The 56,128-nt window shown below is 43.6% G+C and overlaps 4 protein-coding genes across 12 annotated transcripts; 2 read left to right on the forward strand and 2 right to left on the reverse strand.

Annotated features, from left to right (window-relative positions):
• Positions 1 to 3,487: 3,487 nt before the first annotated feature.
• MRPL22 (mitochondrial ribosomal protein L22) lies at positions 3,488 to 10,632 on the reverse strand (the record flags this gene model as incomplete). The annotated part of the gene is made up of 7 exons (XM_027643508.1): positions 3,488 to 4,218; positions 5,420 to 5,489; positions 6,326 to 6,403; positions 6,917 to 6,982; positions 8,137 to 8,272; positions 9,984 to 10,029; positions 10,542 to 10,632. Coding segments are annotated over 7 exons (699 nt in total), but the record flags the coding sequence as incomplete, so codon positions are not given.
• A 68-nt stretch (positions 10,633 to 10,700) lies between these two features.
• Positions 10,701 to 27,873, forward strand: GEMIN5 (gem nuclear organelle associated protein 5). Of its 2 annotated transcripts, none has more exons than XM_027643370.1 (28): positions 10,701 to 10,881; positions 11,061 to 11,215; positions 11,727 to 11,908; positions 12,407 to 12,558; positions 12,777 to 12,908; positions 13,103 to 13,235; positions 13,663 to 13,822; positions 14,447 to 14,659; positions 15,370 to 15,455; positions 15,945 to 16,039; positions 16,743 to 16,879; positions 17,979 to 18,052; positions 18,425 to 18,606; positions 18,712 to 18,851; positions 19,253 to 19,424; positions 19,656 to 19,883; positions 20,391 to 20,504; positions 20,900 to 21,028; positions 21,624 to 21,719; positions 22,016 to 22,153; positions 22,522 to 22,669; positions 22,792 to 22,911; positions 23,150 to 23,360; positions 23,946 to 24,203; positions 24,850 to 25,012; positions 25,630 to 26,203; positions 26,633 to 26,729; positions 27,267 to 27,873. In XM_027643370.1, the coding sequence occupies exons 1-28, from the start codon at positions 10,701 to 10,703 to the stop codon at positions 27,420 to 27,422; spliced, it is 4,626 nt and encodes a 1,541-aa protein (XP_027499171.1). In that variant the 3' UTR covers positions 27,423 to 27,873. The 2 variants fall into 2 exon arrangements, with proteins under 2 accessions (XP_027499171.1, XP_027499172.1); XM_027643371.1 differs by having other exon boundaries at positions 10,713 to 10,881; positions 12,780 to 12,908.
• A 1,199-nt stretch (positions 27,874 to 29,072) lies between these two features.
• On the reverse strand, positions 29,073 to 37,412 carry CNOT8 (CCR4-NOT transcription complex subunit 8). The gene is made up of 7 exons (XM_027643372.1): positions 37,312 to 37,412; positions 35,877 to 36,072; positions 34,049 to 34,242; positions 32,456 to 32,617; positions 31,511 to 31,655; positions 30,724 to 30,834; positions 29,073 to 30,406 (listed from the first exon to the last, which is right to left on the reverse strand). The coding sequence occupies exons 2-7, from the start codon at positions 35,991 to 35,993 to the stop codon at positions 30,257 to 30,259; spliced, it is 879 nt and encodes a 292-aa protein (XP_027499173.1). The 5' UTR covers positions 35,994 to 36,072; positions 37,312 to 37,412; the 3' UTR covers positions 29,073 to 30,256.
• A 301-nt stretch (positions 37,413 to 37,713) lies between these two features.
• FAXDC2 (fatty acid hydroxylase domain containing 2) lies at positions 37,714 to 53,845 on the forward strand. 8 transcript variants are annotated; one of them, XM_027643060.1, is made up of 11 exons: positions 37,714 to 37,846; positions 38,022 to 41,562; positions 43,745 to 43,809; positions 44,956 to 45,003; positions 47,744 to 47,835; positions 47,940 to 48,037; positions 48,719 to 48,840; positions 49,158 to 49,363; positions 50,274 to 50,379; positions 51,059 to 51,225; positions 52,248 to 52,404. In XM_027643060.1, the coding sequence occupies exons 4-11, from the start codon at positions 44,956 to 44,958 to the stop codon at positions 52,402 to 52,404; spliced, it is 996 nt and encodes a 331-aa protein (XP_027498861.1). In that variant the 5' UTR covers positions 37,714 to 37,846; positions 38,022 to 41,562; positions 43,745 to 43,809. The 8 variants fall into 8 exon arrangements, with proteins under 8 accessions (XP_027498861.1, XP_027498862.1, XP_027498866.1 ...); XM_027643061.1 differs by having other exon boundaries at positions 41,030 to 41,562; XM_027643065.1 differs by having other exon boundaries at positions 41,432 to 41,562.
• Positions 53,846 to 56,128: the final 2,283 nt, after the last annotated feature.

The raw sequence follows: 56,128 nt of genomic DNA on the forward strand, positions 1-56,128 counted from the left end.
TTATTTTTGGAGCAAAGAAAAAGGGAGTCTATCGAGGTTCATCTTTGACAAGATCATTTTACCACACAAAACTTGATGGCTGCACTACTGTGAGATACACAGAAGCAGCACCCACAAATGCAGTAGTTATTCAGATGCTCTGCCCCACGTTTTGTCTTCATTTTCAAGGACGCTCAGTTCAAGTGTATTACAGACTTTCAGATTAATTTCCTCAGCTAATACTCTGAGGTCAACGTCTAATTTGCCCAAGGTAAAGTTACACTCTCCTTGGTTTGTTCCCCTCAATGGCAGCCTGCCCTCCATACCAGCATACAACTTCCTTGAAACACGAAGAGAGTGTTGATGTTACAGAGCAAATACAAAATGAGCTCTGCGTTTGCTGACTATTCCCAGAAGATATCTTGCTCCTTACTTCAGTCTAAGTATTCAAAAGTCAGTTCCTGAAACTTTCCCCTCCTTTCAAGTAATTTTGCCTAGGTAAGGCTCCAGCAAACAGTAGCCTGTGTGATTATTTCTGCTATTACAGTCTTTTGTTTAATTTTTAATTATTTTAAATTACACAGCTGAAGTGCAACTGGATATATAGCAGTGGACAGATGTCATTCAGCAAAAAGGCTTGTTCTTTGAAGAGCCTGAACTAGGGGCCTTTCTAGCAGGAGTACTGTAGCTCATATGCTGAGGAATGTCACACTGCTTCTATGGTCCATGGAGGACATTAGGGGTAAGTTTATTACTATTTAAAGGAGAATATTGTTTGTAAATGACTTCCCAGCACCCCAACAGTGGATTTGCATAGGAACTGGCAGAGAGCAGCAACTGCTATTGTTCCTTCACTCCAGTGACTGGTTTCCCAAGCAGGAGCAGCAGTGCTGTGACACAGCTCCTGTTTGTGCATCAGGTAATCACACAATTTCCACTGAATGACCTTGGTCGTGTCAAGTCCATACCAGGTACAGCAACAGAGCTGGAGCACTGGGCAGAACACACTGTCAGTGCCCAGGTACCCCCCAAGCCCTAACACCTCAACCACAGCAATTCCCAGGACAGACCTGACCAGAGCCAGAGGTACCCACCCAGCTGTCCAGTCACTGTCTATCACACTCTCATTTATTTTCCACATTTTAAAAGAGGCTGATGAACTTTATATTCATGAACCTTTCCTTACTCTGTTTTTGATGAACTACCTCCTTAATAAGTGCCTAGGAGTTTTAAAAAGGAAAAAAAACCAAACAAACAAACCACACACATCCAAAACCACATCAGGCTGACTTGACAGAAGTACTTCTACTTCCTTAATGGATACTTTAAAATGTTTATGAACAAGCCCAACAGCAGGTTTGGAAGTTTTTCTCAATTAAATCTCACATTGCTCAGCACAGCTCACAGTTCTGCTCTCCTCAGATTTCCCTGAAGCCTCACTGCACCTTCACACTTACTTGCTCCTTCTCCAGTTTTTGTAACATCAGCACATACACAAGTGGTGAGTTTACAGTGCCCCCAGATGTTACTCATGAATTCAGCACCAAGTAGAGGCCTTGGTGTTTCTCCTTCCCTTCCCTTCTCATTTAAGAACACTCTTTTATCAGAGGTCACAGCAATAAATGATGTTTTGCTAAAACCTTGTTGCAGTTAGCATGGAATTTCGTGTCTGAATCCATATCAGACACCAAACTAAAGTGTAGATCTACTAATTACCAAGAAAGTACAGTAGAATCAAACCCCTCAAATTTCATGTATATATAGAACTTGCCAGTAAAAAGCTTCATCACTACATCTCAGGCAGGTTCCCTTACCAGGGTTTTGATGCATCACAGAAACCACTTCACTCTTACCATCCTACCAAGGAAAGGCAGGGACCAAGCCAGTTCAAGCCCCTCACCTCACCCAACTTCCCTGTTACAAACACACCTGTAGAGCTTCCTTAGGCAATACCATAAAGATCCACTCTGGGTTATGCATCTTTAAGATGGCAGAAAAGGCTACTCAGGAATAAGAATACTAAAAGCATGTCAAAAAGGAGTTTTCCCACTTACTATCTTGAGGAAGAAACCAAGAATGACAAGCAAAAACCATACCTTTTGACTGAAAATTTTTGAAAGCCCCAGGTCTGTTTGTTTAAAGGAGTTTCAGGGCCATCTGCTGCATCACAAAGAAGCTGGAAAAGACATCAGTCGTATTCTCACTTCTCTCCCTCTCTGCAGATTGATAACCAGAACAATGTTATCTCTAAGGATATAGCCTTCTCTGGAGGTTCAAAAAGGATCCAAAGCAAAATCTACAGCATGCAGGAGAAATAGGTACTGGAATAAAACACCTAGAAGCCAGGGTTTAGATATTTATATGTATGTATGCGTAATGTGTGTGAGTGCTTAATAAACTTGAATTATTTTGCAATTCTTTAGTCTTCTCCCAGATTGCTGATCCCAAGAAAGATTAAATGACTCAACTTTGCTACAACTTGTAAGAGATTCAGTATGACAGAAGAGTTTAAGGGCAGCTGGCAGAGCAAAGCACAGCTGTTTATCACAGTACAACAGAAACAGTTCTTCAAACACACATCAGGGACTGCAGAGATAGAGAGTTTTATCAGAACACACCTTTCAGACAAGTTACTAAATCGTGGTTTTAACAGCAAGTAATGTGTCTGAAAGTGCACTGCAGAAATCCAGACTGCAAACAGGCACCCATTAACAGGACTGAGCTCTGCATGGACCTCTTGTGTAACTTCATCACCCCCAATACTCTTTTAACATCATGAGAACCTTCCTTTGGTAGCCCAAAGAAACATCTGTATGCCACCTTCATTAGGACAATAAAGATAATTTGTTTCCTTACAGGAGCTGCTCTCAGCCATCATTCAAGTACTGATCAAAGTAAACACGTGTAAGAAAGGTGACCACGGGCTGGTGTGGTAAAAAGACCCAGATGAGGTAAGTAATCTATCTCCCATACTGATGTTCACAGAATGGAAAAGTCTAAATATCAGCTATTTGCATGAACAAGCAATTGCTCGTTCTCTTTTTATGGTGATGTTCATGAACTCTGGCCATCTGAAGCTAAAAATTTGACTGAGTGAAATGAGATTCCCCCTACTGACCTCAGTCTTTTTCTCTTCGAAGAAATAATGATAAAAATGGGATTGTTTTCATAGAACTGAAAGCCTGATTTGTATATGCAACAAGTCATTTCATATTATGTCCACAGAGTGTTACTTTCCCCGACATTACAAAGGCAATTTGTTTCCAGACAGTGCAGAACAATTAGTTCACTCTTCAGCAAAACAAGGTTTTCTCCATATTGTGCCTATTACCCACACTGAGTTTCCACAGAAAGCAGCCTGAACTCCATGCACATATCAGACTATTAGTGCCAAGGGCAGAATCCAGAAGAGTTTCAACACCCTGTAAGTTTTTGCTGCCGCTTCCTCTTTGACAAACTAAACACTGCCACCTACCGACTGCCAAAACCTGAACTTCAAAGGACTTGCTTTTATTCCCCACTCCCAGACACATTGCCCAAGAGGCACAATAATAGCTGTAAGGAAAGTATTACATTCCAGATAAACCATAAATCGATGTCTGTATTCTTAAATATTATTGTTGCTTTTTTTGTTCCAATGCTGTAGCTCTTTAAGAAATTTTAGTACTTTTAGTCCAAGTCTGATCTTGCAATTTGACTGTCAAGCACATCTTTTTACCATCAAAGCCCCCACCATACATAACAGAGACACCTGTGTGAACTTCAGTTCATTACAAGCTTTATAACAGCATCGTATGTTCTAGATTTGATAGTCCAGGGTCGAGTTTGAATGCTGTGGTCCAAATTACATCTGCTGCTCCAAGATTTTTCCATGCCTATGGCTTGACAAATAAGAAAAAACCCTATGATCATTCTCACATCATCCAGCTCCAGCAGCATCAAAGATATAACTAAAACATTATTTTAATTACTCCTTTATACAATTACACTGTCAAACAAGAGATACCTATCCAGTCACAACAGTCATTCAGAGCGTATGAACAAGGGTTCTGTTTCGCAGCTGCTGCACATATTCTTTTGCCTGGTCAAAGCCAGTCCTTGGTGGCTCTGGAGGGGGAGGAGGACCTTCCATCAGCTTCACAAAGTAGTGGCACCTGTTGATTTTCATGAAGGCAAACATGCCCTTGGCATGGTAACGAATGTGCTTCACGTAGCGGCCTCTGCCCGTCAGGGACTCGGCTGAAGGAGAAAGGAGAGAAAGACTGTTGAGCTGAGGATGAACTGCCACACAGCTGCAACAGAAACACCTGTCTTGCCAGTGTGTGTTTTGTGGCTGCTTCTGGAAAGTTAATTCTACTCAGGATTCTCGCCCCCATCTTTCTTCTGTTACATTCAGCAGATCAGTGATACAGAGGGACCCGTGAGCTGAATTAACACTCCTCAGGAGCACAAAAAAGGTGAATTTAGAAAGCATGCACACAAGATAAATATGTAGGAAAGGGCAAATTCAAAGGAAGCTAGACTGAACACTTACTAAATTATATAGCTCTTCTGAAGGTGATATTAATATCACTGCTTTTCAGTAGTTTGCCTCATGAATTCCTGTAGAAGTCTTAGACTTCATTTTCTCCCTTTATTGCATATATCACAGGTATTTTCATTATCTACACACCCAGTCCTGCACTAGCAGCTGAACCTTCTTATGGCAGAGGCCTGGAATGCTCCAAAGAATTCTAATCAAATTTGCTCTACAGTCCAGGTGACTTTAAGCTTATAAGGTCTGTTTAGTAAAATTTATGCCACATTAGACAAAATGGGAAGTAATATCTTTGGGCCTAAAAACACCTACAAGTAAACATTTCTCTAACATTTTTCTGGGCTAAAAAGTGCTGTAGTTATTCCAAGCTTATCCTGCAAACAACTACATCTTTTTATTAAGAAGTTTTCTGTCAATACTCATTTACTTGTACACAATTTCTGACAGAAGTTTAATTCTGATCCTACAAATCTAGCTGTACTAGCCACAGACAAAGCCTCCAGCATCTCTGTTCACTGGCAACATTAAAAAGTAGTAACGGTTTGCTTTCATATTCATGTCAAGCATCTTCCTCTTCAGGACCTTCTGTTCACATAAGGAGCAGAAATTCCACTCTCAGATGAATGCATCTTAAAAATGATGCATCTGGCAGATGCCAGAACACCACCAGTCAGGCACCAACTGCAACAAAGTGATGGCTAAAGGCTCAGAAAGCACTACTAACTTCAGCTGTGTTGCAAGCACGTGCCTTTCATGTTTTGGTAAAGAGAAGTTCAGCAGAAACTGCCCTCTATTCATTTCTGCTGATTTGAAGCCAGAAAAACTTATTAAGGATAAAACTTTTTCATAGGGCAGGATAGGGTAGGATGACATTTTCCTGCACTAAATTTAAAAAGAATGTACCTATATGTAAATTCGATTTGAATTCCACGTTGTGCTTTCTTACGGCCAAGTCCTGTGCTTCCAACAGAACCTGTAACAAAAGGAAAAGAAATGGAAATACTTGACTAGGAACTCAAGCAATGCTATTTCTTATCTCTAGATAACATGGAAGAAATTGAAAGTTTAAGTCAGTTATAGAAAAAGTATTTTATAGAGATAAAAATTGTTAAAAGACAAGCATCTTTTACATAAGGATGTTCCTTGCATACAGACTGAAAAAGCCTCAGGATAATTTTATTACATTTTTGGGGAGGAAAGGGAGTGGAAATGATGGTTCCCATCAGCATTTGTCAGCCTTCCATCTACGGACCTTTGTCTAATTAGACATCAGACTAGAAACAAATTCTAAGGTGGGCAAAATGAACTTGGGTCATGCAACATTTTCAGCTCATACAGGACACATCTTTGCCATTATTATGCCAGAAACCAATGCTTCAGCCAAGAAAATGAGCAATTTGAGAATCCTAACAACTACAGTGTATCAAAAGCCTTTGTGCCTTTGCAGGCCTTTCCTTGCTAATATCCTTCATCTCTTAAAGAACCAAAGCACACAGATTTAACAGCCATTAGAGACTAGGATTCTGCATCATTTACCAGGAACTTAACACCAAGTACTGTTACAGAGGGCACCTACATGTAATTTATCATCATGACAAATGAACGCAGCCAGCACAAGTGACCCAAACATATTTATAAGTCACAATATGACATGACTGTAACAAAAATATGTTGTTTGAATGTGTTCCCAACAGGCTTACTCGAAACATAAGACCCCACAGAAACAGAAACATCTCCAAACTTCAGGTGACAGGTATTGATTTTAAAGTTTTCTTTAAACTAGAAGTGTCAAAGAATACTACTACATACCTCTTTGATCACCTTTGCTCCCTTTTTGTCACTAAATTCCAACTGAGCAAGAGCCTGATCAATGGTCATTCCTTTTATCTGCAATCAAAGCATTAAAATTAACTCCAGCAATTACAACTATTTCCCTTCTCTTATTCAGAAGAAATTACCTGACTTACATTGCCATTATGAAAACCAAAAATACTTTAGTTTCCTTAATTACCACTTCTTCAATATCTTACACACAGAAAGTCTGAGCTAAATATTGAATAAATCTTGACAAAACATTCAATTATTTTTTTCCTTAAAGAAAAAAACAGTCCATTACTATCTTTCAAAATTCCTCTTGCCATCTACCACAAGGCAGAAATCAACATGGAAATTCTTCCATAGTGCATAATCTGTGCATGATCCTGGGTACACCTGAGAGAGCACACTGGGATAAAGCAGCTAAAGCAAACCACAAACAGCTGCTCCCTGTTTGTGGAGCTCATCCCAAGGACTCAGTATTGAAGAGGTTGATTAGACTGTGGCCAAATGAGGCTGTTAAGGCAAATACAGCAATCAAATTTTGCATTCTAACAAACACAGCACAAAGTACTCTTTGCTTACCAGTTTTGCCAGATACCACATCTTATCTTTGCTGTATTTTATATCTCTCCGACAGTGATATATTACCTGGGTGCAAAAAACAAAAGTTACCAGGATCAGTAATTTTGCTGTGAAAATAAGAATGGACCATCCATGCCTGCTTCACAATTTTCTTACTAAGAATAAAATAAGTCTGGCTCTCCCTACTATACCATGAGCACACTGGATCAGGCACAGCTTTGAGATTGGAAACTTTGATATTTGAAAGTATTAAAAAAAAGTTGCTGGCACGCAGAAAAGTTTAATGCAATTTTATGACAATTTGTTTATAAATAGAAGTCCCTGAAAAGGATAATCAGAAGATTTCTCATCATCTTTTCCTCTCATCCTCCCCACCTTTAGAAGCAAAGATTGACATGCCCATTCAGTCTTAAAAATACTATTCTGCTGTCGAGACAACTTACTGGGAGAGCAACTAAACAATATTACCAGAATGAACTTAATTACCACTTCAGAAGTGAAGAGGCTTTCAAGTTTGATTGGCATGAAGAGCTGCCTCCACAGACCCATTCAACATTATTACTGACAGGGACCAACAGTAGCTAGTAGCATTTAACATCAATACAAATTTGACAGTGGTGGTATTCTTTATAAACAGGTAAAAAACTGATTTAATAAGCGAGACAGTCGATAGCTGCGTTTTCACCCACATTGCATCAGTCAGCACAGGCCACACCAGGGATTTCTACATCCTATGGCTTAATGGTCACAGGGACAATCAATAAATGCTCATGGCCCACAAAAGTACATGCCCAAAAAATCTCTTTTCTTCTGAGATGCAAACATTTTACTTTGCTGAGCAGTGTGTCTAACAGAGGCCACAACACATCAATTCCCAATGGAGAAAAACTACAAAAATGGAATTCAAAAATATCAGTTCTTGACAGTAAGTAAATATTGAAGAGTTAACCTAAAAATCCTCCCAAGCTGAGCTGTAGTGAAAGCAGCACTAATTAGTCCTTTCAGTTATCGAATACACAACATTCTCTTCCTATGCAACTTCAGAGCCTTGCTTCCGTTTGCATTTACCTGCAACTTCCCAGTTACAAAAATAATACACTGAAATAATGAACAAATAAGCTATAAAACTAGTGCCTTGTACAGTCACCCAGAGCCAGTGACAATCTGCTCAGAAATTGCTAACCACACCCAGGTAAGGACATTCCCAGGTGCATCCTTACAGCTGGTCTGCGGGGTTCTCCAGGCAGCTGTGGAGGGTAAACAATCCTGTTCTTCTTCTCCCACTTCCCAGTCTTCTGCAGAGATGTGCTTGTGTGGATGCATGACAGAGGGAAAAGGCTACAGGATGGCAGCCACCTGCAAGACAAGACCACAGTGTCAGCTGCTGAACACAACAGTTCTTTTTCCCTGCCCAGTTTAGCTGGAAAATTGTGAACTTGCCTGTGTTGATAACGAGAATTGACACATTTTCCTACTACTTCCTACTATTATAGTTTATTATAGTTTATGTTGGAAGGGATTTTAATTCAACAAGAAACCCTAGCCTTCCCAAAGCAAACCATGAACCATCAGTGACATAGGTACAGCACAAGACTCCACATTTAGTGCTCCTGAATCATCCCACAAAGGCAGAGTCACCTCTGTTTATATCTTTTCCAAGACCTACCAATACTTATCTAACTCTTACCGACAACATTTTTAGCAATAAAAATTTCTAGTTTTTCAAGGGGCTGAGTATCTCAAAGCATTAGAAATTTATAAACATTCTGAAATCTGAAAGGAGAGGTGTTCTGAACTACTTCCAAAACGCAATCAAGTCAATATAAGACAAGCTGACAGCAAAAAAAAAATCAGTCTTCAGTCAGTCTGCTCACCTCAGAACCTGAAAAACCAAGCTACATTTTGCCCCCCTGCTGCCTAAATAAAGCAGCACTGGGCAGCCACTCCCAACTGCAAGTTCAAGACCAAATCCTGTGAATTTTACTAAGCCTTGAACAGCTTCATGTGGGTGGTCAAACTGTGCAAAGCATCTTAAAAATAACTGGCAAACAAAGCATGCTGATTAGTTTCAATTAGATACATTGTACACCTCTAAGTTTTGGGTTATTTGATTAATACCTAAAAATATCACTGAACAAGGCAACAAGTCATCATCATCAGTCAGAATATCATGGATTAGTACAGGACAATCTTTGACAAGCACATGAATATCATTTTGTAGTTTAACGAATTGAGCAGGAATGAACCAAGCATTCCCTTCCTGGCCTCAGAGAGCACACTAATATATCTGACAATTTAAGGAATGTCATATTCCCTCTCATAGCAAAACTATCCTAACTTTAGGAAGAGGACACAAACACATTGCAAGTAGGAGAAAACTGTGACAAACAACAAACAAAATACATTATATAAGCGTGAGGGGAACAGGATGGAAAAAAGGTGAAGGAATGCTAGAAGGAACCATCCATAAGCAGCAAGTGGGACACACAAACAAGAACTGAGTAAAATAATGAGCAGGTAACTCTGTCCAACTGCAAGGAAGCAAAGTAAGGGCAACATAAACCTATTTCTTCTTCCTCTGGTGACACAGGTCTCTGCAATTTAACTGCACAGGCTCTAGCAGAGACCAAAGCTCTGCACTTGGAGGATCCACACCAGCCTTCCCTCTGAAGTCAGGGATACAGCAGTACCACTGCTCCCACAGCACAGCCTGTATCCCTCCAGACTGAGAAGGAAATTCAGCAACTACAGAAAAGCAGTGGCTGGGGACAGCACAACGGGGAGCAATGGGTACATTGTTACTGTGACCTGCACCACAGGGTCAGAGGAAATCTGGAAGACACCTCTGTCATGGCACAACATCTCAGTACATAGAAAGACACGACAGGGGCAGAGAGTGACCTGTTCCCACAGCCCCGGGGCAGGGGGGAAAGGCAGAGAAAGGGTAGAACCCCAGGTACCGCCTGGGCAGGGCTGCCCGTGTCCCACTGCCCGGGGATGGCAGGGGGCAGCAGAACCACACTCACCACTGCCCGGGGATGGCAGGGGGCAGCAGAACCACACTCACCTCTCCGGCCGCGCCCAGCTGAGCAGACCCCGCGCCCAGGAACCGCCTGAAAGGGGGGAGCAGAGAGCGAGGAATAAACACAACCATGGAATCACAGAATGGAAGAGACCTTGAAGATCATCTTGTTCAAACAAGAAACACCTCCCACTATCCCAGGTTGTTCCAAGCCCCGTCCAACCTGGCCTTGGACACTTCCAGGGATGGGGCAACCACAGCTTCTCTGGGCAACCTGTGCCAGGGCCTCACCACCCTCACAGGTAAGACTTTTTTCCTAATACTCTATCTAAACCTACTCTCCGTCAGTGTAAAGCCATTCCCCCTCGTCCTGTCACTACATGTCCTTGTTAACAGTCTCTCCCCATCTTCCCCGCCCGCTCCTTCCGGCACTGTAAGGCCACAACCAGGTCGCCCCGAAGCTTCTCTTCTCCAGGCTGAACAACCCCAGCTCCCTCAGCCTTTCCTCACGGGAGATGCTCCACCCCTCTGACCACCTCGGTGCCCTCCTCTGAGGCGAGAGCCCCCTCCAGCAGCGCCGCGTCCCCCCGGCAGCCGCCTCACCCGCGCCCAGAGCCCAGCGCGCCGCCATCTTCCCGGCCGCGCTTTGCGGCAGCGCGCCGGGCGGGGACACCGAGGCGCGGGGTTTGCGACAGTTTGCGACGGCGCTCGGCGGCAGCGCTCGACGGCAGCGCCCGGGGCACGTGGGGGGAGCGGGGGGCGATGGCGGCGGAGACGGGAACGGGAGCAGGGACAGGGATGGGGGTGAGGGCACTGCCCGCCTCCCCCAACTGGTACAGCAGCCGCTGCAGCGACGCCAGCAGCGACGGCCGCCTCTTCGGCTTCGCGGCGCGGCACCGCGTCTGCCTGCTGGACGTCGGAGCCGCCGCCCCCACGTTTTACGGTACCGTCACAGCCCTCCCTGGCCCCCCGCGTTGTACAGGGAGGGACCGGGATCCGCCGGGGGAGGCGGCGGGAGCCCCGGGGGAGGTGCGGGGCGGATTGGGGGTGAGGGGTATAGGGAGACGCCGTGCGCTCCCGGGGATCCGGAGTTTGAATCACGCTCTGTCGCTGTCGGTGCAGGGGAGCTCATCGGGCACACGGACAGGATCTCCGGGTTCGCGTTCTGCCACTGCCCCGGGCAGAGCGGCCTCTGCGCCAGCAGCTCCGACGACGGGAGCGTCAAGATCTGGGATGCGGCGTCGCTGTCGCCGGTGCTGGAGTACAGCCGGCACCAGGTGGGAGCGGGAGCCACCGGGAGCGGGGGGCGAAGGGACTCGCGGGGGGATGCGGTGATTTAGGGCTCGCACACAAAGCAGGGTGAGGCTGCCTCACCCAATGGTGAATTTCAAAGCCTCTGGCCGGGTTTTAGTTCTGCCCTGGAGCCTCGTTGCATCACCTCAATGAGCTGTCGGTTGCCATCAAAGCCGCAGTAAAACAGCGTGCTCGCGGTCTGCCGCTTAACCCAGCTCACTTAAAATGATCTCAGCACGTTACTGTTCCCCATGGGGCAAACTAAAGGTACGTTTGAACATTTTCTGTGACTCGGGACACCAGATCAGCGTCTGCATCCATTTAAAGCCCAACAGACCTGAGACACATTGGAACAAACCGAACTGATGCTGGAAAGTGCTCACAGATTGTTTTCTGAACTGGTGCTGGGGAGTGCTTACTGATTATTTTCTGCCCTTTAGTCTGTGTTAGATAGTGGTGGAACAGCTCTAAGAGTGTTCAATCCTCTTTCCTCAGAACCCAATCTCTGCGTTGCACTGGTCACCTCTTGTGAAGGATCTCATTGTGTCTGGTGATGAAAAAGGTGTCATTGTTTGCTACTGGTACAACAGAAGTGACAGCCAGCAGTTCTTCCCAGAGCCTCGCACAGTTTTTTGCCTCACTTGTTCCCCTCATCATGAAAACCTGGTGGCCATCGGGTAAATATTCGCTATGGTTTGTTTTCCCCTATTCTCCTGAAGGAACCTTGTTGGGAATTCTTCATGGCTGTAGGGTTAATTTTGAGAGGGTTTGGTGGCTGTTCTTCTAGTGTACAAGTTAGAAATAACATTTAGAAGTGGTAAACCTGCAAGACACAGAAATCCGTAACAGTGTAATTGTCCAGGTTCAATTTGCATTTTTGAGGTTTCTTAAAACCGTTATTTTTAATTAAACTTGACTGAAAGCTGCATTAGTAATGGATTGTTGTCATTCTTGCAGCCAAGTATACTGGTTGCCCTTCTTGAAAAGGCAGCTGCAAGCACCCCACTGCCATACTGGAGCTCCCATTACCATTAGGCTGCCAGTCCCATTGCTGCTAGGATTTGGCTTCTCTGTCTATAATATGATAGTGATCCTGGAAAGAACTTGGAAATCACTTAGAAATTATCCCACAAGCAACCAAGAATCTCTTCATTAATTTAGATCTCTGCTTTCAGCTACAAGGATGGCATGGTGGTTGTCATTGATATCAGCAGGAAGAGAGAAGTCCTGCATCGGCTGAGGGGCCACGAGGATGAAATACATTGTCTGGCCTGGTGCCCTGTGCCTGGTGAAGAAAGGTTACCTGCTTGGCAAGATGAGGTCCAGGGTATGTAGAAGTGATTAATTGTGAAGCAATTTTTATTTCATGTAAATGTCTGTTTCTAGAGAATTGAATTCTTTATAGAAGGTTGGTAAGTAGCTAAGCAAAGGCAACTGATAAGTTCAGTACAGTGTGTTCTGATAGAAATCAGTCTATTTTTCAGCTAATTTTTTTTTAAAGCTTTGAATTTCAAAGTGTAATAACATGACTTCAATGGTGTTCAGCAGTTCCTTCAGAGGAAGGCAGAGTTCCAAACGGGGAGCTGGCACAGGACACAACCACAAAGAAAGGCTGTTACCTGGCTTCGGGAAGCAAAGATCAGACCATACGAATATGGAGCTCTACCAGAGGCAGGAGTAAGTAGGATTAATAATGTGAGATAAATAGTGACAGTGTGGTGGAAGAGCTGTTCTCTAACTGCAGCCTTTGTCTGCTAATCTGATGGTTTAAAGCATGGGCAGTGTACTTAAAGCTGCAGATTCACAGGGCTACTCTTTCTGTCAGGGAATTCTGATGTGCAAGGTCTGGATGATCCCTCTTGGTTCCACAGGTGTGCTGACTCTGAAGTTGCCCCCCACCAAAAGAAGAGGTGGAGCTGTTGATCCCGCTGTTAAGGAGCGCATTTGGCTCACTGTTCACTGGCCTCCTGGTCGTGCCACAGAAATTGTGTCCAGTGGTTTTGGGTGAGTAGAGCACTCAGCAGCCTGGGGACCATCAGCAGCTGCAGATTCATTTGTTGATACTTAAGGAAGTGCTGGGTAGAAAAGACACTCCCTCCTTTTTTCCCAGTATTAACAGGAGAGAAGATAGGCCAAGAGTAAAAGTGGGACTTCAGGCTTCTAGAAAACTGTTTGTCCCATAATTTCTCCCATAATCTAACTGCATGTTGACTGCTAATGGTACAAGTTGTGTTTTTGCCCATCTATGGGGAAAGATGACCTGTCAGTTTTCAGGGTGGTGTTTGTGTGCAGCTCTGTACAGGCAGGTGCAATGGATGTGTGTCGAGCTGTATTAGTCTTGTACTTGCAGAATGTGCACAAGTAGTGGAGTCTGTATATGGCCTATGTTGTTCTTTTGAAGTGAAAAATTAAATAAATTTAAATTTTGCAGAGGAGAACTGCTTCTTTGGAATTTGACCCAACCTGGAAAACGCAAGTGGACTCTTCTGGGATCTTCAGAAGGACAAAACCACTCCCGAATTGTGTTCAATCTCAGCTCTGTGAAGCAGCAAGACAAAGAGCTCCTTTTTTCCATTTCAATGGACAGAGATGTAAGAATCATTTTAAAATTAACATAAAAATGCCTGTAGTGTACAGTTTGACTGAGTGAGGCTAAGCCTTTTAGGGCCACAATATTTCTTTTTAAGTGGGTTTATCCCAGCATTTTGTAACATCATTGCTTAAGATTTGGTCTGAGCACAGGTTGTGTATTTTTTTATTAGCTTATAAACTCAAGCTCTTACCCTGGTGAATTGTTATGACATTCTGAACTTGAATGGTAAGCATTTAATAAAGAGTACTTACCACTTCTTTTTCCTGTTTCACTTCTAAAAGGTCTGGTTTTCCTCCTTAAAATCATTTAATTGTACAAACTAAAGCATCTGGGATTTTGGGGTTTTTTTAAAATCTTTGGCCTTTTACAGGCAGCAGAGTGCCTCCTATTTTGAAACTTGAAGAGGACCATAGTATTAAAATATATTCATTATGTCCATTTCATTACAGTCTCCCAACTATTCCAGCCCTGTCAGTGACATGTAATCCTCTGGGTGCAGATCACATACTGTTGGGCCTTGAATTTGACCTTTTAATTCTTCATCTCACAACACGCTTTGTTTTTCCTTATCATATCAGTCACTCTATATTTAACTATTCCTTGTTCCTTAAATATTCTTCAGGTGAAGTGCTGGGACCTGTCAACTCTGGATTGCAGCTGGACCATGCCCTCACTTGGAGGCTTTGTCTATAGTCTTGCCTTCTCCCCTGTGGACACAGGCTGTCTTGCCATCGGGGTTGGAGACAGCATGATCCGGGTGTGGAATACTTTGTCCATGAACAATGTTTACGATGTTAAAACCTTCTGGCAAAGCATAAAGTCCAAGGTCACGGCAGTAAGTGTGCTTTGGATTCCTTTTTTTTTCCTCTTATCTCTTCTCCTCTTTTCACTCCAGTTTTTTCAAGTACGTTTTTTTTTTTCTTTCACTCTGAAAAAGGTTTTTCCCAACAAAAGGTAGACAAAGCCAAGCTGTTAATTTTGTACTCGATTCTTTCAGTATACAAGACATTTTAGGGTCTGCCAACGGATTTTTAGACCTATTTACAACCCTAGGTACCCTCACTACATCTAGTGAAAATCAGCTGAAGTCCAGCTGGCTGTTACATTACTTTTTACTTTTATCCTCCTTCATTGTCCTTCCTTGTTTCATCCCTGGTTGCCCTTGCTCTGCTAAGAAGTTTGACACAAATAAAAACCAACACAACCAACACAGATGTCTTCAGTTTAGGTTAACCAGGAGCTGGCCAGAAGCTACAGGCTGGTAAAATAGCTGGCAGAAGTAAAATCATATTTTCCATTTTTGTTTTGCAGTGTAGGTGTCAAATAGCATTTTAATGATTTGTAGTCCATTTTATCTTATCCCACCATACCTGGTAAGGGAAGAGCCTTTGATGCTCAGAGCAGAGTGATCAGATCCAGTGGCTGTAGTTGGAAGGGTGGGTATAAGGCATAGTCCTTGCTCAGCAGTTTCAGTGTTTTCCTTTTATTTATTATTGAAGTGTCTTGGCTTATGTCCTTATATGTTTCTCTGTATTTTTCTTGCAGTTATCCTGGCATCCAACTAAGGAAGGCTCCTTGGCTTTTGGAACAGATGATGGAAAAGTTGGCATATTTGACACCTTCTCCAGCAGGTAAAAAAGTAGCTTTCAAATTCATTAGTGTCAGATCCTACTGATGTGTTACCACACGTGGGTGGTGTGGTCTTTCCTAAGGAATATCTTTGCTGCTGGACAAGAGTAGGACTAAATTAAAACTATTCAAACAGCTAGATTTTCAGTGCATTTTTTCATCTCCATTATGTTTGATGGCTTCTAAGGTCAGCTTGCCTTAAGGTAAACTTAAAATTGCATGACCAGAGATCACCTGTGGGAGGACATGACTTGGGGAAGACTTTAGCCAGAAAGGCAATTTCGGGGAAGGAGAAGCATTGTGCAGGGAAAGCTCATCAGGACAGTTTGTAGTAGTGTCCTAGAGCAGATGTTGAAGAAAGCTTGGTTGTGCCATGGCTTTAGTATATTAAAGCACCTGGTGTCTGGAAACATGTTGCTTTGATTTTATCTTTTTTTAACTTCTGTTTGCTGAAACCTGACTGGCCCTGCTTCCTTATCTTTCTCACCCAGTACTAAGAATAAGCCACCTCAGATCTCCAGTACTTACCACAAGAAGACTGTGTATGCATTAGCCTGGGGGCCTCCAACTCCTCCTCTGACTTCTGGTGAGTTTTCCAATGCCTTGTGACAAAGTAGAACATCCATGCAGAGCTCAGAGATGCCATGAAGCTGGGATGCCCTCCCTTCTTAGGAGAAGGAGCCCCATTTGCTTGGTAGCAATCCTTTGTAGCAGCTAAGAATGCGTTCTGCTTGAGGAATTGTTAATAATTTTTGCAATTGTTAATAATTTTTGTTACTAATATTTTGCTAATAATTTTTGCTAAAAATTTTTGCAAACTATTCTAGTTTTTGAATTCTGGTATCCTCAGGAAATAGGTAGGAGGATTGTACCACACCTCTGGGGTTGTTTGTCAGGGTGTTACAGCCCAGTAACTCCGCACAGGCTTCTTGCAGTGACTGCATAAGATCAAATACAGGTTGCTCAGCTCCAGAAGTGTGTTTCTGCCATTTGAACTGAACAGAACTGCTCCGTTAGCTCTTCTTACACAACTTGAATTTTTTTTTTTAGGACCAGACTTTAAAGGGCATTTTAATACTTGCAGTGATTGTGCTCTGAGAGATCTCTTGGTAGAAATGAAAGGTCCTTTCAGAGGATTGTGTTGTGAGAATTTCCTGCTACTGGGCTACAGGCAATTGAAACATGCATAGAGCCTTTTGAAATAATGCTTTGATTTACAGTGGGAGTGATTACTTCTGCGAAGTCTGATGAAGAACAAAGTTTATTTAGCTTTTTTCTTTGTTGGATAGGAGAAGAAAGTGAACAGCCCTCTGTAACTTTATATAGTTGTGCTGGAGAAGGTATTGTTTTTCAACACAATCCCTGGAATCTTAATGGAGAAGCAAATGACATCAACAAAGTCATCCGAGACACTAATTCAATCAAAGTGAGTATGAATTTGAGGGGGTTTTATGAATTCACAGTAACCATGCCATAGTTTCTGTGACCTTGTAGTTGTAAGCTTCTGACTTGGCCTTCCTGATATATCTGTAACAAAGAGTTTGAAGCCCTCAGTCTCCACAGGTGAACTTCAGAGACACTCACTGACTCAAACTGTTTAAACAGTTTATGTAGTTGCCTCCGAAAAGAGTTGTTTTGTTTTTCCCCCAGTGTCAACATGGCACATCTGTTTGGTTTTAAAGCTGTGTGTGGCTGTTTAAAATAACACATTCATACAGAGCTTTCCAGTTTCAGTGCACTAGAAACAATATCATGAATAAAGTCCTAGCTTAGATCACATGGTGGGCACACAGGAGTTATTTACTTCACCTCCTTTAGTTCTCTTGTAGTAAAAATGTACTCTTTTCTTTTTTAAATAAATTATTCACTAAAGGCCATCCCGATTTTGCAGGAAGCTGTTTCCATTTACACTGTAGCCAGTGCAGAGTGGTTGCTGATAACTGTGTATCTCCTTAAGTGTGATCAGTCTTTTCTTAGTTGAAAATATGAATAAGTGAAGTGGGTTAGATCTTCAGTTCCTTGAAGTCACCGTGTCAGCTGAAGTCAATCTAATGGTATTGATTTATATCAGCTGGATTTTGGCTTCTTCTTTGAGTGAAGACTCACTGGGTGTTGAGACTAATGTCATAGGCATTGAAATGATCATATTTAGGCATCTAAATTGTAAGTAGCTTTTGTCTGAATTAGAAAGAATAGAAATAATTACAAGTAAACTTCAGTTGCTTTTGAAATATGTTAAAATTAGCTTGCTCATCTGGGGCTCTCCAAGAAGCATAAGAAGAGCAAACATCAAGATCCTACTGGAATCCAGACAAACTTCCTTTGAGATGTTTCACTGAACTGATAAAAATAATCATTGGTTCCTGCATAAGTTCATTCAGTCTTTCTTAATTGCTCAAGATTATGGCACTGCTATGAAAGCAGTGGAGCCTTTTGTGAGATTAACTGCACCTCTGTCCAGTTGTGAGTCTTTCTCTGACAGAGATTTAAGAGTTTTTGGCAATAGTTGTGTCTTCTTTCTACAGCACAAACTGCCTGCACGTACAGAGATCAGCTGGAAACCAGATGGCAAACTCCTGGCTCTTGGCAATGAGGATGGGTACGTTTCATTTGTAGGTTAAGTGTGATGTCTGTGCTGATCTTCACTAGAGTCACTGGTGAAGCAGAAGTACTTCTTGTTGCCCTGCTTTGTCTCTTGTTCTTTCCCTGCTGATGTATTTGAGTTATGATAATATAGCATTCCTTGTTACTTGTTTTAGCTGCTCTTGTCAGGGAGGATCCTCATTATCACATTCAGTTATTTTTCAAGGATCCACTCATGGTTGAAATGCACTTTTACTGATGAAGGATTTGAGTTGAATCCAGAAAGCACAAACTCAGTTACTGTAATTATGTTCTATAATTCTGCTCATGCAAGACAACCATTTTCACCAAGTACTGGAATTCTTACCCTGTTGTTCTTATATTTCAGCTCAATTGAAATATTTCAGGCCCCAAACTTGAAGTTGCTCTGCACTATCCAACAGCATCACAAGCTGATTAATGCCATTCGTTGGCACCATGAGCATGGGAACCAGCCAGAGCTGAGTTACTTGATAGCTTCAGGCTCAATCAATGCCACCATTTATGTGCATAATCTGAAGAGCGTTGTAGGTAACAGTTTGCAGATTATATTTCAAGTTTTGGCATCTTTTTTTGGTTTAGTTCTGGTTTGTCCTGCTGGCCATACTTGATCCTTTCCTTTTTTTTTTCTTTCAGAGAGCACTTCAGAAAGTCCTTTGACAATAACAGAGCCTTTTCGAACTCTGGCTGGGCACACAGCTAAAATAACAAGTCTTTCTTGGAGCCCCCACCATGAGGGAAGATTGGTATCTGCTTGCTATGATGGCACTGCACAGGTATTGTCCACAGCCTCTCAGAAGTGTTGCTAAACAGCAAAGCTTTTTTTGTGAGATAAACTACTGAAGTACTGCAAATTTACCCTTGGTAACCATCTCCTGATTCTGGATACCTGATATGCACCTGTCTCTATGTTTTTGCAACTTGCAAAATGATTTGTAAGTCCAGTCATTATTGTTTTCATATTAACGCTTTGGAATCTTTAAAAAAGAAAGGTGTTATGCAACTGTATCAATGCAAACAAAGCAAGCCCTGAATTTTCTCCATTTGCATGTTGGTGTTTGAGATACCCCTTCAAAAACCCAAGAGAGAAGTTCCTACAAGTGCAAATCATGAGAAGATACAGAGTATTAGAGGAAGAATAGAGTTTCTGAGTAACTGGGTTTCTTTCTTGTTGAAGGTATGGGATGTTATGAAGGAAGAGCCACTTTGCAACTACCGAGGGCACCAGGGCCGCCTGCTGAGTGTCCAGTGGTCACCAGTGGATTCAGACTGTGTTTATACAGGAGCAGATGATTTTTCTGTTCACAAATGGCACATCTCAAAGCAGGAGCACACACGGCCCCCTCAGGGTAAGTATATTCGAACAAAACATCCTTTCCTGAATGTGATATTGGAGCTGGGAAATAGAGGGTTGCCACGTTGAAACAGTGTAAGTTCTTATGCTGAATTCCAAATCTACCTGCTTCCTCTTCAGGAATAAACCATGTCCAGGTTTAAATTGAGTTGTATCCTTATTTGGAAACTAAATGTTGATCTTCAGAGACAGGCAGCTAATACACTAACATTGCAATCTTTTATAGGCAAGAAGAGTATAGAATTAGAGAAAAAAAGAAGTATGCAGCCAAAAGTCAAAGCCAAGAAGAAAAAAAAGCCTATAGGACAGAGTTCAGGCAAGCAGGATGTAAATGATGCCACGAATGGAGATGAAAGCATGAAGGAAACGTTGCTGGAGGAAAATGGAGTGTTGGACCACGAAGGAGAAAAAGAAGCTCAGGAGACAGAGTTGCCTTATAAAGTCTCTGTAACTGGTAATAATTAAATCATCTTAGTTCAATGGTTCCCAGAGTGTTCAGCCCTCAGAGCACCACCAACTTTAATTTTCATGCAGATTTTCTCATTATATGGTTTTATTGAAATTGTCCACTTGAAGGAAATATGCTTCTGGAATGCGTTTCATAATTTCCTAGACTAGTTTGGGACTAATTGTCTTTAAATAAGAAGATTCTGGCCTCATGAACAGAGTTACTGTGTTTGGCTTGAAACAATGTGATTTTTTGATCAGTGTTGCCTTCTGGCAGTAAATCTTATAATACTGGTAGACCTTCATTAGTGTCTGTTGACATCTTATTTAGCCGCCTGACAGTTCTCTAATGTTCTCTTGATACTTCCTTTCCCTAAAAAGCTATTAAGTTCTATGGCAAAGCAAAGCTTGGTATATTTCAAAGTTAATGTAACAGATTGTGAATATGTGAATTTTTCTGCTGTGGCCTTTTCCACTCATTGGTTTTCCTTTTCTTAATCACTTAACTCCACAGTGTCCGAGGATACATCTTCATCTGCATGTGATTATTCTTCATTCAACTTGCCAAAGCCTTTTGTGACCCAGAAAGCTGCTCCTGTGAAAAAGGATCCACCTAAAGAGAAACCAAGTTAGTATGTTTTAGGGTCTTTTAACAGTCCTGCAGAGTTTCTCCTTCTAGGCTTGTGTTTGGCTGCAGCTTCCCTTCCTGATGTGACCGAATAAGTGCCAGAGAAATAAGAGTGTGCTTGTTTATTTTAATTGCCCTGTTTGTCAGGTCAGTTCAGTAGTTGTTTAATGGGGGCTTAGATATTGCCTTTTAGTTGCTAGTTTTATTCCAGGCAAGATGGGCGGAAAATATGCAAAGTGATCAGTATTCAAAAGTCAGGGTTGTCATAGTAAAGATTTTTGTGGCTCTTGAGCATCTGCTTTTTGATTTCCAGTGTGAGGAAGAGAGTGCTTTGGAATATGTTGAGGAATTCTGCTGTAACTGCAGCAATGACTACAGTGTGTCTGATTTTTCAGCTCCTGATGCCTCTCTGAAGAAGAAGAAGCCTCGCTCTGTTCTGCCCTTCAGCACATTCATGGATCACAGATCAAAAGATGAATTGCATCAGGACTGCTTGAGGCTGGCTACATGTCTGAAAACTAAAGGTATCAGTATAAAACTAAAATGCTTAGAGGGTAGGGGCTCTCAAGTTCTCAGAATCATGTGTGTCCAGGGACTTGGCTGACAACTGGGCATTAGTTTTTAAAAATCCTCCCCTTTATCAAAGTGTATGACTAACTGTGGTCTCTTATCTCACTGCTCTTGCAGTGTTTCTGTGCTCTCTAGACACTCAGCCAGGTTTTGAGTAAGATCCTATGTTGTGGAGACAGCGTAGAATTGTCTGTGTATGTGCAAAATGCTTTCACCTTCAAAAGTGTAATGTGAGCAGAGGAAAATAAGCCATGAGGGAGATGTTTGTCTACTCACAGTATTGTTCCTTAGAGCATGCAAAGGAATGTGCTATGTTTGGTTTAGAATAAATGTTCTGTGCAAATACCATCCTTCTAATCAAACTTAAAACTAAGTGCTGAGTGTTGATCTGCAAATTATTAAATCTGCTGTGCAGGAAAGGAAGTAAAAGACATAAGTATTTGCCAACAGTTGAGTGTAACTGAGTGATAGTGACTTGGCATGTTCCAGTTCCCAGTGTTGTACCAAATTTTAAATCTTTTTCTTAAATATTCTTCTTATCTGGTTTAGATAATAATGAAGATGTGTCCCCTGACCTTAAGGATTGCATCCACTTGGGGCTGTTCACAGACAGGGATTCTCTGCACAAGATGATTGATGTGGAAGGTAAGTGGAATAATGAATCCATTTTGCCAGTATGCTCATTGTAACTGATACATTCATGGAGAAAACAAATTGGGAAAAATGCTCGAGTTTTCTCTACTGTGGATGGCAGTCTAGGATTAAGAATGCAGTTCTGTGTGAAAAGAAGAAAATACATATTTTTCCCAGATAGTTTTTGCACCTTTCAGATGCAAACCTGCAGTATCTTCAGCTTGCTTGATCTCACTTTTGCCAAGATATTTTACTGTGACAAATAATGCTATTGCACTCCTGCTGATAGGTGTGCTTGCTTCTGACAGGAAAACATCACTTGGAGAATGGGCATCCAGAGCTCTTCCAGCAGCTCATGTTGTGGAAGGGAGACATGAAGGGTGTCCTCCAGGCAGCTGCTGAGAGGGGGGAGCTGACAGACCAGCTCGTGGCAATGTCACCCATGGGTATGTTTGCTCTTGTAACACATAAGCAGGTGAATTTGGCTGCCAAGGGTACCCTCATGCTGGTTCTTCTGGGATAGGAACTCAGGAGTTGGGTTCTTTTTAATAAGTAGCAGTCCTTACAGCTGGCTGTTGATTTAAATTTGCTTTTAAGTTATTTTACTGGTAGTGAACTCCTACAGTCATGTTCAAGCCCTGGTTTTGCCCTGTTTTGTTCCCTCCTGGGAACTTGTATTAGGATGGCTAAGAAATAAGAAACTCATCTGGGGCAGAGAATAGGTACATGTTGAAGAACCAGTGGTGATGTCATCCCACATGAATTCTTCCAGTTTTAACCTTTGCCTCCAATGATATTGCCTTCTCTTTTGCAGTTGGATATCAGGCCTGGGTTTGGACTGTAGAAGCCTTTGCAAAGCAGCTGTGTTTCCAGGAGCAGTATGTGAAGGCTGCCTCCCATCTCCTGTCCATCCATAAAGTGTATGAGGCCATCGAGCTCCTGAAAGCGAACAATTTTTACAGGTTGCTGTATATTTATGTTTAGCATTTTATCTTGTTTTCTAGTGGGTTAGATTTGACATTGTGTTTCACTTTTTGTACACAGTCAATTAACTTTTCTGTCTGGTTTCCCTTATGTGCATTAGGGAAGCAATTGTAATTGCTAAGGCCAGGTTGCGTCCAGAAGATCCAATTCTGAGGGATCTCTACACCAGCTGGGCAGCTCTGTTAGAAAAAGCTGGTCATTATTCCATGGCTGCCAAATGGTGAGTGTTACTGGGAAAAAGACAGAATTGGTTCCATACCTGAAACAAAGAAAGTCCTTGGTTTTGTAGCAGTTTAAATCTTTTAACTGCTCTGGTCATCGTTTGTCTGAGGTGCTTTCTGAGCCTGTCTCACTTGATTCCCTCTAATGTAGGTGGGAAAAGAAGCTACTGTGTTGCAACACAATTTTAAAATTGTATTTCAGTACTAATCAGTCTGATTTGCTTTTATCTCTTTCAGTTATTTGGGGGCTTCTTCGCCCTATGATGCAGTAAAAGTGTTGTCAAGAAAGGGGGATGTGACATCCCTTAAAACTGCTGCTGAGCTTGCACTGATATCTGGAGAGGAGGAGTTGTCAGCAACTTTGTCTTTGAGATGTGCACAAGACTTGCTGTTATCGAGGAACTGGGTGGGAGCTCAGGAAGTCCTTCAGCAACATAAAACTTTATTTGTGAGTCTGGTCATTTCCTTTCTGCTTTCTTTCGTGTTTTGTCTCTCCAGATTATCTTAACTTGGCACTACTTCCCATATGTTAGTAGTCCACAAGTAGTCTTTTGAGCTGGTTTTGCCTGAAAATATTTTTCTAGGAGTATATTGCAATGACCCTATGGAAAAGCATGTGTCTTTGCAGAGGGCCCGTGGTGGGGAGGTGTGTAGACTCTTTGTGCTTGTTAGTTATATGAGAGGTTGTTGAGAAAAGGAGGATTCTTTATTTAAGTGCGAGAAGAGATTTAAAGGAACAAATGAGCCCAACTGTAAATCCAGCTGCTGGAGGCTTAAACCTGAAATCTGTTTTCAAGTGGGCTGAGAAGCAGGTGACTACCTTGGCTTTTTCTGGGGTTTCCTTCTGATTTCCCATCAGAGTCTCTGTCACCATTGTTCTTTGGTAGCTGCCTTGTCAGTCTGTCACCAGCGAACTGCTATCAGCCATGGTGTTCTTAAATCATTGTACCTGCTGTGGTCAGCAAGGGATTGTTTCTCTTGTAGCAACAGCTCAGTGCTCTTTTTTTCTTTTTTTTTTTTTTCCTTTTTAAAGGGACAAAGACTTGTTTTCTGCCTCAACGAGCTGCTTTGCAGGTGCCTTAGTGAAAGAAATCCCTGTGAGCGAAAGAGCCCCGTTCCCCCCTGTTACCACAGCTGGGAGCTGAACAGAGAGGCCTCGTTTTTTGACATGGTGATAGAAGTGTGGCAGAATGTGTTGGGCATGGACACCACTGAACGAGCCACATGTGCATGGGAGCAGCTGCGCCAGATTGAGCATCCTCCTTCTACCAGCAACACACCCCCAAAGCAGGTAAATGGATTTTGATCTGCACACACACACACAGTAAAACCAGCCGGGTTGTGCTGCTGTACCAGACATTGCCAGGACACTGATGTCTGCACCCTGCTGCAGGATGGGTTGTAGTCTGGGAGAAAGAGATGATCATCAGCTGAGACAGCTTTGTGTAGCCACCAGGGGCTTCTGCATTTGTTTCTGTGCAGGATAAGAACTGACATTTGGTGTCATGGTGAGCACTGAGGTCACCGAGATGTGCTGGCCAGGAGTGACTGAGATAGCTGAGTAGTCTCAGCACTGGTTCAGGGGTTTGTATTGAACTTAGGGGAGGCAGGGCTGCTTGTTGTTAAAATATCCTGGAGTTTACAAGGTCTGTCCATAGACTGGTGCTCCTGCAGCTCTTCTCTCTGACCACGGTGAGTCACTGACGGTGTGCTCCCTCTTCTCATCTACTTAGTAGGACACATGCAAGCACAGCTGCTGATTTTACAGCTGTAAGGGATGTAGAAGTGCTGTATCTCCTGCATGAAGGAGACTGTAAATTGCATTGTCATTAAAATTGCTTCTGGTTAAGTCATGTGCTTCTGGGCACTTCCACAGTGGCCATAAGCTCATACTTTGCAGTAAAAACCATTAATTTGCTCTCTGGTGCTTTCTGTAGGTGCTTTTCCATATCTCCCATGACCTGGCCCTTGCAGCACTGAGCTGTCAGTCTGGTACCTGGGATGAGGCAGTGAAAAGTATTCTTGGGGCTGTGACCCGCAGTTTTGATGCTGGTAATTTCACTCTGATGCAGGAGATTTGCAGTATCATCCTTCCTGAGGGTAAGTCTCTCCTTGTGTCTCTTCTCCTGGCACTGACAGATACAGGGCTCTTCCCTATAAGCACAGCTACGTGTCCATTAATGTTCCTAGGCACAATAACATTTGGAAGGACCAGGACACCCACATCTATGGAAACTTGTAGAATTTTGCTAGTGCAAGGGGCGCTGGGTGATCAAAATTCCTGCCTGTGGAAAGAAGCTCAGCTGTGTCAGCTGATGTGAGTGATGCAGGAAACGGAGTGAATTCTGTTCTGTAAGGGAGATAGGGGACATTAGAAAGCTGTGTTCATCTCACAGCTACAGATCACTTCAACCTGCTCTTCCATTCATTCTCTTTAGAGTATGCAGTGCATTTCTTTTGTGGCTCTTGATTTCATGACTGTTGTGTTGTGCAGCTTGGGACCAATGAAGTTTGCTGTAGCTGATGAGAACAGTCCCATGTTAGAACAAAGTATTGTGTACAAAGATTCCAAAGATGTATTTGCTTTCATACTTCCTGTACTGCTCTGCCAGCATCTGAGTAAATCCCTCATTTGGGTTTCCTGGTTCATTCACCAGATCTGCTCTTTGTCTTTGGAAAGCTCTGTGAACTATCTGTAATCCTGTTTTCATTATTAGGCTGTGATGACCTGAGACACAAACTAGACAGCACAAATTCCCAGAGCACGGATGCCTGCAGAAGTTTGGAGGGCTTTGTGGCTTACAGACTGCTCTATGACCTGTGGTGGAACCCACCCAAAGACCCTCCTGGCTTGCAAAAGGCTGTGTTGGATCCTGTGCTGTGCCCCAGTGAGCAGACAGCTCTTGAGAAGAGTTACCTTTCAGGTGACTCCTCCCCTGGAGAAACGGATCAAACTCCAGCTGAGATGGATGAAAACCTCTGCAATACAACTGAAGTGCAGAAGCGTGAGATGCAAAGTGACTCAGGAACTAACTTGGTCGATTTGGTAGACGGACAATCAAAACTGAAGGGTTGCAAAGTGCTCCTTTCAGAAGAGATGGCTGTGTTACAGAACACCCAGAGAGATATAGCGGAGGTCCAGGAGACTTTAGCAGAAATGATCCGCCAGCATCAGCAGCAGAGGAACAATCTCCAGGAAAACACAAATGGAAACACCCAGGAAAGCAACCTGGAGCAGAGTTCAGAGACTGAATTAGACAAACCATGCTCTGACAGCAACCAGATGAATGGGTAAGATTCAGCACATGAATCAGTGGATTGAAAAGTGTTGCTTTTTTCAGTGTGTTTGTGCAGCAAATTGCCTCTAATCTCCAGCTGAATGCCCAGGGACACTTAAACACACAGCTCAGAAATCTTGCATTTTCCTGGGGCTGAACCACCATATTCCTAAACTTAGTGCAGCTGAACAGCTTCATGATACACGAGCTGTGTTGTTACAGTGAAAAAATAGGGCATCTTGAAAAGGGGAGGACAATGAAAAGGACAGGCATGGTCTAAGAGGCCTGTTTCTTTGTTGAACAGTTGTTTGGGACTTTGGCAAGAAGGAGCTAGAACATAAAACACTTTTCCATTTATCTCCTGTGCTCTGTGTACAGGAGAGAGGCTAGGCAGTAACTTAAGCAAAACAGTTACTGATGACACCTGTTTTTTTCTTGACAGCAAAGATGAAATAAAGCAACCAATTACACTCCCTGAGCTCACAAAGCAGCTTCTCAATGCAAAGCAGAAACTAGCAGAATTCCCAGACAATTTAAAGGTAAGTTTTCAGAAGAGCCATTGTGGTTCTGAAAGGGCAGCCTCATTACAGAATCCCTTCCATGGAGGGATTGTAATCCTATGGAATTTTGAGACACAGCTGACACGTGGCATCAGGGTGGTGTTTTTCTTTCAAGCATAACTTTTCCTGTGCAGTTGGAAAGCGTAGCTAAAGCTCCTGCATGGGAGAACTCAATGGGATATCCTGTATGGATCTGTCTCATGCATTTTAGAAGTAATTCCTTGCTACTTATGTATGAAAAAAAAAATTGATAAACAGTAAAGTCAGAAATTTAAGCTATAAAATGGCCTTTATAGATCAGGAACTGTAGAAACTACTCATCACATGTTTGAAAACATGTAACCATGGTGATTATGCAAGAGGGGGCAAACGGGGTTAAACGTGGAGACAATGCATCTGACTCCTGACTATCTCTGTTTCAAGGGTTCTATAAAGCAGTGTTTTTAGAGAGCTGCCTGCCTGAATATGTTGTTGAGCAATTGTAATTGGCAGTCACCTCATGCTCCTTTTTTGCAGGTCTTGCCCTTCCCTGACGTGCTGGAATGCTGCCTTGTACTCCTTCACCTGGGATCCCAGTGCCCTCCTGAGCTACAGGAACAGGCTCTGGATCTCCTTAGGAAACACAGCAGTGCTAATATTTACAAAAAGGCTGTCAGGAGGTTCTTGACATGACATTCTGTCTCCCTTCTTGAGCTGCCTACAGTTACTTAACACCAAGGCTCTTCTTTCTTCAAGTGAAGGCTTGTTTTGATGGCTGTGGCTGTTACTGAAACAAAAAGGTTTATATACAGACCCACTTGTGCTCATTCAACTAACAATACTTAAGGACACTGTTAGAAAATTGAAAAGCAGGAGGATGTGGGCTTGAACTGTAATACATGATTTTTGTATAGTCTTTTTTTATTTGTTGGAAACTATGCTCATGAAAGCTCTTGCTATTTACACGTAAGAGAAACAGTTTTGAGCAGTTGTACAGTCTCAGCACAGGAAGAGTAGCTGCCCTCAGGAAAATCAATGATTTCTGTAACCTTACCATTTCTGTAACCTTAAGCCAGTATTGCTGTTAGAAGCATTGTGAATTTATTTTTCCCCTCCTTTAAATAAAGTCTTCTACCACCATGAATTGGTATTTAATTTGATGTATAGAAATCAGTATCAAGCAAGGGCAAATGCATTAAAAATAAGTCTGGGGTGGGTTCTTTTTTGTTGTTAAATGTGTGCTATAGCTTAACAGTGTGGTGAAGCCACCTGTACAAGGTAAAAGGGGGCAAGATCTTTTGTTTCCAGCATGACTAGCTGGAATTTCCCCAGGTCAGGAAAAGTCCCTGCTTTTGAAAACATCCACAGCTGAACAAACTGCTTTTTGCTACAGTGGTGGTGAATTTGAGGTACAATCAAGCTCTCTAGAATGGTGCTATTCTAGAAGTGCCAAAGCCAATTGTGGATTCTGCAGTCTTGAACATGTAATATTTTGACCAGTTTTACAGCTTACCTGAAGGCTTTGTCTGGTCTGGCTAGAAAAAGTAACTCTTCCTAAGAAAAGCACAAGGCTGTATGAGCCTTAGTGAACATAGCAGCTGTCTTAGTCACTTCTAGAAGCAACATTTTAAATGCAGCAAAAAGGCTGATATGGGTGGGAGGGGAGCATGTGTCATGAATTTAGGAAGTTTGTAAGTACACTAAAGATCATTGTTTAAGAATTAAAAGAAGTGATGGATTTTTTAGATCAAAGGGTGTTCCAAATTCTTCCAGCCAAAATGCAAACTTAATCCTGATACACTTCCTGCTTCAAGCTAAATAAAGCTCAGAACAACTTCAAGAGCAGCAGGTGAAAGCCAGGGGTTAGACTAAAACAAGATCTTTCTGTAGATGTGTTAATCACTAAACTGTTGCCACCTACTCGAACTTGCTAAATTCTGTACAAAGTACTCGAAAACCACGTGGGGGAGCCAGTGCTTAACCAAACTGCCTTCCTGAACTTACAGCGGGAACCACTAGTTCAGATGGAGCAGGAAAGTGCCACACACAACAATTTTTCCCTTTAAGTGGCCACTCTGCACTGTGAGAATACTCCACCTTCCTGTGAGCTGTGCTGAGATGAGCAGGAAGAGAATACAAATCCCCCAGAGATCCTCAGCTCAGCTTTCATCAGCTAATGTACAATAAGCTCAAAAGCAGATTTTACAAAGAACTATCCCAGTTGCACATCATAAATAGTAAAGGAAACAAACTTGAGCATCTTTTAGCATGTATCCCCCAAATTCAGATTCCAGAGCCTCAACTTTGGAAATTCTAGTGCTTGATAGAAAATCCAAAACAAAGCCTGGTTTAAAAAAATTTATTTTACAAAAAATAAAAACTAGTATTTACAAGCATTTTAAATACCAGCTCTAAACCTCAACTCCTAACAATGGATTAAGACTTTTTAAAATGCCAAAGTCTTATGAACTTCAGGTTTGACGTGTCCAAAAGGGATTTTTTTTTTTTTTAAGAAATGTCATTACAGAGCTGTTGAAAAAAAAGTACTGCAGAATAGCTCATTTTTTTTCAAAATCAGAATCCCAAGTTCTTCCATCCTCTAACTACTTTTCAGGTGTATATAATGAAAAGAACCAGTTGTTTTATCTGTTAAACAAACTGTAAAATTAGGGGCTGGAGAAGCAGGGGAGAGAAGAGGAACAAATACTTATCCATCTGCTGAACTAGCTGTGTTGCAAGGAGAAGAATAAAATTTGTAGGTTGAGTTGAAGAAAACTGAAGTCAGAGTATTGGTCCAATCCCCTGTCAAAGGTAAACTTTTGGGCCTCTGAATCTATTTCCAGAACAGCTCCTTAATACCCGTAAGAACAAAGCTGAGGCTCAGAATGGGTCAAACCTGTAACATACAGAATTAGAAACTAAGGAGTTCTGATCAAATCAGCTCCATTAATATCCACTCCCACGGCTGTTAAAGCAAATCTCCAAATATTTTTAGCTGCAAGGATCATTTTTAATGTCATCCACTCCCAAACCTCTGCAGTGATCAAAGGGAGCAATTTTCGCAGACTACACAAAGATAAAATTAGCAAAACATGAGGTGAAGCTGTCACCCTCACACCATGCAGAAGTTTTAAAATAAGCTTCATAAAGCACAAATTGCAAATCTGTGTGCACGTCTGTGTCCATTGTCACTGGATTTCCAGACCCTTAGCTCTACTGAATATCTACCATTAAATCTTCCTTGGAGATTCTGTACAGTATAAAGAGGAAAAAATAAACAGAGGTATACACAGTAGATTCTGTCCTTTGCCCTTGGTATTAAAAATATGGCAAACCACAAATGCTGGTATTAGGAATTCAGTCAACTCTTCTGGGTTTCAAATGAAGATGCAGCTCTTCAGCAACACTGCAGGCCTTGCACAGCCTGTGGACTGGAGAGGCCTTTTGTTTGAGACACTATTAGGGAAAAAGGTTGAGGACAGCAGCTGCCAATGTGGTAAACATGTTCTGCTGAGGGGCACCGCTCGTCACGGCTGCATGTTGTTGATAATGGCCAAAATGCTCATTTTCTCTTGGGCTGAGTCCACATCTTCATTTTGTTTCTGAGCCACCCCCGTGCCAAGGCCATACAGTCGCCCACAATACTTTGCATCGTCAATTGTATCCTCAAAAAACAACTGCAGATTTAAAAAAAAAAAAAAAAACAGGGAAGAGAAACAGGTATTGTTTAATTGTGCCTCTAAATCAGAAAGCATCCAATGCTAATTAAACAGCTCATTTGAAATCAGCCACTTCTAAGATGCAGCATGCAAATTAAAATAAGCACATTAAAGAGGAGTAAACAGAACAAGTCTGTGCCAATATCAACAACTCCTGTTACTGACAGTATGAAGTGTGATGGCCACAAGGCTCAAAAAAATCCAAAACAAAACAAAGAACAGACTGTACATGTTGACATTTACGGGTAGGAACGGGAGAAAGGACACTGCAGTACCTCTTTCATTCTGAAGAACGCCATTCCTGTGAGAAGAGAGTCTGATCCTGCCTGGTGTTGTCGTCCAATTCGCTGCAAATCCAGCTGATCTGCCACTTCCTGAAGGCCACCCTGCAAATAAAACAGAACAGGTTTTATTTTAGAAGATCTGTCTCTTGCCAAAATTGCCACACGTCTCCAAAACATGAGGACAAACACTGAATATGATAAATCGATGCAAATTCTAGCAGTACACACACACACCAGCTGTGAGTGAAACACAGTGGCAAATACTGTTCAAGAGTGCATAAATAACTCTTCTCAAATTTAGGTGCCTTCCTTTTCCTGCTGCAGATGCTTGAGATGACTGTGGGTACATTCATAGGTTACACATGCTGGACCTTTCCCTCCCTTTACTCAAACAAGGCTGTGATTCATTAGATAGATTACTTTCAACCCTCTGAGTGTCTACTAATTGATTAACTAATGAACTCATGGAGTGGTTCATGTAAAAGAAACAGCCCTGCATAGGAAATATGCTGAATTATAATTAGCCTCTGATACACAAACCGGAAGGGAATTCCCCATTATGGGAATGTCCCCTTTATAATAAACATACTGACAAGTCTCATGTGGAGATGGCAGCATCCATTAGAGACAAACGCTGTCATAGGTGCTTCTGTGTCACCACTGGCTTTTACACAAGTTCCAGTTTTAAGACAACATAAGTAGCAGTTCTGTCACTTGGCTTCCTGTACATTTACAGTGTTGGTGCCCATCACTTGCTTGCTGGGGAGAGACAAGTTACCTTGAGGTTTTTGCAGCTTTTCATTAAGTACTTCACGTCATAGATAGATGGGAAGAAAAGGTTCAAGATATGGAAAAATTCATGTTCCTCTTCTGGTAACTTGGAATCTGTCAACAACTTCACCATGTAGCCAAAATCATAACCACTGAAAAAAAAACCATACAGAAAACAGATAAGCAGGTAGACCCTGTAACTCAGTCGGTAGCAATATCTCATTTTTCAACAGAATTTTACTTGCTTTACCTTTCAAGCCTTAACATATTCTGACACTCATAAAAGTTCTCTGGATCAGAGCCAGAACTCATCCTGATTTTCATGCCAGTGTAGGACTTTGGAATCCTCCTTGAGAGACTCCACTAACCTCTTGTGAAACAGTTAAGCCATTGGGAAGAACATACATCTCTTCCCAACACTGTACATTTCTGTAGCTATGGGCAATACAGAAAAGCAGGAAACCCTGGAAGTGTCTGTTGAGAGAGGAGGAGGTGATGGCAGGTCCTTTCACTTGTGATGGCATCAGACACCAGAGGCTTTGCAATCAAGTTGGTTGAAAGGCTACAGGAAACACATCTTAACCACACAGATTTCTTTCTCTATGTAAACACAAGATGGAAGTGCAGAGCACCATCAACAGTATGGTAAGGAAAAAGAAACAAAATCCTTACTTCACAATGCATTTACTAAAGTGTAATCATATTTTAAATTGTTACTAACTTCTTGCATTGAAGGAGACTGTAACAGCAAAAGGATTTGCAAGCAACACATACACAAAATTCACACCATGAAGTGTCACATGTCCTTACTTCTTAAACTTGGCCTTCATATCTTATTTTAAGAACTGCAGGACTGCTAATTTTATTCCTTAAAATCTGTGTCAGTCTCCATGGAAAAAAAGCAGAGAATCAAGAAAAGATTTGACAGGGTCAGTGACCATCTCAGACCCACCTGTGGAAGGAGAGCCATTTCACACTGTCACTTAGGACAACCCCAGATGTCATCAGCAACTCAGCAAAATGCAGGGTATCAATCCCTTCTTCTTCGTGCTTCTGGAATTGCAGCCCAGAGCTGGCAAGGAGGTCTATGGAATCCTGAGAGTACATGTCCTCCCTGAAGAAAAAAAACAGGTTTGCACTTAAGGTGCTGCCAAGATAAGTTCATTTTAGAAAAACTGTCCCCACACAGTATTTCACGAATTGGACTGACCAGTAAGAGACCTCTGGGTTCCACATTTGTCTCTCTAGAAAATTCAAACTGACTCAGTTTTAATATCACCACCACAGCCTCCTACATCTGTAACAACCTGTTCTGTGATCCTGACTAGTTAATAACTCTGTTGCTAGTGCAAATTCCAAAGATTCCAACTCCACAGAAATTAAACTGAGTTTTGAAAAATGCCACTTCTGCAAGGCAAAGGGAAGCACCACAGAGAAAAGGGGAGTTCTCTCAAAGAGGAAGATGTGCAACTCTAAAGCACTGAGCATCATTCCTGTCTACATTTTTCCTTTTCACTTCACAGCATGTACCACTTTATCATCACCTCCACTTCCATCTCTGGGAGTAAACAAAATTGCATCACCCTTGACTCAGGAAGGAGGACGGGGATGAGTGATGATGTGCTTGGTAGAGAGCTGAGCAGGAACCTGACTTCTTTACTGGTTTGCTTCATTTGAGGGGGAGGAAAGGACATGACAACACACAGATCAAAGTTCCTATCAATATGATTACTCACTCAAATGAAGTGATCACACTGTGAAAACCCCTTCACTCTGATTTCAATACTTCTAAGAGGCTCACAGATTTGTGGAGTAAATAGTACAACTTTTGGGTTCAAGAACTGTGTGCCCTGCACAAAGTAACTAACGCTTTGCAATGACAGCTTCATAAAAATACTAATTGATTTCCTATAAGTGTGTGGTTTTGTCAGATAAACCTTTCTTTATTTCCAGGCAGCTCTAGTGGTAATTATGCTGAGTTTGTCTTTATAATTACAGGGGAAGGAATAATGAAACTTGTTTCAGCTGCAACCCAGGATATTGCAGTATGGAGGAGACAAGAACTGCCACGCTCCACTTAACAATATTCATTCTCCTGAACAGGTGTGATGATTACACCAACATGTTTTTAGATCCCAGTTTATATTTTAGCATGGATCTGTAAGGAGGTCTTTTCCTTTACGATGAAAACAGCACATCCATTTATTTTTAGCAGACAGACATGAATTTTTATATACATATACACATATATATATCTCTACATAAAATACATGAAGTTTCAGACTATAACATTGTTCCAGAATAAGACACATAAAATTATCAAGAGAAAGGGTATTAAGGACTTTAGCACAGTTCTGACTTCGAGAAACATTATTAACTCCCCGCACTCCAAAAGGGGTTCCCACATATTCTGCATTAGAATCTGAATTTTTATTGCTGGGAATCAGCCAGTGATGATGAGCACACGGACACCAGCATTTGCCAAAGGAAAACATCCCCACAGCAGAAGAGAACAGGAAATTATTCCCCGGCTCAAAAGACTCACGTGAGGTTGAATTTGAAGTTAAACTGCCAGGTGTTGATGCCAGAAGGATATTCCCCCTTCTCATTTGTGAAAGTCAGGCCCAGCTGGATAATTTTCAGCAGGTCGACGTTACACCGCAGGAGCTGGTACTGGTAGTCTGTGGAACTGCGGAATTCCCCGATCAGCCTGACAACAACTCCAGGAAACTCTGTGTCCTGGGACAGAAGGGAAAATTTTGTTTCACCATGTTCTCTGTTAGAAGTCATTATTATCCCTCTATTGGAAGTTTATTTGGTTCCGCACTTGCAGGTCTCAGCACTGTATTCTGTGAATTATTCTGTTAAAATCAGCGGTTTTTTCCCCTCCTTTTCCATATTCATACAGCTTTTAAACTGCTACAAGTCAGACACTAAAAAACTCCACAAAATTAATAAACTATTGCATTCATTAATTTACTACACTATGCCTTCTTACAGTTTTGTTTTATTCCAAATCAAAAACGTTGCAAAGCCCTCCAACATGCATTACTGTACAATCTAAACATCTCTCCCTTGCAACAGACTCCCTCATTTTCCCTAAATCTACTACCATGAAATAGTTTTTATTTATTCAGCATTCTTTCACGTTCTAAATACAAGTTAGATTTGGCACTCTGACCATCTTCACTTGATAGCCCAGACAGTGAAACATTCACTGTTTCTGAGGAACAGCCAATGCCTACGTTAACAAAAATTACTATCAATCAAAACAGGCTTCAACAACAGCAACCATCTATTAGACAAAAAACCATCTATTCGATGAAAAACATTTTACTTGGCCACAGACTGTGTGCTACCTTTGCTGAAACCCAAACTGCCACATTATTTTTACCCTCAGATTAGGTCATGTAGCTTCTACTGACTATATGCAAAATCTTCCACAACGAACCCAGTGCTGGTGCATCTGAGAGTCTCTCCCTTGCCCAAGATGTTTTTGTGTCCACTCTGACAGCACAGCCACTAAAACAGGCCCTGAGCACACTTTCAGTGAGATGAAAAAGATGCAAAAAAGCTCATTTCCCACTGACATATGACGACAAGAAATCATATTCCCATCCACAACTGCATTTGACACAGAAATCCTGCACATTCTGCATGGGCACCTGTCTTTGTGCCAGACTTTAATTAAGGACTTTTCCTATCCTGAGGTTTAGTATTCCTAAGCAAAGTTGGCAGAACTTGCAGTATCAAAACTAAAACCAGTTCTTTATGTAACTCCCTGGGTGCTGCCAAGCAGATACAGACTTGTAAGAGCAGGAGGAGATCCCTCCCATCCGAGGGAGATTCTGGTCTTCTTAAACAAAGCTTTCTGAACACATTGTCTTATCTACAGCCACAATATTTTTCTTCCCTAAGAATCAACATCTGCCCTCATTAAAAAGGAGCTGGAGGCAGCCCAGCTGACTGGATGTCATGCCTTTTGACCTACAGTCCCATGGCATCTTCCACAGCCAAACAGAGAAAGACATCCAAAGGACAAATACACCAGTGGAAAAATAGAGATTTAAACACAATTATGACCTGTTCCATTTTTGCATTGTACAAACTAAAACACCATGGATAGCTAAATGTTAAATTAATTCATCTTTTTAAGTGGGTCTCCATCTTCCCCTTTTTTCACTCAATCTATGCTCAACACTGCCTGTATTAAATTCTGGAAAGTTACTCAACATCTTTTTAATTTTTCACCTCTTCTATCGCAGCTTGACTGGGGGTAGGGAGAAATCATTTCTCACTCAAGAATCAACTTACTCCCTCTACCCAAAAAAATCCCTTGACTAAGGCAATTAGGTCAAGCATAAAGCATTTACCATGGCAATGTAGCTGTAACTCAGAACAATCTCCCGAATTTTCCTCATCTCTTCCTCCAGGTTGTTGGCCCATACTTCACAGATAACCTGGCTGTTCTCTGCAAGAGCTGCTGGCATCTTGCAGCAGAGGAAAGGCAGCTGATGCTGAACTCAGACAACAGTGTAGAATCACAAGCTGTGCAATCTTATCAGTGAGCTGCATTAAAGAGACACAAAAATAATGCTTTAAATGAAGAGTCACATGAGAATAAATGCTCTGTAGCAGTCAGTCACACTTCCATTTCCAGCTTCAAACAACCCATTTAAAGTTTACATCAAGTTTCTTCTTGCTTTTATCACTTTCTGTAAACGTGCTGATTGAAATCTAGAGCACCTGTTCAGAGCGGATGCACAATTAACAGTACAGTTATTCATGCAAAGAATCATTATCCCATCTTTCTCCTTCTCCTGGCATAAGCTCTGAAACTTTGGGCACACAATGTACAGCAGGGAATCCTCATGTTTAACCCTCAGCTACTGCCCCAGCCCTGGAAGTGTTCAGGGCCACACTGGATGGAGCTCTGAGTAACCTGGTCCAGTGGCAGGTGTCCCTGGCCATGGCAGGGGGTGGAATGGGATGATCTTTAAGTTCCCTTTAAACCCAAATCACTCTGTGATTCTGTGATGAAGAGCTTTTAAACACAGAAACAGAACGTGTTAGAGAGAACACTCACCAACATAAGTTTCAATGTGCATGAATGTCTGACGGGGGATATGTCAATAGGCTGGAGCAGGATCTGCTCAGTGGTGCCCAACAACACGACGAGAGACAACAGGCACAAACTTACACAGGAAGCTCCACCTGAACTGTGGAAGAACTTCTTTCCTGTGCAGTGACCGAGCACTGGAACAGATTGCCCAGAGAGGCTGTGGAGTCTCCCTCCCTGGGGATATTCCAGAACCGTCCGGACGCAATCCTGTGCAATGTGCCCTAGGATGGCCCTGCTGGAGCAGGGACGTTGGACCAGCTGACCCGCAGTGTTCCCTTCCAACCCGACCCCCTCCGGGATGCTGTGATTCCCTGATGTAACTCAGGACACGCTGCAGGGGGGTATTTCAGCTTCAACATTCCAGCTGACACCGGCAGCGTCAGCAGCGCTACCCCGGGACAGCTCCCGCGCTGGAACACAGACCCTGCTCAGGGGTCCCGCCCAGCCCCCGGCCGGGCCCTGAGGCACGAGTCACCGGGAGGCACCGAGCGCAGCCTCACAGCCCAGGGGTCCCCTCAGGGCCCCCCTCCCTCAGAGCGGCGGGGCCGCCCGGACGCGGCTCACGGCGGGGGGGAAGCGGGCGGGCCGCCGTCCCCGGTGGCCCCTCAGCCCAGCGCCGCAGCCCAGCCCCGCTCCCGGGTGCCTGTGCCACAGGGCCCGCCCCGTTCCCGCAGCCCCGGCGGTACCTGCAGCCCGGGGCAGCCCCGGCCGGCACGCGCCGCTCCGTCCCCGCGCAGCCGCGATGGCTCCGAGTCCCCCCCGCCGTGGGGGGCGGCGCTTCCGGGTCTCGCGGCTCTTGCTCTCGCGCGAGGCGGCGAACCCGGCGGCGCGCGCGGCGGGCCGGGGCGGGGCTGGGGGAGAGAGGAAACGTTACGGCGCGCGGCCGCGCCGCCCGCACTGCGCATGCGCAGAGCGCTGGGAGAGCAGTGTTCCCCTTCCCCATCCCCCCCCCCCCCCCCTGCGGTGCCGGGAATGGGCTCAACCGGGCTCTCAGCGCTGCGCGCGGCGGGCGCGTCCAAAGCCCGCGGGCGGGGGGAGGGGTGAGGGAGCCGGGAGCCTCCGCTCCCTGAGGGAACAGGCGCCATCGCGCCCGGCGGGACCGGATGGGCTCCCAGCATGGGGAGCCCCAGCGCCCCGACCCCTCGGGACACGGGCTGCGCCGGGCCTTGGCTGAGCGTCCCCGGAAGGATCAGCGGCCGCCCCTCCCTCACCACAGGGGAGGTGAGGGGGTCCCCGGGTCAGGGCCAGGCCCGAGGGCGCGCAGGGTGGCGGAGCGGGATAAGGGTTCATTTTCCAAGGCCCGGAGTGCAAACTACCGCTGTCCTGGCTCGTGTCGCCCCTACGGTGCAGTGGGTATCGAGCTCATTAGCTGAGGAAATTCTGCTGCTTCCTACAGGAGCGTAGAAGTCTTACCAGTCCCTGCTACACCTGCGGACTTTTAGTCTGGCTTCTGCTGTTCCCGGAGTGGAATTCCAATTAAGTTAGCAACAGAAGTTTCTATCTGGTGAAGCAGTATAAGCGAACTGCTTGTGGAACGCGGCCGCCAACACTGCTTTGCTGGCTGATGCTGATGGCAGAGAGGCAATTTATTTGGAAGCTTGTCTACTAATTAAGCTTGGATAGTATTTCCTTTAGACTGCCTGCCTTCTGGACAGGGTTGCATCTGTTATAAAATACATATGTGTGTGTGTCTGTATATATATATATTTATATGTATTCTAGTACTGGGTTATCTGCCCACCTTGGGAGTCTTTCTTCTCACTGAGTCTCAGCTACTTGCCCACCCATTTCAATCAAAGTATCTGGAAAACCGATTCATGGGGTCTTTCCCACTTCATAGTTCAGTGTCTCAGTCTTAATGTTCATGCCTCAGCAGAAATGTAACATTTAGAAGAGGGTTTTTGAGTGCTGCTCTCTGTCAAGTGACCTTGTTGCTGTCAGCATCTTATGACATGCCATTATTTCATGTTATTTTGAGTCAAAGTTTATCTTCATAGCTGATAGTTACCATTTTGCCTTAGCTCTGCAGTCTCTGGCATTGAGTATCTTATCTATTATGCAATGTGCTACATGGGCAGACAGTAGTCACCTTTCTGCCCGTGGTCACTTGAGTTTGGGATTTCATGCTAGAAAAACATGTTCTTAGCAGGTAAATTCACCAGGTTGGATTACAGCACTGTGTGCATAGATTTTTTTATTTTTTTTTTATTCCCTAAAGAGTTCAGAGGTGAATACACACACATATTTTTCTTGCTCATAGACCCAGCACTCGAAGGTATGTTGAATCCAGGGGAAAAGGGAGGATGCATCTTCTCAGGACACTGTAAATATTTGTGCCTTGGTACTCTCACAAAAATGTGTTGCAGGCAATAATCACCTGTGATAAATTACACTTGTAGTGTTTAAAATTGCCATGTAAAAAAAAGGCTGTTGAAGGATGTTTGCAAGCACTGGTGGGGAGTGCTGGTGACATATTTTGCTGATGGAGATCAGAATTTGTTTTTCCAAGCATGGCTGATTTTGATCATTGCTAATAAAGACGAAGAATAGCTGGAAAAGGCACCTTCCTCTTTAAAAAAGTCCCATGGGTTTTGTACTTGGAAGTTACCATGCTCCAGGTTCAGCAGTCCAAGGAGTCCTCACACCCTCTGGTTCTGTTAAGACCAGAGTACAAAAAACAGTTTGTGTGGGTAGAGCTACATTATAAAGTAGAATAAAGGGTTTTAGCTCAACATTTTCGTGTTGGGCAGCTGGAGCTGCATATCCTGGATCATGCCCTGTAGAAACAGTTGTTCCTTCCTTGTAGAGCTCAGTCACAGCACCACAAATGAGGAAAAAACTTACTTAGGGAAATCCTAAAAGTTTCCATTTTTCTAACCCTTCTGTGGTTCCACAGATGCTTCCAAAGCCACCACTGCAGTAGTAGGTGGTGGCCACGTGTGCCCTAGGAGATGGTTGGAAATCTGGTTCAGAATACAGGGAATTAGGGAATAGGTGAGGCGTGCCAAGGTCAGATTCCTCTTCAGCTTTAGAGGAACTGTCAGAGTGGGCTCATACAAGCCTGAAATATACTTCAGAGATTTCCTGCTGATACTCTTTTCAAACAGTGAAACAACCAGTGACTATTAAGAAAACTGTGGAGAGTGATCAAAGGTATTAAGTCTCTAATCAAAAAGCTTTTCTGCTGAGAAGAAATCAGACTTCTTGCGTTCCTCAGCAAAGATTGCACCAGCCTTGGAGTGTCTGTGGTGGAGACAGCAGTGCAGGGCACAGGGCAGCCAGCAGAGAAGCAGCTGATTAGTGACAACATGTGCTAGACACAAGTTGCAGCAGAAGGAAAATGACATTTACATCCCTATGATGTAATGTCATGAGCTGTCACATCCCTGATGTGCTGAGCTGCCTGTTCCTATGGGTATGAATATTTCAGAGATCGCCCATGTTGGAATTGAGCAGTGGTTACAAAGGAACACCGAGGTCTTTGAAATTCACTGTTTTATCAGCTGCTTTTGGCTGTTGGATGAGCAGTCCTCCCACTGCAATCTCAAGTCCAAAGAAAGATGGGCTCAGGACATCATCCATGTGGCATCCCCCTCTTGATATGCCCATTTCCACTTCCTCCTCTGCATGTGAGTACATAGTTTGAAGGAATCACATTCCTCCCTGTTGAGTCTGCTGTCTTTGATAAATAACAATTAGTAGCAGTAGCTAAGAATTACAAATTCCTACTATGGAATTCCTACTACTTGGAATTAGTCAAGGAAAGTGTCAACAGCAACAGTAACACTGTTAAATTCTAGTCAGACTTGCAGCCCTCCACAGCTCCAGCTCTGCTGGTGTGAGAGGTTGCTTCACCTGAGAGTGGCCATACAAGGCTAACTGTGAGGGAGAGGTGATATTCCTTGTTTTTCCTCATGTGAAAAAATAAGTCTGGAAAGTTATGATAACAACACTCAGAGCTTAGTTTGTGATAAGTCACTATATATTGGGTAAGTAACAGATTGGGGCCACATTTGCATAAGACCAGTAGTAGTGTAAATTACATCTTGCTCTCTGCAATACCATAATTACAGACTTTATGGTCTGTAAACATCATATTCAAAGACAGCTAAGCCCAAGCATGTGCTAACCTATATGCATCTTCTTCCTCATGGAACCACTGCCTGTGACTGGTTGAGGATACTGTAACAACAGCGTTGGTGTGATTTATAGACCTAGTACAGCAGAATGAAAACTGAACTGCTGGTTTTTTGCCAAATTGCACAGTAACCCTTACTGCTTTTAACAAATACACCTTTGACCCATTCAGTTGTACTCACTCTAGCTATTTTGTGCTCAAAAGGTGAGTTGCTGAATTATAAAAACTACTTATCCTTAGGGTGTTGGTGGCTCTTTTATTCTCAGGTGCTGTGATGAACTCTTGATGAAAAATTCTTACCTGCGGAGATGTGTTGCACATGCTGAACTGAGTAACAGCACATAGGCACGGGGAACACTGCCAGCACTAACAGTGAGTGACATGGCACTGGCTTCACATGACTTGTCTGGGAGGGGACAGCCAGCTCTGCTTGGAAACACACCCCTGTTGCCTTTGCCTAAACCCTCATAAAGTTTCCACGGCAGTAGTGAAAGGTGAAGAGTTGAACTCTGGGCTCTGAATAGACACAAAGGACCTCTCCTAGGCTACCGTCAGCAGGAGGTGAGCAAAGAATGGGCAGCCAGAGTTCAAGGGTGTAGTAGCTTGAAAAGATGTGATAGAAACTTTGAGGGAGTCATTAAAGGGCAGTGTGGTGTGTCTGTGTGAAGTCCATTGTGAGCTTTTCTAGGAAGGTGGTTGCCCTCAGACCCGTGCAGGGCGTGGTAGGACATCAAACGTGACGTCTGGTCCTGTGTCTGTCCACAGAGCTTCGTGGATATGCAACTGCTCAGGTGACCAGGTGAGTGGTCCTGTGTTTTTGTTTCTGTATGTTCTGTACTTTCATGAATAGTTACAGCCTTTTTTTCTCCCAGGAGCAGCTTTCCACTGTCTGTGCACTATAAAGGTTGATTCCAGGGAATTAATGTCTACAACAGAAGGTTTAAGCAGGAAGGCAGAAGGAATACCAAGGTGGGCAGCCAGTCACTCAGCTGCACCCTCTGTGCAGGACTGTCTGGCTGCTGTCAGAGGGGTGCAGTGCAATGGGTACAGTGCAGGGGGAATGGCACCTGTGGTGCCTCAGCTTGGGCACCAGAAATCTAAGGGGGCAGCAGAGATGGGGCATAAATAATGATGCACATGTTAAAACAATTGTAAAAAATATGGCAGTTCTTCCCTTTTCAGATTATACTGAGCATTGTAAAACATGGCTTAGACAAACTAACCTATCCTGGTACCTGAAGTGGAAAATTTGCTGAAAACAGATCTGTGACTTAATGAACACTTGTTGGACAAATGAAGTTATACATGGAAATAATAATTTAAAAAATGTATTAGAATTCTTTTTTGACTAGTGTATGTATCCCCTTTAATGTCAAGAGACTGACTGGAAAATCAATTAGTCTTATTTTAAAGTGGAAAATTTGATCTGGATCAAATTTTGTGTTAACTAATTTGAAATAACTGAAAAGGAACTCTTTTTTTTCTTACACAGCTCTAGTTGTAGCTGATATTTGGAAATAGCTGCAGGCAGCTGAGAGCTTCACTGGTTGATTTTGGGCTGTAAAACATGCCAACATGAGAGCAGTGCCAAGCAGTTGAATGGCTTTTTTGTTTGCTGAAACAACCATGGTTACATGAATGGTTTTTTAATTTATTTGGTTTATCCTGAATCAGGAGAGACATTACCCAACACTAAAAAGAGTAGGTAACTAGATGTTGGGGAAAACCTCATCCATCCAAATTTATCTTGGTTTAGTGTAAATAATGTAAAGTTTTATCCTGAAATGTGACTTACTAGAGGTTACATATTGCATTTTACACGTTAATAAGTGTTGCACATTACTGTTTTCAGCTCCCTGCTGGGTGGTTGTAAAGATAGGGATGTGCATAGCCAAAGGGCAAATAATAGGAGTTATAACAAGGCAAATTCTGAGGGGAAAAAAATCACAGTGAAGGTTGTCAAATGCTGGAACAGATTTCCTGGAGAAGCTGTGGAATCTCCCTCCCTGCAGACACTCAACTGTTGAAGGCTCTGAACAACCTGTTAAGAAAGCTGGAGTGGAACAAAGCCTCAAAAATAAATGGATTATTCAAGCCTGACATATTTCAAGCATTAGTGGTGTTTTCTTGGAGGCAGTGGGCACACCTGCCCTAAGAGGACCTCTGTGACAAGATGGGCATATAATGCATGTTATGTAACAGATGTGATCAGAAGGTCTTGTAAAAACTCTGATAAGATCAATTTAAATTTATCCTTGTGGCAAGGATTATTCACGCTGTTGTGTTCAGGCCAGCAGGTTATTTATGATTGTTTGTTACGGGTATTCTTCATCAACTATCTTAGAGTCCAACTATATTTTATCAATAAAATTGTGGTTGGCAAAGAACATATAAGAGGAGAAGAGGATTGGCCCTGGCAGCTCACAGAGTCCAGCAGTGAGGAGCTCTAGGTCTGGGGAAAGACAAGAAGCCCTGGACACTGAGCTCCCTAACATGTTCTCATTTTAAGCAATAGCACCTTAGGGCACTTCTCACACTACCTTTTTTGGCCAAGGGAGACAAAGTGAACTTGGGTTTGGGTTTTTTTTAAGACTGCTACCAAAAGTTAGAATTTCCCATAGGAGTACATCCAACCCTGGTATTGAAATAGGGGGTTGGGAGTTGAGCTCACGGTTTCCAGTTTCAAATCACTTTTTGCCTAGTTTTTCTTTTGTCCTTCTCAAAACTGTTTAACATTAGTTTCTTCCACTGAAGTGTGTGGTGGGCTGTTCTTGTCCTTTTCTGTCCATGAGTAAGCAGGAAGAAGGTGTCTTAATTTTTCTATCTCATGCCCTTTAGCCTGCATACTAATATGTAATGTAGAGAAACAGAGCTGGAAACACCTGTAAATAAACAGAGTTGTATTTGTAAGAACCCAGAAGGCTATAATTTCAAAGGTAAACTATAACCTCCTGGCTAATAAGGGGACTTCTTTTTGGCAGTGTATTCCTCCTTTCTGAGTTGCTGCAAGAAGAGTACTCCTAAGAGGCTTCCCTCCATCATAAAGGTAATAGAATATCATCTTCCTAATGGGTAATTTTCCAAGTGTTTGTACCTTAGACAGGTGCCTTTAAACCTCTCTGTGCTTTCCTTTGTACCTTAGGTAACATGTTTTGCCTGTGCTTGAATATTCTGCTGAGTATGAAAAGCAAAATGGATTAAATTCCTCAATCCTCAGTAATCTAGCTGTTGTATTATTAGAACTTGTGTGTTTGTTCTTAAAGGTCATGTGAAACCAAGAAAACATTAAGGAATGTTTTGTTAACTTTTGCTAATTATATTTGATGATAAGAGCGTTGCAATATAAAACCAGCTACACAATAATCCCTAGGACAGCCAGAACATGGCCTGACATAGAGAACCCTTCATGGCTGTGGCCAGTGGTGAAGGCCGAGCAGCTACTTAAACCTTGGGTCTGATTTATTTTTGAAGTTTTTTTTTAACAAAATGATTAACAAATGGTCAAACCAGAGCCAGATGCAAGGGGATTTATTATGGGGTGGCCACATGTCCATTTAGGACTTTAACCCTCCAATTGACCATAGCAGGACTTGAAGCAAAGATGATTTTATCAGTTACCATGTTCTTAGGCTGTAATTTACAGTTTCTCTGCCATGTCAGTGAAGGCTGTGTGGAGCTCTACAGTGTTAATCCTTTGTGGCACAAACTCACTTTGTTGTTTTAGGATTTTTTTTTTTCATTCCTGTTAGTTTAACTGCATTTTGTTGTTATGGAAGAAAACATCCCACATCATCATCTCCTCACAGTCTGAGATGGGCTGGAGCTGCTGCTGGGTGCACTGTATTCCTGGGTCAGATCAAGGGAGGCAGCTGTGCCACAACACACGTGTGCCACGAGCAAAAAGCTTTGGGTTTGGCTATTCTCCCATATTTCTTTGTTATCCTTGCATCCCTGTTAATCTTCTGGGACACTTCTAACTCATCAGGAAATAAGGGCGTTTTTCTTCTCTAGAGCTCAGCTTTGCTCGATGGTCAACGTGAAGGATGGAGCAGGACAGGACAGGACACAGAGAGTAAATATTTTACACTTTTGCAATTCACTGGAAGTTGAGGGGATTTGCTGTTGCCAGCGGTGTGTTCTTTCACTCTCCAGCTGTCCAAGGTTCACTTACTTAGATCACCTTTTATTTCAGATGAAAAGAGACTCTGGATATTCCACCATGGCTGAGCAGCAGAAGCAGGTAAAGGCTCAATGTCATCTTTTAAGGGAAGAATTATCCAGGTGCTTTGGAAGGCTGGATGTGTTGAATCATCTTCTAAGAGAAGTGACAGGCACATCCTCGTTCCAATCACTTTAGTACAATTAGGAGCTCATCTCTTATCACTACAGCAGCATTTCCCCTGCGTTTTTCCCTTCCAGTGGACTGCAGCTACAGCAGCAAGTGAGGAAAGGCCTGTTATCTTTGTGTGGCAAGAACCCACAACACTCCCCCATAACCAGAAGCTGGACCACCTCACTGGGCCCAGACCCAGCTGATGTGCCCCAGTCTCTTCACCATGCCAGCAGCGACCCTGTTTGCACTTAAGGAATTTGCCAACTTCTACAAGCCCTTTAAGGGCAAGAACTCAAGCAATCCATGAATTAGTTTGGAAACTACTGTGCTGGAGCTGTTGGCATGAAGAGAAACAGGGTGTTAAGTACTTGGACTTGATGAACAAGATTTTTTTTATATATATATATATGTAAACTTCTCTGCTTCTACAGCTCATGTAATTACATTGTGTGTGACTTGTTCATGTAATCACTTCATCACATGCAATAAAAGCACAGCCCCAAAACAAAACAGTTTCTAGCCAAAGGGCTTTTTAAATAGCTGAGGTTCTAAGCTTTACCTACTCTATCCTGTCTCAAGGCAAGACTTGCACAGTGTGTGGTGAGTACTAGGAGTTATTAATTTTTGAAACTTTTGAGTTCTTCAGCTGGAGGATGCTAAAGCATCTGAAATTTTATTTGGTCTAACTAAAAATTTTGACACTTGTAAGACATCAGAATTTTTGTTTGGTATGTTCTTTCTTCATCCCAGGAGAAAAAGCTCAAAGCTTTTTATAGCTTTTGTAACATTTTTTTTCAAAGAATATGTGGGGGATGTTCCAGGGTCTAAAGATTAAGAAAGTCTTACTTCAGCATAACATGGAGGCAGCTGGAAGTATGAAATTGCTAAGAGAGCAGATCTCCAGCCCAGGATCCAACAGGCACTATCTGAAGCTGGAGTTGAGACTTTTGCCAGCCTGGCCTTTGCAGTTCAGTACAGCCAGTGATAACACTGGCAGCTGATAGCATTGCTATAGTATAAACCTGTAGGGTTCACAAACATCATGCTGTAGGGCAAGAGTCCTGGCAATTAATTCCTCCCCAGTTGCTCACTTGATTAAAAAAAAAAAAGAGAAGGTGATAAGAGGAAATGTTTGTTTGTTTTAATAAGGAATATGTCAGTGCTAACAAGCAAAGTTCTGTCCTGGGACAGATAAATATTGCTGACAAGTCCTGGGTCACATTTAATGTTCTGTAGCTGTTACAGAATCTGAAAGCCACATAAAGAGAATTTTTCTGTATTGCATTACCCTAAACCACCTGCATTCAATGTTTCTCAGTGAGTTGCCTCTCTTGTTTGTCCTCTCTGACAAGAGACAAGCAGAACTGCAACTATGAATCATACTATTTCTACTCCAGTCTGTTTGTACAGCACAACACCACAGTTAAAAAACAGGAAGGACAGAGGAATGAAGAAGACAATAGCTGGTTATTATATAATATTATTTTAAAACTACATTGGTTTTTTAAAAAACATTTATCCTGCAGATAAATATAATTCATATTCACTCAGGAAAACCCAAACTAAGATTGCTGAACTCCAGAACCAACTCAAACTTGGGCCACTCTAAAAGAGAGATCATTAATTACAAATTTGTCATATATTTGCTAAACATCTTGGTTTTGAATATTTAAATATTCAAATATTGAATGCTGCTTTTTGAATATACTAGAATGAAAAGGTCTCACTGGTAATTTTCTGAGTCTTTGCAGTTGCTCTGTACAGTTAAAATCCTTACTGTGATAAAAAGTCCTGCTAACATTAGAGCTGCCCACAGGAATATTTCTTCAGAAGATAACGTTTCTGTGGCTGAGAGCAGGGATTTATAGAACTTTGTTCTTGTGAGAAGCTGAGTGTTTTAGCTCCCTGCTGATGTGCAGTTGTTTTATACAGATGGCACATGATACCTGCTGGCCAAGTTGTACTGTCAGCACTGGAGCTGAGTTGTACCTGTGATGGCCTAAAGGCACAGCAAAGTGAATTATGAAAGGAAAGGTGTTAAAGCTCTGTTATACTTGGGGAAAAAAGGCAAGTTTCTGGGCATGTGGGCAGTGGGCTTCACAAAGGGTCTTCAAAACAAAAAGGAATGTTGAGAGGAGAGGTTCTGGATTGACTGGAGCTGTTAACCAGGTCATCTGAGCACAGCAGTTCTTGACTATTTTGGGGGGGAAAAGCATACTGTATCCTGGGAGGGAGAAAATACTGAAGGAGGGAGGTGCTGAAGTGGAGCACCACTCCTTACCCCCAGGTGTTCTTTTCCCACTGCTCTGAGTTATCCAGAAGCTCCTTGTATTATAGCCCTCCAGGTACTGAGCAGCGTGCCAAATAAAAACAGAGAGGGAAAAATCAGTGGTCCTTTCTCTGCCTTTGGTTATTCCAGAGAAATTCCACATCAGTGCCACATCAGGTCTGTGTAAGCATGGCAGATGGATGTGTGTGTACTGCCCCCTCAGTTACACACAATATCCCATAACAGCTTTGTTACTGTGTTCTTTACAGTGTGTGTGAAACAAAACAGGCCATCACAGGACTGCCTTTACCATTGCAAATACCAAAAATGCCAAGGCAGGCCTCAGCAGCATGTGCTTTCTCTTTTTGCTTCTCACAGGAAGAGAAGCTCTGGGATGCCTTGAAGATCAGTGCCTACGCCTTCAGTACAGGCCTGCTCACATTCACTGCCTTAGTGAACTCTGTTTCTTGGTAAGATTGTTCAGACGAAGTGGCTTGAGGGGAAACTTTTCTGTGAAAAGGGGAAAAAAGTGGATGACAAGAAGATGGGCAACCAAGAACTCTTATTTCCACAGGTTTGTGCAGGATATAACTTTAGGCAATTTCTGGCAAACAACATGGCTGAAGTTCTACAACTTCTTTGAGGGAGATGAGTGGACAATCTTCCTCCTTGGTGAGTTTTAACAACACTCCTCTGTAGGAGAAATCATCCATGTACTATATGTAAAAGGGGTTCATGGACCTGCCAAACTCACTAATCCCACAGAAAAGCACTGGCTTGGAAGCCAGAGACAGCTGATGTGGTGCCTTTGAATGGGGTCACCATTAGACCCCCTGTTCAGATTAAAAATCTGATATTTTTGTGCTGCTGAAATGGCTTCCCTGTGAAGATACTTTACTCCTGTGAGAACCAAATGACTCAGCAGAACTGATTACTAAAAATTTAAGTACAATTAATGGATTTTACTCTTGCTCTAGTACCTGTAAAACTCTTCTCTGTGATTAACAGCTGGTGAACAGAACTTATAGGGACCTTGCAAGGTTCTAGGGATCAACTCAACGTTATACTACTTGTATTTAAAAGTAACCCAGAACAGAGAGGCCTTTTCTTAGCCTCAGTTTTCTCAAGTTTCAACCTGTGAGACATTTGTCCTCTCTAACCTCCTCCCCATTCTTTAGATCTTACCTGGATGTCAAAACTTACCCATATTCCATTTTAAAGCATCTCAGGGCAGGTCTTGGCACATCTGAGTCCCAGCAAGGTCCTCTGGATACTATGCCAGTGTATTTTGTTTCTGATTTATTTATAGCTCTCAATTCATTCACACATCTCTGCCCTCTCCTCATGCCACAGGGGCTGCATTGGTGCCTGCACTTGCTTTCTGGGGCTTCAATGGAATCCTTATGGTGGCTGATATAACAGGAAAGCCAACTTTCATTACTCGCTATCGCATTCAGCTGGGCAAGAATGATCCTGTAAGTACTTCCCACTCTGCCTCTTCTGCTGGCTAAACACTTCCTGCAGTCTCTTAGGCCAGGAATGGGGAGAAGAACCTGTTATGCTTTTCTCTTGCAACCAGGTAGGATTCCAGGAGAATCAAGCCAAGTCTTGTATATCCACTGCAGAGAGGAAGGCAGATCCTGTAATCAGGTTGCTGATCAGATCTGGATTGACAGCTTGTTAAAAAGTTGGTCCCAAAATGAACTGCCTATAAATCTGAAAGCTTTTTATCCTTCCAACTAAAGCTACATCACTTCTTACTTTGCTTCAAGTCCTGACTTCTCTTTTGCAGGTGGACACAAAGAAGCTGTGCCAAGCCATCTACACAGCACTGGGTAATCAGTTCTTTGTCTCCTTGCCCATGCTTGTGGCCATGTTCCATGTCATGAAATGGTGGGGCAACACCTTCAGCAAGGAATTACCCACTTTCCAGTGGTTTCTTGTGGAGCTAAGCATCTTCATCACAATAGAGGAAATTCTCTTCTATTATACACACAGGTGAGCTGAGCACAGGAACAGGACTCTGATTCTCCTCCATGCCTTTAAGCTTATACTCATCTCCTACAACATCAATAATCCTAGTCCCCCTCTTCCACCAGTCTGGTATTTGTATGGGAAAATTTACAGGTCCTGAAATGCACCCTTACAACATGAGGCTTTGGTGCTGCCATTACCTAGAGTAAGCAAAAATGGGTAAAATTACAAAGGTGGAACAGCTTAGAAGCTAAAGAAGAAACAAAACAGGCAGCTTTACACAAGAGCTGTGTTCTTTGAAAAGAGTGAGGCTCAGTATCCTGAAAGAAAAAAAGTCCAGAAGGTCAGTGACTGATCTCCTGTTCCCTTGTACAACGCCTACGAAACAGGGCCTGGCTCCCAACACTGCAGGATTTCTAGAGGACAAAGCTAGAACAAGGAGGACAAAAGCCTACAAAAGCCCATGCAGAAGTGAGCTCAGCATCTCAGAAATATGTAGGTTTCCCTTTTAGACAAATACACCAAAAAAATGTAAAATCCATTTCCTACAAAGGGCCCATGGAACCAAAAATTCTGACTCTAATAGTTACCAGTTGGTCAAGTCAAAACAGTGAAAATACAGAGTCCTCTCCTAAGCAGTACTCCCATATTTGAGCAAATGAGTCATTCAGGGCCATTGATTTATAGGATTTATGTGGACTAAGTTTAACATCACCCAGTGGACACATCAGTTGAGTGAAGGCTCAGTACTACAGAGAGAGAGCATGGGAAGCCAGGAGTCCTACACTCTTACTCCCAGCTTAAATCCTTACGTGAGAGGAGATATGAGCAAGTCCCCCACAGAAATTCTGTGTTCTGTTATTCCATGTTCCTTTCTGCAGAGCTCAAAACCTGCCTTTCTCTGTTTTCTCCTTTCTCTGTTTGCTCTGCTTAGGCTTGTTCACCACCCAGTCCTGTATAAGCACATTCACAAGAAGCACCATGAGTGGACAGCCCCCGTCGGCGTGGTCTCCATTTATGCTCACCCCATAGAACACGTAGTAAGTGGATTCTCCCATAATCACCCTCCAGTTGCTGTGTGGAGCATGATTTCCATGGGATTAGGAGGAGTGGTAAGAGAAGAGAAGCAAATGTGTTTGCAGGAGTGTCTCCCAGCGCTGCTCCAGCTGAGACTTCCCAGAAAACACATCCCACCTTGAAAAGATTCCACTTAGAAGTCCCATCTCCTGTTAATAGGAGTCCTGGGCCAGAGCACCACCTCTGAGTCTGTGTGTGTGTCACGGGCAGGACACAGTGAAGTGATGCAGATCATCACATTGCTGTGTGTGTCCACAGGCCATAGCCTTTTACAGTGAGGTTTCCCAAGAGCAGCCTCAGTGTTATTCCACAGTGAAGCTGAAATTCATACCTCAGACTCCAGGATGATTTACTGGAATCATGCTGCCCTCACATCCATGGTTTGGTCTCATGTCTAACTCCTACTACAAGCTTAGGGAGCTTGGGCTATGACTGTGGTTTGCAGTTAGTAGAACTCTGTTAGTCCCATAATTATTTTTTGGATGATTATGTAACTTTATTAAGATGTTCACAGAGGCATCTTCCCTTTGTGCTGTTTGCACAAAACTAATGTCATGCATCACCCAGATGACACAATTCAGCTCCTAGAGGAGGGTCTGCTTGTTGTGGAGCATTACTGAGGTGGTTTGTTCTCCTTTCCAGCTCTCCAACACGCTGCCTGTCATAACTGGCCCGATGGTCATGGGGTCTCACATTGTTTCAATCTCAGTGTGGTTCTCCCTCGCTCTCGTAACAACAAGCATTTCACACTGCGGATACCACCTGCCCTTCCTGCCATCTCCAGAGTTCCATGACTTCCACCACCTCAAGTACGTCTGGGCACTGCTCAGCTTCCCCTTCCCCTCCTGCCAGCACTCTGGCACCGCTGGTGGGCAGAGCTCCTTTCCAAGGGTCAAGTGGGTTTGGACAACTCATGTACAGGCAGAGCTGCTCTCCAGTTCACCTGCTGAATGCTGCCAGTTCTTACAGCAGTTAAACAGATCAGGATTTCAAGGGACTCCAGCCCTATCAAAGACAGTTCTCTGCAAGGCCCTTCCTAGAAGTTTAGAGGACATTGCATGTGATGTAAAGACAGAGCAAGGGCAAGTCACACAGGTGAAGGAAACATGCAGGAAGCCTGTCTGTTCCTCTCCCATACACTGGGATTAGAAACACTAATCAGATAACACCTTGCCCAGACAATCACAACCCTTCCTGGCAGAGATTTCCAGCCTCCTCCTATTCTGGAGAGAGCAGTTGCAGCAGGTTGTTTAGGGACACATACCTGAGCAGTGGAAGAATTGTTCCCATCTCCCAGATGTGTACCAGATTCAGACACTTCTCCAAGTCTGCCCCTCCTACAGATCCAGCCCATGGGACAGTTCACTCACCACCCAAATGTTGGGCAGCACCACAAACATGGTGCCAGTTCTTATCTGTTGTTTCCTCTGAATGTCAGCTCCTGTCAGGACACAGATGATTGCAGATCCAAGATGCTCTCTGGGCAGGACAGCTGTGCCAGTGTCCAGTGCTGGAAGCACAGCCACTCTGTGTCCCACAGCAGTTGAGTCTTGGGAGCACATGGAATGGTAATACAAGTGCCCAGCTGCTCCCACAGCTCAGCTACCTGGGAGAGTCGTGGCTGCTGCTCAGTGCCACCATTTCTGGGTAACAAAGGCACCAAAGAGGGAAGCTGCACAAGTTTCACTCAGGCTTCAACAGAGCTGCCAGGGACACTGGTGCAGGGGCAGAAATCACAGACAGGTTACAGGGCTCCCAAAGGAATGGAAATACGAAAGGTGATGTAACCTCAGTAGCTTTCTAGTGATGTTTATCTTTGTTTGGTTCTCAGGTTCAACCAGTGCTATGGAGTCCTGGGAGTGCTGGATTATCTGCATGGCACAGACAGAGTGTTCAGACAAACCAAAGCCTTCGAGAGACACAAGGTCCTCCTCGGCCTCACACCGCTCTCCGAAAGCATCCCCGAGGCACCCAAGAGGGCCGAGTGAACCAGCCCAGCAGCTCTTGTGACCAGCAGAGTGAGAGACAATGATTTATGCCAAATAGTATTTTAACTGGGAAACAAGTTATTGTTCACACATAACGAGACCCGAAACTGAAGTTAAACATGCTGCTGGAAATGACTGCACATTTACTGCAAAAAACTCTTGCTCTAGAAATCTGTTTTTAAGCAAAATGTAGTGGTTTGCTTCTTAATTACTTGCACTGTCCCTTGGTTCCAGCTGCCTGTGCATGAGCCAGGTGTGTTCTGGGCCACGTGACTGGGGAGTTTTCATTGAGAATTACTGAGGTTTTGGCACCAGTTTCCACAGGCAACGCTTTGGCCTCTCTCAGCAGCACTGACTCTATAGAAACACCAGCAAGGTCACTGTAATTGCATGTGATGGTATTAAAACCACTATTTTTCTGAGACTCAGAGCACCTGGGGTAGTAGATGCAATCCCATGGAAGATCAGTGGTGCCACAGCTTTAGAAACTCTCCCCTGCCCATGCAGCAGAGACCTGACTCCCCCTGAGCAGTCTCTCCTTAGGAGAGGTCAGTCCAGCTCTGAATTAGGGCTGTCACGGCCTCATAGCTGCTCCACAGATCAGTGGCAAACAAAAGTGAGTTTCTCCTCATGGGATAGGGAAGGGGCTATGTGCCACATGCCATTACCTCCTCCTGCTGAGCCTCATCACCAAGATACAACCAAAATTCCACAATGATAAATTACGAAGTCTTTCCAAGGAAAGCTGAGTCCCTGCTGTCCTGAGCTGTGTGGAGATCAGTGAAACACTAAGAAAGGACTCAACATAGCAGCCCCCAGAGCTTTATGCACATCCCCAAGTACCTACAGACCCATCAAGACATACTGTGAATTTTCTCAATCTTTTTAAGTTTCAGTCTTTCCTGGGGGGCTGGGACAAAAATAACACATCTCCCCCCAGTGCCAGAGCAGCCCCCCAAGGAGGGGACACGCAGGGCTGAGCTGTGCTGCACTCACCTGTGGTCAGCCCAGCTCTACCTGTGGAAGTCAACTCGCTTCCCCAGCCCTCCTCTGGTCCCTACAGCCAGGCAGGGATGAACCTGGCCCACTCATCAGCTCCCTGGGGAGGGCAAGTCAGCAGAACAGAAAACCCAGGCTGCGATGTCTTTTGAAGTTTTTATTTTTATACATTTTTTTTTGTATTAAAAAGGAAAAAGCATAATTACCACAAATTACAAAGGACTAAAGCATTACTAGAATAATGAATCACATCAGCCTAGAAAGCAGATAATCTGAATAATATTAATGTTATAATACAAGCTCTCATTCAAGTATTTTACATTTTTCTCTTTTCCGTTTATACGTGATGATGATCCTAGCACATGGGTCAAAGATTATGTACTATCAACAGAGATGGATCATGTACAGCCGGCCGTATTAACAAGATTTTCCTCCCAAGTGATACATGGTCTGTGATGAGTCATTTTAAGTTTGTCTCTACGATAAATGCAGCTGAAGAAGGTTGCACACACTTTCTAGTTTTGGGAAACAGAAGGCTGAGGTTGGACACATGGGGTTTGAGAAGGGCCAGCACATCAAACCATCACCCCTTTAGCTCCAGGCGAGAGAGCAGAGGGCTGCACTCGCTGGGGTGCAGCTCAGCAGGGGTTTCTGAGCCAAAGATCCAAAGGTTTTCAACCCCAGCGGGACCAGGACAGGCTGGGAGGGGAGGAGGGGGAGCGGGGCTGCACCAGGGAGGCTTGAAGGGACCAAGTGGTGCCAAGTACCCCCTCCCACGAGGGGCACCACGGGCACAAGCCCCCCCTGTGCAGGGCTGGCACCTGGGAAGCAAGCAGGGACAGCACGGGGGGCCGGGGGGACCCCAGCACACCCTGCAGGGCCTGCTGGCACCCAGGGCACTCCCCGCTCCTCTGGAGCTTCCCACCAAGGGGATGTGCTTGTCACAGATACATCGGTCCTATGTTCAAGTGTCTGCAGAAAGTGAAACTGTAAACTACGCCTGGAAATGCTGCCCTCCAGCTGCCTGCTCCATGCCACCGAGAGGAACATCTGTTAAAAATGTCATTTATCAGTTACCTGTACTGGAAGCTTTAAAAAAAGCCAATGAGGCATTTAACATCAAGTGTAGCAACCCCCTCAAGAAGAGCCCAGCACCCATTTCAAACAGTGACAAGTGACATAACCAGCCTCAGAGGAGACAGGAGACAATAAGCATTGCAAACACAGCTTGCTACATATACAATTTTTTTCCTTTTTTTTTTTTCTCTTTTTCTTTTTGACAAAATAACTGGAAAGGCATTAACAGCTAGAAGGCCCCCTCTGCACTGCCATGCAGACACGTGGCAGGACACTGAGGTTAAACACGTCAGTTTGTTACAGTACAGTCAACCAGTCCCGAGCAGTTCCCAAAACTCAAGGGACCCCCATCAGGGGTGCAAGGGGGGCAGCAGAAGAGGGACAGACAGGCAAAAACAGAGCAGCAGTATTATTATTACTTTTTTGTTTGTTTTTCCCAAATGAGCACGGCAAAGCAACAAAACCTCCTCTGAAACACACCTTCTACCTCCACTCCTGACCCCACACCAGAGCTCTGTACCTGTTGCAGCCACCTGCACCCCAAAGATGGGCTGACCTCAGCAAGGAGCCCCAAGCTGTGGCAGCCTGGGGGACCTCCTGAGAAGAGGGGAGCACTTCCCCCTCCTGACTCAGCCTCCCTCAGACCTTTCCAAAAGCAGCTGGGCACCAGCACCACGCAGCCCTCACGAGCTGCGGGACGGATCAGCACTCACAGGAGCACACGCGCAACCACTCAGACCTCTAAAATCAAAAAAAGCACAGAACATGGGGAGGTGAAGGATCCAAGCTAAAAGCAAGGCCAAACTCTGTCCTCTACAGGAGGCAAGAACTTCCTCAAATACAATTCCCCTCTGGACAGCTGTCCCTTTGTCCAGGTGGGACACAAGTCATGTGCGGTGCCTCCTGCAGCCAGGCACAGACCTGGGCAGCCCTGGCCTGGCCACGGCCACACAGCACAGGGGTGCAGACACTGCTCTAAGCTCCCTGCCCTCTGCCAGCACCCACCCCTGCATAGAGCAGGAATGAATGGCTTTGTGTTCCCTCCATCTGGAGGAAGACAGGTGGGAGCAAGCAACAGCTGCCTCAGGTGTCATGTCCATCTGTTCTTTGCTTTGCTCTGCCCTGCCCGCTGCTGTCCAACAGACAGTAAAACAAGGCACACAGTCCACAAACCTGGAGGGTGGTGGGACCACTGGGATTGCTCTTCTGACCCACCTTCCCCTGGGAAACAGGTGCACACACTAAGGTGACAAACCACTGACTTGGCAGAGGGGGAAGGGAAAACTCTGAGACTAAGAGTCTCAGGCTCAGAAGTGAAAATATTATTTAAAATCAACTCAGATTTTGGGAAATTCTTGGGGAAACATTCTACCTCTTCTACTACCCAAGCAATTCCACAGTCTGCTCCACAAGCAACAACTCCACAGCAGAAGCTCATTCCTCCTCATTTCCTATTATGTTTGTTGCTAAAACGCAGACAATTGGCTTCTAAAGAGAACACACACCCACAAGAGGAGCACAGGACATGGCAACGGGGCCACCCGCGCACATCCAGACCCGCTTCCACTTGCAAACAACCAGCAACACATCTCCAATGTCCTTGATCCAGCCTCCTCCTTCCCAAATCAGGGACAAACCCAGCTACATC

This window comes from Corapipo altera, unplaced genomic scaffold, assembly GCF_003945725.1.
Source record: "Corapipo altera isolate COAL_440 unplaced genomic scaffold, ASM394572v1 75, whole genome shotgun sequence".
NCBI classification, from domain to species: Eukaryota; Metazoa; Chordata; class Aves; order Passeriformes; family Pipridae; genus Corapipo; species Corapipo altera.

Coding starts and splice junctions, on each gene's coding strand:
- GEMIN5 (XM_027643370.1), top strand. CDS start 10,701: ATGGCGGCGGAGACGGGAACGGGAGCAGGGACAGGGATGGGGGTGAGG. Junction 18,852..19,252: donor GCTATGATGGCACTGCACAG/GTATTGTCCACA, acceptor TTCTTGTTGAAG/GTATGGGATGTTATGAAGGA. Junction 22,912..23,149: donor TATTCCATGGCTGCCAAATG/GTGAGTGTTACT, acceptor TATCTCTTTCAG/TTATTTGGGGGCTTCTTCGC.
- CNOT8 (XM_027643372.1), bottom strand. CDS start 35,993: ATGCCAGCAGCTCTTGCAGAGAACAGCCAGGTTATCTGTGAAGTATGG. Junction 31,656..32,455: donor AAATGGCTCTCCTTCCACAG/GTGGGTCTGAGA, acceptor TTTTTTTTTCAG/TGGTTATGATTTTGGCTACA. Junction 30,835..31,510: donor AAAGCTGCAAAAACCTCAAG/GTAACTTGTCTC, acceptor TTTTATTTGCAG/GGTGGCCTTCAGGAAGTGGC.
- FAXDC2 (XM_027643060.1), top strand. CDS start 44,956: ATGAAAAGAGACTCTGGATATTCCACCATGGCTGAGCAGCAGAAGCAG. Junction 48,841..49,157: donor AGCTGGGCAAGAATGATCCT/GTAAGTACTTCC, acceptor TCTCTTTTGCAG/GTGGACACAAAGAAGCTGTG. Junction 51,226..52,247: donor CATGACTTCCACCACCTCAA/GTACGTCTGGGC, acceptor TTTGGTTCTCAG/GTTCAACCAGTGCTATGGAG.